We start from the raw sequence: 61683 nt of genomic DNA on the forward strand, positions 1-61683 counted from the left end.
GTGATCTGCCAAAAACGATATTGGTATCCCAGTAAAAATCAAAATGCCAACGCATAAGTACTCATTTATATTTTATACAATAATTATGAGTTGTGATCTGTTAACAATGTATCAGGCATCGTACATTTGTAAGCTTGAACACTTGGGTATCAGATAAACAGTCAAAGTGCAAAAATACCAAACTCCAAATATAAAGATTATCATGGCATTATATATATATATAAGAAGATGTGATATGAGTGCAATTGAAACAACTCCCCATCCAAGTCACATTTTCTTTTATTGAAAAACTATTATAGGTCAATGTACGGTCTTCAACAGAGAGCCCTGGCTCACTCCTAACAGCAAACTATAAAGGACCCTAAAATTGACAGGTTTTAAAACAATCAGAACAGGGGGAAAACGGTCTTATCTATAAAAAAAACAAGACACGATAAACGCTAATGAACCACATAAATAAACAAAATATACTGGACATAATATTGGTTAGTGTTGTGGAATTTTGACACCGGTTCCGCAGAAATGTTTTTATCACAATAAGAAGAAAGCCCTCTTCTAAATAAAACAAAGTACACGAATGAAATAAAAAAATCGCCATGCTAAACTATGACAAACACTTTGCCTTTTTTACAGACACACGTACACATTAAATATTTTCACTCACTAAATTGAATAATTCGTTATACTTAAACATTTTGTTTGAAATGTTGAGACAGTACAACTATGCCACGAATGCATCCTTAATGTATATGTTACGTATAATTAACATTTGATAGTTTAACATTGACATACAAGTAAAGTGTAATATACTTTTTAACTTAGAGAAACTTTTAAGCATTTAACGACTAAATATTAATTTGAGTATATGAGAATGCCGCGATACTTGTATTATTTATAGAGTCAAACAATTAAGTGAAAATTGTACCTTTATGAGTGACTTTACATTGATAAAAGTTTCTTAGTACATTTACGAAGCACGATTTCACTGAATGTAATTTTAAACAAGCATTTGCCTTTCAAAAAGGGCTAGTCAACTCTTAGCTGATGAAAATAGAAAGTGCTCTCGCTTTGTAGATTAATGTATTTACTAGAAAAGCCACGTGCATCACTCAACAAATTTTACCACACACGTGAGGTCCCACGTTATGAAGTAGTAAATATCGATTAACGTTGTTGTTTATTCCAGAAGATTCGATTATTTATAGATAAAAGTTACCTGTGTTAAAGTTAATTGCTAAAATAGAGAGGACAAATCCGATACTCTACGGGATTGAAGGACATTTACTAGGTTTGGATTTTCCTAACCAATCAATAAACTTTGATTATTCACGTTTCGTAATATCTTCACTGGTATTAAAGAGATAATCGTAACTGAAATTACGATTATTCCAATATGGCGACGGTAGATATAGGTAAAATCTTTACACTAATTTTTCTTAAAAGTAGCATATTTTTGTCAATAGTTACTGAGCTGCAAGGTTTATCTATACCATTTCATCATATTTGAATCGTCACGGTGCACTGGAATTGTCTAAGCGCTTTGAAAATAGCCGTTGAAAAATTCGGGATGATAATCGTAACTCGGAAAAAAAGATAATCGTAATTATGGTATTTGAAAATAAAAAGATAATAGTAACTATTTAATAATAATCCACTTGATACTGATGTTTTCGTATTTCAGAATTTGACAAAAACCAAGGAAAATTATGTGTTCCGAAAAGAAAACAAACCACTTTCTTATACAAGAATGCGAGAGCTATTTATAGAAGCATTTTCTCCGATTGTGCCAAATATAAAATCTTTTGGCCTTCACAGTCTAAGGTCTGGTGGAGCTTCTGCAGCTTGTAATTTTGGTATTTCTGATAGACTTTTCAAAAGGCATGGACGTTGGAGGTCGGAGACAGCAAAAGACGGTTACGTTAAGGACTCGTTTTCGGACAGAATGTTAGTTTCCCAAAATTTGGGTCTTTAGTATATTTTTTCAAAAATTAAATTATTAGTCCTTTTTTTTACATATTGTCCCTTTCTTTGGTTCAGCAGCGGCGTTGTCGTGTGACTTTGCACTTTATTTATGAATTTATTGTTTTCTTCATACTGTTTAGCAGTATGTCATTTACAATTTCATCAATACGAAGTATTTGTGGTATATGGTATATGAGACCAATACGAAGTATTTGTGGTATATGGTATATGAGACGGCATTGAGTAGTAATTCTGTTTTTTGAATACAGAATGAAGTTTGTTACAAGAGAAATATAATTTCTTTCGTTTGAACGTAGTGAATAAGAGTGAAATTATTTTCTCTTGTTTGTTCATGATGTATGTAGGTGTCGTGCTTAGCGCACGGTCATTTTTCCTGCCAACACGGGGGTTTTGGTCATTCAGCACGACAGCGCCGAACCGTCAACACACATTTATCTAAAGTTTAATTCTTAAGAAAGTTGGTAAATTTTTATTTATAAGTCCCCCTTTTATCGTAATTATATGATTGATAGGACTGGAGGGTAGTTTTTAATGTTTGGAAATATTATAAGATTATATTGTTGAAATTTTGTTTTGTTTATACAAGTTATATGAATTGTTTCATATCTTTAATAAACTGAGCAGCGGCGTTGTCGTGTGACTTTGCACTTTATTTATGAGTTTATTGTTTTCTTCATACTGTTTAGCAGTATTTCATTTACAATTTCATCAATACGAAGTATTTGTGGTATATGGTATATGAGACCAATACGAAGTATTTGTGGTATATGGTATATGAGACGGCATTGAGTAATAATTCTGTTTTTTGAATACAGAATGAAGTTTGTTACAAGAGAACCAGAATTATAAAGTATAAACTTGTACAACGTGAATTACAAATTTAACGTCGTTATCTTTTTCATCTATTTTTAAGAGAAAAATGACACCAAAAAGGTGTGTTAAGCATGTGACAAGCTCATTGTTTTCAGAGTGGTGACGATAATACCGCTTTAAGTACAATAAATCTGTACCAAAATACGTTTTTTTTAAACCGGCAATGAAGACATTTATCCTTAGGCCTTAAGGCACGAATTTAACAATGTAATTTTGTTTATACCTATAATGAATTATTTTCTTTAAGAACGTTGACTCATTCTTCAAAAAACCTGGACGAAACCATATGCTTCTAGACATACATTACTGACCTGTACTAGGTTATTATTTTCCATGGTGAAAATACAAATTATGATTTACTTAATTCGTTTTGTGTTGTTGCAAATGGAAGGTTTACTTTTAAATATTTCAATCCTGATAGGTTTAGGACCTACACAGTCCTGTTGTCCGTTTATTTGACTGAAATAAAAAGAAATCGTCATTGACGCGCATTTTTAATTTTAAAACAAAAAACTTAAAGTTTTGTTAAGTTATTGCAACAATACAGGAACATTATGGGACATCATTTAAATAATACAAAACTTTTCATATCCCTTTTAAAACACATTTGTGCGTAGGATTTTGAAAATTGTTCTGCTCTCTATGTAGTGGAAATCCTATTATGACTTACATGTATACTCTATCAAAATGCCAAACTTAAGTTTGTTTTTAATATAAAATGAGAGCGAGCTTTGTACTTTCATAAAAAAAGGGCGACGTCTAAATTTTATGAAGATTCTCTGTCTTAAAAAAAAATCCTTTTAAATTAAATGATTCTGAATAATTAAATTCGTTGAAAGATATTGAAAAATAATATGCTTTTCCGCGATAAAATGTCATGAATACATAAGAGGAAAAACATAACACCCTCTTTTATCAACTAGTTTGGAACAAAAAATTACTAATATTTCTCAACACCGTTATCCTACAATTTGTTGTGCAACACTACTTTTATTGGGCCTGGATACAAATTTGTAAAGTGTATATCTAGATTTGTAAGAGTACTTCACATTAAAAAATAAGCGGTATGACATATTTAAACTTGAACACATCAGAAAGGAATAATCCTACTTAGTCTGGTCGTTAAGGAGGATGCAAATCCTGCAAATAGTCGCAGATACAAAAATCTTTTGACGGTAACAAAGTCAGATTATGCATGGTTTAGAGTTTGTCTTGTGGTATAACACACATTGGGTTGTTATACGACAAGAAAAGCCTTAAAAATATGCATTATCTATAACTTTATCAATGTTGCTTTATTTTGAAATTAATATCTGAATTCGCGCTCTCACTGTCATGGTTTCTGTGTTTATGAACATTTTTTTTTATAAACGTATCTAGAAATCCTCGTAATCAAATGCGCCTTAATAGATGGGCACTGTAAAATGTGTCCAAGGAATCAATCGAACATTGTAGAACGTCACGGAAATCCAATTATTTTAACAATTTCATTTTTCATTGCTAAACAACAGAAAATGAACTGTTTTACTGTTGATTATTTTATTTTGCATTAAGAACAAAAAATGAATGATACACGTACTTTAGTAATTCAACCCTGGATTTGTCTTTTAATCCATGTACGTGTTTAAAATAGATATGAACACTTACCATATTTAAGTATTTAATTGACAAATACGACGGGAAAATGTATATGGATACTTTAAAGAATGTGTGTATTGAGTCCTTGTGTATGTATTATATACGTTTCTACTTCCTTGTTCGTACACACAAATGGCGAAAATAAGAATTTACTATTGTTATTGGTTTGTTTTGGAATATACAATTGTGTTTGTCTCGGGAAAAACAGGTAATGACAAGTAGATTTTCGTATTATTCTTTTTTAATTACATGATGGAATTCTTGTTTATAAATACATATGAAGTGTAGCTGATTTGTAACATTAGAGAATCGAATTCAACAGGTTTATTATAAAATTTGTATTTACATTATACATTATAAGGCAGAAACACCGATAGTGCCGTACAACATGCCTCTTATGTTTTGTAACAAGTTGTTGAAGCACTTGTTGGTTTTAATAATATTATGATTTTCAAGAGGATTTATAATATAAAAACATGCCAATTGAAATAAAAAATGTAGTTCTAGGAGCACTTGGGTTACATCGTGAAAGAAGCTACTAATTTGACATTCACACTCATATTAGAGAAAAAACTGGCAGACTAATAAGTTTGATCAACACGAATCCAATCTGTGTACCACCATAAACATTTCAAGTAGAGTTCAAACAGTGCTCGCGTGTTTTTTTCTTGTTAATACTATATTGAGGTCCACTCGGTTTCATTTTATTACAGATGTTACTGCACTAATCTGTATAAGGGACTATACAGCCTTAGATATTCAGAGGAATTTTATTGTTAAGAATAAGTTATTTTTCCCCAAAAGGTGCTTCGAACATGAGGGTAATCCGTGTTAGGCCCCGGTCACAACAGATCGTACGATTTTTTATCATGAAAAAATCTATTAAATAGTTGTCGTGGCACTGTCGTGCCAAATGTCATAAAATATATCTAGTGGTCACATCAGCGACGACATGTTCACGATTGTTCCACGATGGGTACACGACAGAAAACAAATTGTAATTGTACTGTTGTGGGGTTGTCGCAAGTCGGTCGTGCGACGGTTGTACTACAATCGTGAGTTGTTTTGGGCTTTTTTTCCAGGTTTTCATGCCATGGGATGCGCATGCTACTGTCGTGTTACTGTCGTACCACTGTCCTACGACTGCCATGCCACTGTCTTACGACTCTCGCACAACAGTCGTGGGTCACTTTAGTGTTTGACTCCGAACTACTAGTATATACAGACAGTTCGATTTTTAGCGTATCATTTAGCGTATCATTTGCCTTTTGCTTTCAATACTGTGCAGTATCATTATAAGTTCGGTCCAATTTTTTTCGTTTTTCGTATAGGTTTATATTATAATTGTTCAGCGAATTTAATCCAGGATGTCACTGGTTCCTTTACTGTTCACGGGCTCGAATCAACGCTAACAGGGCCGTGATTTGCTCTTGTTGAAGACCGGCAATGCGCATATTCATCAGGGATAAGCGTATTCATTCATGTGGAATTGCCATCCTCCTAAAATGGCACACGGTATGTCATTCCAAACTTTCATTCCCGCCTAATTGTTTTCTTTCAATAAATAAAATAAAATATTTTGCACGACAGACAATCAGTGTTGTGCGAGCATCGTACGAAATTGGCTATTCCTTAGACAATTGTGCGACTGTATCACGAGTGCCTTGCAAAAGTTGTGATATTGTTTTACGACAGTCGTGAAATTGTTGTACGACATTCGTGTGACAGTTGTATGATTGTTTTTTTAAATATGGTATATGTTGGTACCCACAAGCACTTTGTTTATCGCACGACAGTCGAACGACTGTGTTTAGACAATCTCACGACAGCCACACGACAGTGACACGACAAAAAATCGTAGAGCAAAAAAGGTGCATGTTTATTTTCGTTCAACGACACACGACGGCGTCACGATGCTGAAAATTAAATGCGACTGTCGTACGACGATCACAGATGACCTGCAATTTGACCAAACGTCATGTCGTGGCGCTGCAAAGATGTGTCGTTGGTTTGTTGTGACCATGGCTTAAATAGCAAGTAAGCACACACAGGAAATATGATGATATTGTATCAAATATAAGTTTCAAATGGTGTTAAATGTGTAATGCAAAATGACGGCAGTTATTAAATGGAGTATAATAAATGACTTTCTCTCTCTCTCTTTGCATTTTGAATAGAAAGACCATTAAGACATAATACGATAATTACAAATCACTCTAAAGGAAATACCAAATTTTACAAAACTAAAGTCAGTAATAGATGAAATTATAAATACATTAAATTACGTATGTAAAAGTAGCAATGAATCTGCATATTTTTTGTGTTTTAATATTTCATTGTAGAGCGTTTGACTTTATGTGAATATTTCGATCGAGGAAATGCAACAGTCGGTTGTATGAATGACGAAACATTAATTTTGAAAAAGATAACATATGGTGATTCTCGATGTCCGGAGGACAGCAACAGAGATAAATGTCATTCAAATATAAGAACCTACTTCAACAACCATTGTCTTGGAAACGACAGCTGTACTCTTTCCACCGTAACGTTGTTTGATAATAATTGTAAAAGGCCACCAAGACGATTATATGTAACCTTTACGTGTAATTGTAAGTATTCCTTAGTTTTAAAGTGTCCTCTCCAAACAAACATGCAAATAGTACACATTCTTTAAGAAAAATACAATTGTATATAGGTGCAAAACACAACTATTTACATATATGTTTAGTGTCAATTTGAATTTGTTTTTATGTAATTGTCACTTGCTAAAGTACGAAACTTTATTGTTTTGATGTAGATATTCATTCTACAGTTATGATGTTGATTGATTTCCAGTAATTCCTTGACTACTGTTGGACGCAGAACAAACAATGTAAATGGGCTGAACAAAATGTTGAATCGTCCTCGCAAAAAATAGTTAAAGTACAAAAATGTAGATTCAAATGAAACATATTTAAATCAAAACTACTTTCAAAACAAAATCAGACAGACATAAACAACTGATAAACCAATCAAACAATTGAATTACATAAAATACATGGAATGAATATGGACACCAATCCCCTCTGCATGCGAACAAAGTGAAAAAAATGAGTTGCAAATCAGTTCGAGTCACGAAAACAGCTACCATAAAATCAATACACACAATCAACGGGAAATAAGTAGGAGCATTGATTGAACGCTAGTAAAAAGCTCATTACCTCAGGCATAGATCACCTTAGCTGTATTAAGCAAAAAGTTTAATTTCGTAATTTATTTGGCCTTTTTTAACTACTTTGGATTCGAGCGTTACTGATGATTCTTTTGTACACGAAACGTGCGACTTGCGTATATATGAAATGTAATCCTGACATCTATGATGAGTTTATTTACATCTTAATAATATATAATTATCTCCAAAATACGTGAGCATTTAAAACTTTTTGAATTACTCATTATCTGTCCTGTCTCTTATGTGGCACCTGAATGTTTTTTATTCATTTTTTCATTATATGTTAGTTTAATTGATTCAAATCTCTATCTGCATCGATCATGACTTTATTATCTGAGACAACGTGGGGCCAAATGACATACACATATAAAGTAAGAAATATTTATTTGGCAAAAGTACAAAATTGTACGGCCACAGCTTGACAAAGAATGGGACTGCCGAGAAACATAATTGGCAAGTCCCTAGTATATATAATTAAACCTTATAGTCCATTCCTTATTCCTTATTTCCACATTATTGTCCATTCCTTATTCCTTATTTCCACATTATTGTCCATTCCTTATTCCTTATTTCCACATTATTCTTATTCCTTATTTCCACCTTATTGTTATTCCTTATAATGTCATTTCCTTATATATCAATATAATATCCTTATTAACATTATTGCTTCCAAAATATATCGGATGCTGGCCCTGGGAAACAGAAGCTCAGCGGATACATAATTCCATTATAAGAAGCATAATATATTTGTAGATGTTGTGTCGCTATTTTCGCCATTAAATGGTCGGAGTCTTTGTCTGAAGCCGTGACGAAGGATTGGGATTACAATGGTCGGAGTCTTTGTCTGAACCCGTGACGAAGGATTGGGATTACTATCGGAATAAGCTACCAGTCGTTTCAACCTGAAAAATAGAACAAAAACAGCAGAAAAACGAACAACATGATATAACATTTTAACACGTGCATAAAACTACATTTTAGGAGTATGTCTTTAATCTAAGTGGTGGGTGGGTGGGTAACTTTTGAAACAAACATTAGTTCATTCATACGGAACCCAATTTTTTACGTCTTCCCTCTGCTGTATCGTACGTGGTAAAGAAAGAATGATGACGTCACATTTATCAAGGTTAAAATAATTAACGTGACTCATAATACATAACAAGTTCCACCACGTGTGCAAAGCGGGACAACTCCCAAAACGTAAGCCCACTTTCCTCTGATAACCGGATTTATTCTTCATAGGAATAAATCTTATTATCTGAGACAACGTGGGGCCAAATGACATACACATATAAAGTAAGAAATATTTATTTGGCAAAAGTACAAAATTGTACGGCCACGGCTTGACAAAGAATGGGACTGCCGAGAAACATAATTGGCAAGTCCCTAGTATATATAATTAAACCTCATAGTCCATTCCTTATTCCTTATTTCCACATTATTGTCCATTCCTTATTCCTTATTTCCACATTATTGTCCATTCCTTATTCCTTATTTCCACATTATTGTCCATTCCTTATTCCTTATTTCCACATTATTCTTATTCCTTATTTCCACCTTATTGTTATTCCTTATAATGTCATTTCCTTATATATCAATATAATATCCTTATTAACATTATTGCTTCCAAAATATATCGGATGCTGGCCCTGGGAAACAGAAGCTCAGCGGATACATAATTCCATTATAAGAAGCATAATATATTTGTAGATGTTGTGTCGCTATTTTCGCCACATGGTCGAACTCAGTGGCTATGCCAAGAGTTATTGGACACTTAGTTCGACCACCGCCACAAATGCGGTAGCGACTCAACACACCCGCCGTGACCGTACTTTTAAATGACCACATATATTTATATCTAAATTACCCTGTTATGAAATAAGAAAAACAATTGCCCACATGAGATAAAGTAAAATTGAAACTGAATCCATTATTCCTACATGTATTAAAACCTTTAAAACTTAGAACCCATTAACACTGGTACTTGTCACCAAAGTCAGAGAATAAGGGGACTTTAACCTTTGGTCTTTGCATTTCATATTTTTAACCAATAAATTAGACAATATTTTTAGTTAAGTTTCTGTTATTTCTATACATGTACCATGACAACATTGATCCGTTTTTGAGAATGAGACAACAATATTAGCAAAATTTTGCAACATGATCTTTCTTTACGGATAACAGTTAACCGTCCTATAAACCCTTTTAATTTGTTTCAAGTGATATATAAGCAATAAATATAGTTACATGCAATAAAAGTGCCTTAAGTGATTCTAAAAGTGGTGGCCAAATGATATCATAATTATACATTTTACGGAACGCTTCGAAAGCCACTAGACAGGTACACTATGTATCTGATGTATCTACTTGAAACAAATCAAAATTACTAAAAAGGAACAGTTTACAGACACTGTGTCCTATCGATGTATCTACTTGATACAAATCAAAATATATTTAATTAAAAAGACACAATTTACAGACACTGTGTCCTATCAACGTATCTACTTGAAACAAACTAAATTATCCTTAAAAGACACAATTTACAGCCACTGTGTCCTATCAATGTATCAACTTGATACAAACTAAATTATCCTTAAAAGACACAATTTACAGTCACTGTGTCCTATCAATGTATCTACTTGATAAAACTACATTATCCTTAAAAGACACAATTTACAGACACTGAGTCCTATCAACGTATCTACTTGATACAAACTAAATTATCCTTAAAAGACACAATTTGCAGACACTGTGTCATATCAATGTATCTACTTGATACAAACTAAATTATCCTTAAAAGACACAATTTACAGACACTGTGTCCTATCAATGTATCTACTTGATACAAACTAAATTATCCTTAAAAGACACAATATACAGACACTGTGTCCTATCAACGTATCTACTTGATACAAACTAAATTATCCTTAAAAGACACAATTTGCAGACACTGTGTCCTATCAATGTATCTACTTGATAAAACTACATTATCCTTAAAAGACACAATTTACAGTCACTGTGTCCTATCAATGTATCTACTTGATACAAACAAAATTATCCTTAAAAGACACGATTTGCAGACACTGTGTCTTATCAATGTATCTACTTGATACAAACTACATTATCCTTAAAAGACACAATTTACAGACACTGAGTCCTATCAATGTATCTACTTGATACAAACTAAATTATCCTTAAAGGACACAATTTGCAGACACTGTGTCATATCAATGTATCTACTTGATACAAACTAAATTATCCTTAAAAGACACAATTTACAGACACTGTGTCCTATCAATGTATCTACTTGATACAAACTAAATTATCCTTAAAGGACACAATTTGCAGACACTGTGTCATATCAATGTATCTACTTGATACAAACTAAATTATCCTTGAAAGACACAATTTACAGACACTGTGTCCTATCAATGTATCTACTTGATACAAACTAAATTATCCCTAAAAGACACAATTTGCAGACACTATGTCCTATCAATGTATCTACTTGATACAAACTACATTATCCTTAAAAGACACAATTTACAGACACTGAGTCCTATCAATGTATCTACTTGATACAAACTAAATTATCCTTAAAAGACACAATTTACAGACACTGTGTCCTATCAATGTAACTTCTTGATACAAACTAAATTATCCTTAAAAGACACAATTTGCAGACACTGTGTCATATCAATGTATCTACTTGATACAAACTACATTATCCTTAAAAGACACAATTTACAAACACTGTGTCCTATCAACATATCTACTTGATACAAACTAAATTATCCTTAAAAGACACAATTTACAGACGCTGTGTCATATCAATGTATCTACTTGATACAAACTAAATTATCCTTAAGACACAATTTACAGACACTGTGTTATATCAATGTATCTACTTGAAACGAACTAAATTTTCCTTAAAAGACACAATTTACAGACACTGTGTCATATCAATGTATCTACTTGATACAAACTAAATTATCCTTAAAAGACACAATTAACAGACACTGTGTCCTAACAATGTATCGACTTGATACAAACTAAATTATCCTTAAAAGACACAATTTACAGACACTGTGTCCTATCAACATATATACTTGATACAAACTATATTATCCTAAAAAGACACAGTTTACAGACACTGTGTCCTAACAATGTATCTACTTGATACAAACTAAATTATCCTAAAATGACACAATTTACATACACTGTGTAAATATTCGTCCTGATAGATATGCCTGAAATATTTGCCACTGGACGTTAATCAACCAACAATCAATCAATCCTATTAAAATATCTACTTGGTACAGAGAAAATTTATGGTCTAATAAATTATCTGAATTAATGAAATATATTGGAATACCCTTTAACAAGCATTGTAATAGTAATTTCAAACTGAAACTAGAAGATTTCTACAAAAATAAAATTGAATTTGAACTATCTAAGATAAAAGATGGAAACTGTGGTTAACTTTAGCAATATAAACTGGTAGGTATGCAAGACCAACAATACTCTCTAATGAGAGATTTTGTAAATTTTGTACAGGAAAAACTGAAATTGAGATTCATTTCTTGAGTGAATGTCCGCAATATAACAAAATTAGGTCTAAATATAAAAATTAATGATATTAATTCAAATAATTTGGATGAACCTTTTTCCAAAATGTTAAATCCTATGTCTGAAAAAGGATAAAAATATATTTGTATGTATATTGAAGAAGCTCTTCATATGAGAGACCACCGTACCGTTTCATCAGAGAATATATAATCTTTTACAGTAATTCGTGCGTATACATATAATTCTTATATCTTATATAGGTGATTGTGTATTTTAAGTAAATTTATGAAAATTTGAGTAACTTAATGATGTATAAGTTTATGGTATCAATATCAGTTTATAATGTAATGTCTTTCCTACTGTTATGAAAGATTGTATCAGAGTTGAGCCGTCCTTTGATAATGCATGCTGTTAAATTGTATAGTATACACCATTGTTTGCAATACGAGCAGTCGAGCCAACTGCATAGCTTGTGTCAGGTTTGACGACTGTTTATCTTAAATAGCAACCAAAGAACAGTTATCTATGTAAAACATAACTTGTTTGTCCCTCAATTTGAACTTAAATAATATAACTATGGCCAGTATTAGAACAAGTTATAAAAACAAACAAAAATATCATACCTTTCATAAATTACCCATTCGTGAACCAGCCTCATATTGAGGGACCCTACAATTTATGGCATGATGGGGACCATTGCATCTCAAACATTTATGAATGTATCGACATTGTGGTAACATACATGCACCTATGTTATTGAACTCGTAAAACATTTCTGTTAGTGTTAACCATATTAACCCCATAACTAGGTGCATTTTGCTGCACTGTTTGAATATATAACATCCAAAGTTCTTGGTCAACAGTAGCCCATGACATATCTGAATTTCTAACTTTCTTTAAACGAAACTGTTGATTATGGTCCTTCAAACCTGACCCAATATTGAACGACTTGCACCCAACTTAACCGAATACATACATGTTAAAATATCTTGTGTATCTTCTAAATGTACACCAACATAAATACTTATGTAAATAAGGAAAGCATCTATCCATGTGTAAAAATCAGTAATCTTTTTACTTGGTTTAGTTTGGATAATCAGCTGTCCATTTGTATCTACAGTTAGAGAATTTGATTGCTCTGTGCCTGAATTTGTATTTAAGCAATCACTAAACCTACATATTCATCCTTAAATATTTTGTTCTGAGTTTTTGTGAAACATTTAAACATAGATTATCATTTACACTAGTTATTGGCAAAATATTAGAACTTTGTGTTATACCTGTATGTATTTGATTGTTGCCTTTCATTGACTGAGTCGGGAGATGTAACAGCAGCTGGAGAGTGCATAAGGGCATTGACAATCTGAACAACTTCATTTTTAAGTTCTGGAGTCATCATACATGTAGCTGAAACTTGTGTGGAAGTATACTGTCCAACGACATTGCTAGATCTGTTTCCCAACGGTGTCGGTTACGTCCCTCTTTTGTAACCTTTGGCTGCATTTATAACTTTTAGAAGGCCTTTTTGACATACGTACAGTTTTTCCCATTTCCATAAGATGTTTGATTTTTAAAACTGAAAAATTACTACAATAATATCAGTGAAACGACCGTTGAAAAGTTATAATAGATATACAATTCGTCAAACATCGACCCAACAATGTTAGATCTGTAAATTTGCTTTCACTTATTATAAATAGATATATTTTAATTTTTATAAACTTCATACATTTATCCATTATTGGTTTCTCTTTAAATTGCTTGCTGTGTAGCAGATGAAACATTTCATATAACGATAGTTTTAAAATCGCAGACGTCCATGCGACACGTGTCTTTAAAACCATGTGCCCAGTTTTTATCAGAAATTACTGGTCTGTTCATGATTCTATTTATGGAAATATAATTCATGATTTCCACTGAATTAAACCAACAATTAAAATTTACCATGAAATTTTTAGAAACTCTTCACAGAAGAAACAACAAAATATATAAAATCTTCAACACTATTTTATACTGGATCAAAACCATGTGCTTTTCTATCTTTCAAACTTTCCGAACCTTTTCAGTAAAATACTATTTTTTGAAAGACATCCATTTCATATACCAAATCAAAGAAATAAAATTCAATATTCAACCAAATTTGTTATAATTTGAATAACTTTTGAAACAAACATTAGTTCATTCATACGGAACCCAATTTTTTACGTCTTCCCTCTGCTGTATCGTACGTGGTAAAGAAAGAATGATGACGTCACATTTATCAAGGTTAAAATAATTAACGTGACTCATAATACATAACAAGTTCCACCACGTGTGCAAAGCGGGACAACTCCCAAAACGTAAGCCCACTTTCCTCTGATAACCGGATTTATTCTTCATAGGAATAAATCTTATTATGTTAGAGATAATGCAGGTTTTTAAGTTTTTCTTGTCGTATACTATTTAGTAATACTCTAGTGTGCATTATCTGACATATACCGTAAAAAATACATATATTTTAAATCTGCATTCTTTTTTTTTTTTTACCATACTAAAGTGGAATTTTCTTTTCTAAAGCATTCAAATATTGATATGCCGTACGGCTTATTTAAGGTGGTATGGGAGTCTAAAATAAAAATGATAAAATTTGTTCATACTTTGCCAAAACGTTGTATCTATTGATATATGTTGAAAAATATAATAAAAATGATAGGTCACCGCGCATTTTCTCAAGCTACGGGACGTGAAAAATGACACATTTTGTATAGATTATACAGGAAAAAACGCTATTTTGTGATTAGAAACTAAACAAAATGATAGAATTGTTAAATACTTAAGGAAAAGATAGCTCTCAGACAATGCTTTGATTATATTAAAAGAAAAGATAGGGTCACCGTATGTTTTTTCGGCAAAAATACAAAATAGGAAAATTTCATGTAAATCCTTTATAAAATGCACTGTTTTAGAGTTATCTCCCCTTGAAATGCCAATATAAAAAAAGATTAAAAACAACCAAAACTAATCAACATTTGCAAAAATATTATTATTTGTAAGTTCTATTCTTATAAATTTGATCTTTTAAATGAAAATTCACATTTAATATCTGCATTCCTGCATCACATTTTGCTAACTTGATGGAAATTATGGACCTTTGATTCTCTGTTTTTTACAATCCAAGATGGAGGAAGACACCCATACCACCTTAATGTGAACCACTTATTTAATATCTATATATAAAGTTTAAAAATCATATCCAGACCAAATAAAAATTACATTACACAACATGAAGCAAGTTACAGAGCGATATTGGTGTTTTGAAAATAGAATATATAGTCATTTGTTCATTTGATAGAGCAGAGGTAGATGCAGGTGTAAAAAATAATGACTGGACGAAGACCGCACTTAGTCGTGATACATTTACATGTAACATAAAAAAAACAAATGTCCATACGTGTCAGTCAAAAGTATGATTCATACTACAAAATGATCAGTAGAAGTCAAAATCTTACACACGAATGTGTTATATCTTGCTTGTGTCATGAAATGTTTCGCAATATTAAATTCATCTCACATTATGTTCCTTTATGTTGCCATAAATTAACAAAACTTCATGTTATTTGTTTCGAAGGTTAAAACGCGCGTCAATGGTATACGGTGTTTTAAAGAAGCTCTAGATCTCAAATATCGAAAAAATGTCTGTAATACACCATATTAAAAACTAAATTTGAACAAACTAATATTATGTTACTTTCTAGTGATTTGTTATGTTATACGTTCCTTAAAAAAAATTGGATTTTTTTTTTAATCGACATATTGCCATTGACTCGCAATAGGTAATGACCAACGGTAATGACCATCGGTATGAAATGCGTTTACTATAAGTTTGACAATTAACTATATGAAACGTCTTATTTTTATTAAGCTTATCTATTTTTATTATAATATTGTCTGTCTATAATAATAAAATACCTATATTATAGCGTCTTTTTAATGAGCTGTCATACCACAAATATGAAGAGATGAAGTATTAAAAGTAAACTATCACAGAGTGTTAATTACACCGATCATACGCGTACAGTCGGACCATACGCGTATGGTCCAAATACTCATATGGTCCGGAACATTTACATTAATTACATGTTCAAATACGTTGACATATTGTTTTACGTTTATCATAAGTTAAAAAGTTAATCAGGTTACGTCAATTTAGTGTCAGTTCTTTAAAAGGGTTCTAATGAAAACAACATTTTAAGATTAACTTGTAGGTGTGCATTAAATCAGTTAAAGAAGTGTTATAAAGGCTGGGTGAAGCATATGGTACAATCAGTTTGTTGTTATCAAAGCATTTCAATATAAAAACAAATGTTTTCAGTATAATGTGATTTAGTATGAGAAGCTGAATTGCCATATCATTGAATTATAATACCTCTTGTGTACTTATATGGTGTTATTTTTGTTGAGAACGTTGAGTCATTCTTTTAAAAAATTAACACAGACGATTGCAAGTTTCAATGAAATATGCGTCCAGGCAACACATAATGAGAAAATGTATTTTTTTTTCCATGGTGAAAGTGCAAATTTTAATTTAACTATTGTAATAGACATTTAATTCGTTTAATTGTAATCCCGTGTTGTTTCAAATTGAGTGTTTACCTCCGTCTTCGATAGGTTTAGGACAGAAACAATCCTTTATCTTGTTTATTAGACTGAAATATCAAAAAATCGTCATACATCAGAATTGCCAAAGACTTCGGTATCACTGTACGCAGCTGCAAAAAAGTCTTGTTTTTCATTCGCAAATAAAATGTGCAAATGAAAAGGATCGTGCACCAATTTCTTGCATATGTAAATAAGCTATGACACCGTGTGGAAGTGAATGTCATTCAAGCCTACATAAACGAATGTAGCTAGTGATGAAAACTAACTATGGCATTAATATTTATTTCTTACGCAGTTTTTGGATTATAAAATAAAAAAAAATGTCATGTTTTAAACAATCACTGTTTTTTTTTAGATAAAGTTTTTTTATAATTATTGAAAGGTTTATGATGCAATTTAAAAAAATATAAACGTATATGGTCCAAATACTCATATTGTCCGTTAACAACCAAACTAGTATTATACTCATATGGCCTGTACGGTCGGACCATATGAGTATACGCATACGGTCCGGAACATACAATTAAGAATGTAAACGGAGAATATGTCAGACACAACAAACCCGACCAAAGAGCAGAAAACACCCGAACGATTAATGGGTCTTCAACGGAGCGAGAAAATCCCGAACCCTGAGGTGGGCCTCATCTGGCCCCTACATAAAGACGTGTACTTATTCAATGTTGATATTATTTCCTCGTTAACTGTAAGCTGAAAAACAACATGATCATCTGAATTTTTCGATGTATTTTGTGATAATCAATTTAGTCGTCCTGGTATAAGACGTAGATTTTGATATAGATGACACACAAAAACGATCGATACTCTGATGATTAAAATGGATTAAGGCATTTAATGAGTTGTGGGGTTTATGCAAATAAAAAATACTTGGTGAAAAATACATGCAGTCTACACCAACATATTGACCTTTTATAACAAGTCGTATTGTCGGAGGGTGTTAATTCCCAAGGATTAGTCTTGTGTTTTTTTTATTGCTTTTTAATTTTACACATTTTATTCAAGCACAAAATCAAATCAAACAATTGTAGTTCAAAATTATATGAAATGAGTGACTAGATAAAATAATGTTTATCCATTTCTAGAACAAATGCATACATTATATCAAACATTTAGTCTTCTGTGCACGATTTTAGCATATTCCTTTTTAGCAGGCATATCTTATAATGGTTAAAAAAAATCTTCTTGGTCTGTTATGATGTGAAAATATGGCAGTTAATTATTTATCATGCTTTGAAATCGTAGTTTACCGACTTTCACTGAACAAAGAAGCATATATATTGAGCACGTGTATCACACGAACGATAAAATAATAGTTTATTTAAATAAAAACAGATCCCTGCGTATCACGAGACGGTTCGCGCAGAGTTAACTGCATACGTCAAATATATATATGTAAGCCTCAAATCTATGTCCGGCCTCAAATCTATGTCCTTTCCCCAAATCTATGTCCTTTTTAATATTGGGTCATAGACGTTCCAAATCTATGTCCTGTATTGTCTCAAATCTATAGTATCTCAAATCTATGTCCTTTATTTACTCAAATCTATGTCCTGTAGTATCTCAAATCTATGTCCTTTATTTACTCAAATCTATGTCCATTTTTGGCTCCAATCTATGTCCTTTCGTCGACGTAAAACAACAAAACTTTATCAAGTAGATGATGTCATTGCAAAAAAGGAATGATGGCGGAGCAGGACACTATTCCAAATGAAGGATACACTATATCAAATAAGCGCAAAAAAGGTATTTTAAAGGATCCAAATCCAGAATCGTTTTGGGCGGATATGCCGTATTTGAGAAACGGACACAGATTTGAGGTCGTACATAGATCTGAGGTTTACAGACAGATAAAAATGGTAATTCTTTACTGTCATTTTAGTAAAAAAAAATATGTGTAGTTTAATTCTTGAAGACGGCATACAAATTGAATAATGACCACAAACATGGAGAAATTACTTTATAAAACAAAAATCATACAAGACCGTATTTAAAAAAACAATATTTTTTATCAGGAACTTTCTAAGTCTCTGTTTAAATACAAGCGAAATAATCTACTAGCTAGATTTACTTATACTTGAGCTCTTGTACACACATGGAAAACACATACCAACAAATTAATATTGAACTATGGGAAATGACTTAATAAAAAAAAAAAACCTATAAGGCCAAAATTATTAGACGGGCATAAATTTGCGCATGCTGCTAAAAAAGAATTAAACATTACACAGTTTTAAAGCCTTTTCTTTTATAACGGACAAAGATTTGAGAAAAACGTCACAATTAAAAATCGGCCACAGATTTGAGGCCGAATTATTTTTTTAAGGACATAGATTAGCGATTGACGTCACGATGGGGCATAGATTTGAGAAACGGACACAGATTTGAGGTCGTACATAGATCTGAGGTTTACATATATATATATTTTTTCTTCTAAATTTCGACAAATTTAAGAATGTTCTTTAGAAAAAAGTATATGTATTTAAGTTTTATAATAAAAACGAGTCATTAAGTTATAAAGAAAAAACATTTTTTAATTTGAAGTTCCATATGAATTTATTTTTCGTATATGTATATTTGCATGTTTTGCCAAACAAAACGACACTCCTTGTAAGATGGAACCTTACAGAAATATGTCATTAGACATACTTTAACAAAATACTTTCGTAAATACATTTTGCACATGTATGATATTGGTTGTTGAAATATACTTCTACACTGTGCATAGTGGAATTATTTTGAAATGCTTTTTGCCTCCAGAATTTTAAGGCTTTATTGTGAACATTGCATAATGTATTTTGTTTTGATGTTTCTGTTTAAATATTTATTTTTTAGGTGACTCATTTAAAGATAATTAAAAGATGGGATGAACACTTTAATATCGATCGTATATAAGTAATTAAACAACATTCCTATTTTATTTCTGTGTCTCTAGGGTTGTTCTGGTATTGGAATTATGGAGTGTATACTTGTGCAAATTCGTTAAGTGAAGTGAAATGCCCAAAGTTTCAGTATATTCATATTACAAATGTCTGGTCAGACAGTGAATGCCATGATATTGACACAATAAATGCCATAGCTCGCCTTGACGAGTTGTGCAAAGAAAAACGCACTTGTTTAGCAGATCGAAATAGGACTTCCAGTCTGTATCATGAAAGATTTGTTAGCTTTTCCTATGGGTGTACAGGTAGGAATAATCTTTTCTATTAAAAAAACACGTCTCAAACTGCAATTTAATACACGAGAAAGAATCTCAAGAAGTACACTAAAAGTATAATAGAGTGAACATATTACACTCTCAAATATATAATAGATAAAATTATGAAAACAATGTCGATTAGCCTTGTTTCAAGTAATGTGTATTCAAGCGACAACAGATGTAGTCATATGTTTTATCATCATGAAATACAACCATTTACTCGTTTTCATAGATAAAATGGTTGGTTTTCAATGCTTACAGAAACTATTATACAAAATGGCATCTTGTTCTTGTTATGATGATATTTAAGTCAAGAATATGATAGCTGTTTTCCATATATGGATATGTTTTAAATTTTTGATTTTGCCATATGATATAGGAATTTTTCTTGGTTTTTGGTATTTTTGTAATTTTACTTCATATAGATGGTAATTTGGATTCAATCAATGAACATATTGTTTCTTTTAATAATTTCATTCTAACGTTTTTTTATTCAACACTACAGTTAAATCTATAAATTACATATAATACCATTGACTCTTTATCTTACATAACAAAACAATTATTGTTCACAAGCAAGTTACGTTTATGATCATTCTTTTTTCAGAATACTAATAACGTCTGTATACTTGTTTCGTTTTGAAAATTCAGCTGTACACTGATCATGAATAACACATTCAGAAACTAGTACAGTATTCATGTATTTTGTATTGCTGAAATACTTATTGTAGCTTTGATATTTTATCATGGTAAATGTTTGTTTATGTATGAGTTTGCGTTATTTAGAGATTTACACTGAGTGTTTTTGTTATCTATTATGTATGTTTGTTTTATTAACACATCGTTTTCAATGCAATAGAATGTTATACGACGGTCAAACAAGTGAGAGGATTAGCTAGCTTTGTAATCAGACTTGATACCCTATTTTCTACTTAAGCACATGACTATACCAATTGAGGAATATGACAGATATTATCCATTCGATTGATGTGTTTGAGGTTTTGATTATGTTATTTGATTAAGGACTTTCCGTTTTTAAATTTCCTCAGAGGTCATTATTTTTGTGATTTTTATCGATTGAAAAATATGATTATTTCTTTCTATCTTCTTTCAGGACCAACAGAATCTCCAGTTACAGAGGACACTCCTAGCACGTATTACGGTAAAAAAATATGTATTGTGAAGTGTGTTATCTTTTTTTAGTATCCATAACCTATCTACGATAGGAGAGGGCATTATGTTTTCTGAACTATGTGTCCTTTCGTCTGTTCGCCCGTTCATCCATCATTTTGTGAAAATGGAAAGTACTTGGAAAAATTTCCCTTTGGCGTTTTTTCAAAATCAAAGGATGTTCCTAAAATGTATCTAATAGGATAGTAGCTAGGAACTTACTGATCGTAACCAACTTTGTGTGACCAGAGATTACTAAATTAAAAGCCTACAGTCCAAGTTTCATGGCAATTATAAGATTTATATTATAGACAAAATATTTTTAAAGACTAATTTGATCTACAACAAATCAGACATGTAGAATGTTTGATAAATATTCAAAAGTCAAAATTATACAAAATTAATGGATAAGTATGTGCCCATTAGCATGTTTAGTAGGTTTTTGAATGAAAGGTGGGGGGGGGGGGGGGGGGGAGGGGGGCTTGTATGAAGAGGTGATCATTTCCTGCAATTTAAAACCTCCTGAATGTTTTTGTTGTATACAAAATCCCAGTGGCGGGCGGATCCAGAATTTTTCACAAGTGGGGCTCACTGACTGCCTAAAAGGGGACCCGCTCGGGTTATGCTCCAGTGATTCCCTATATTATTAACCAAATTTTTCCCAGGGCTGCCTCTGAATCCTCCCATATGTTTAAAATGTACTTTAACTAAAAAGGAAATTACAAATGGCATAGTTTATTACAATGTACATGTAATAATTTAATAGAACGTTATGTATTAAAAAGTATTAGGCCAAAAACACTTGAAATAGTTCAGGGTCAATTTAGGCCCCTAGCACATACATTACATTTAAAAATGCATACTACATGTACTGCAGCTGAAGTTATCAAAATTTGCTTATTGGGGGCCTGATGTCTATTGCATGTTATTTAAGTCTCAAGAGGCATACATGTATATTTGAACCAATTACTATCCTACAGTAGAAAAGAAAAATAACATGTGAAATACAGCAGTTACAAAAAATATTGTAAAATGCGAATATACTGAAATCTTTAATTTTATGACAGACTTTATGTACATACAAACCTCATCACATTTTTCTTGCTCCATAAAGTTTGTAAGACAAGGGTCCCGACTATTCATACAACTTATTCTGAAAATTTATCTGTGATAATCTACTTTTCGCTAGATTTAGAGTTCAAAAATGAATAATACAAATTGATAAAACCCCTATGTTGTACCAAATTACACCACTGTGCCAGGTTAAGGGGAACGGTTGTCACCTTCAAGTATTAACCTCACAACATTATGTATGTGTCTGTCCAAAGTCATGAACCTGTAATTCAGACAGTGTTTGTCTTTTGTTGTGTCACATATTTTTTTTAGTTCATCATTTTGTACATTAATATGCCTTCAATTTTCTCATTTGAATTGTTTTTCATAAGTCCTTGAAGGGCCTTTTACATCTCACTATGTGATAACAGCTTTTGACCTGTAGCTGTTAACTTCTGTGTCATTTGGTCTATTGTGGAGAGTTGCCTCATTAACAATCAATACTCATATGATACCACATCTTCCTTTTGTATTGAAACACAAATATTTACACATAAAAACCTTTGAGATAGAAAGTCAGAATGAGACTTATGGATAAAAACTAAGCAGACTGTCAGCTCACACTTTTCATATGTTGTCACAAATATGGTTTAAGCACAATAATAACCAGACACGGCTTTATACAACCGCATAGGTCAGCCCCTCTTTGAACAACGAACAACTTCTGTCATTTATTTTGCTAAAAAAAATCTCTTGGATGGCTGATGACTGGCAAATGTTATTTCAATTTTATAAAATAGAGACATTAAGCTATACAGTCTGAAAAAATTATCTACTTCTGTCATTTATTTTGCTCTGAAAATTCAATCAAAGTGATTTTATGTCTGTTTTTCTTATATTTAGCCGATTTGCACTCATTTTCAGCGGTCAAAAAATCTCTTGGATGGCCGGTGACCCCCAAATTTTGTTTCAATTTTATAAAATAGAGACATCAAGCTATACAGTATGAAAAAATGATCCACTTCTGTATTTTATTTTGCTCTGAAAATTCAATCAAAGGAATTTTATGTCTGTTTTTCCTATATTTAGCCTATTTGCACTAATTTTCAGCGGTCAAAAAATCTCTTGGATGGCCGCTGACCCCCGAATTTTATTTCAATTTTATAAAATAGAGACATTAAGCTATACAGTATGAAAAAATAAGCCACTTCTGTCATTTATTTTGCCCTGAAAAATTCAATCAAAGTGTATTTGTGTCCATTTTCCCTATAATTCCCTATAACCTATTTGCACTCATTTTCAGAGGTCAAAATATATCTTAGATGGCCGGTGACCCCCAATTTTTTTTGCAGTTTTTCATTTACAATTCTTCAAAGTTAAATTGCACAAAGTATAAGAAAATTCTGTCATTTTTTTTCTTTACCCCTGAACTACCTTAATTCACCATTTTTCCATTTTCTTACTATTCTGATAAATATTAAGTTGCTCTATGGAATCTACGCAGAAATCCAAAAGCCGAATGTATCGCATGAAATTGCATTTTATATTTGTCAGGTAAGATATTTTGTCATGTATAATAACAGACCTTGATTCCATACTTTTTTTATTTTATTCAGATAACAACCATGACGTTACGACACTTACAACTGCAAATGTTACTGGTGAATGTAAGTTGCAATAAGTTTGTTTTTAATGTATGAGAATATGAATATACTGAATATAATAAGGGGTATGTTTTTGAAGCCGAATACAAGCATTCCGTCATAACTCACACGTCTAATTGTACATGTTTTATTGAAAATGACAAAAAAAAAAGAAATATTAAACAGACTTACTATCGATGTACGAACTGTGACAATCAAAACATCGCTGATTGATGAAAAAGAACCAATGGTTGGTCAATGATTTTTGTAGATTATCACAGGAACACAAATCCTGTATTGTATACATGTATGTTCGTTATTGTCAACGCATTGTCAGCAAAATTGTAAAAAAATATGATGAAAATAATTGCTTTTAATATAAATGCATTTTATGAGAAACATTTCAAAAGAATTCTTTTTTCTTTTCAGAAAGAGGCGGACCAGGTGAATGTGCCACAAATACTTCTACTAAGATGTCCGCAATAACATCAGACTCGTCAACTTTAGGTACGGAATACGTGAACTCACGTAATCATCCATTTAACAATAAATAATATATTTGTCCCAGTCCGACATTAATTCGAATAGTAGTTATTTTTCAGGATAATTATAACGAGTAAACATATGTGCATACTTCGATTGGCATATGCATGTACCAGTTTAAAAGTATCTTTTCATATAAATATCGCATTGTGTGAGATGTATGGTTCTTTTCATAAAAAAAACCCGAACTGCTATATTTTTACTTTCAGTCGGAATTCTGCAAACCAAAATTTGTGAAATCAATAATAAATAACTAATTGTTAGCTGATCTATTTGAAAATAAGTATGGCGTTCATTATCACTGAACTAGTACATATTTGTTTAGGGGCCAGCTGAAGGACGCCTCCGAGTGCGGGAATTTCTCGCTACATTTAAGACCTGTTGGGGACCTTCTGCTGTTGTTTTTTATGCTCGGGTTGTTGTCTCTTTGACACATTCCCCATTTCCATTCTCAATTTGAATGAATGGACAATTGACCGAACTCCTGATTAAGAACAAGCTGATACCACAACAGACTCATAATCTTCCATAGAGTAAATGATCCAGTTCTGTAAAATATATAACTTTTCTGCCGAATGATCAAATCATACAATCAGATATAATCAGAGTTGAAATTTGGTTAAGGTCAATCGGTTATGAGTTACGTTTTTTTATCAAAAGATAAATCGGACAAAATATTGTGTATACCGTTTAAATGTTTGATTATACGATTGATTTGGGTTGTTCTATTCATAGTTTAAAATATAGCATCGAATGAAATACGATAATTGTGTGCTCGAGATATGTAGATATGTTACATTTAACTGTCAAGAGTGAATACATGTACATATAATATTATGCAATGTTTGGAGGTATTATCTTTCTTTCTTTTCTTATTCGAATCGTCTACAAAAAGCTATGTTCGTTCAATGTGACGTCTCATCAGTGACGGTCGCCATTGTTTTACGCGAAGTAAGAAATCCAATGAAAGTCAAGAACATCAAACGAATTTTAAACAATGAAAACCTTGGATCAAAATAACCACTCGCTGGTGATACAAACATAGTTCACAGGTTTAAATTTGGAGAAGGATAAATTGATTTCGAATTTAGAAATCATTTGTACTTTTAAAATATTATTTTCAATCGTACAGAAAAAAATATATGTTTACAGGAGTTGCTGTAGGAATACCTGTAGCTCTTATTGTAGTGGTTGTCATCGTTGTAGTCATTGTGTCCATCTGGAGGCGAAGGTATGAACATTTACATGTATAATGACATTTATAATATACATATTAATAGATATAAAAAAGATGTGGTACGAGTGCCTATGAGATAACTCTCTATCCAAATAACAATTTATAAAAGTAAACAATTATAGGTCAATGTACGACCTTCAACCCAGAGCATTGAATCACACCGAATAACAAGCTATATATGACCCAAGTTGTTTTAAGGTTACAGTTTGCAATGTTTATCACATGAACAAAGGCATAAAACTTTGTTGAATTACATTTAGATATATTCATTACAGTCTAAAACAGCTTTGCCAATTTAATGTCCATTGTCAATCAAAAAAGAATATTCGTATAACAATTGATAAGAGAGAATTGAAATGTCTTTATCATGTGTGATCTAAATGTTAATCCATATCCAGAGTAGTATATATGTTACAGTGAATTTGTATAAACAGTGATTATGTAGAATCCCTGAAATTTTCAGTGATTATGTAGAATCACTGGCTAGTTAAGCGATTACATACAGTTCTTTTAGTGATTCTTCTGGGGAGTCAAAATTAACAGAGGCGAGTTCTGGTCTGAAATCGTTTCTTCTAACAGAGAAACGGTTACAAAAAAACAAAACGTGGATTTCATCTTCAGTCACATTGGAGTTGCACATATTAAATCACTATATTAAATTGATAAACACAATACATTAAAATAATATGCTTCAAATCTGTTTTTACCACAATATCCACATTTGTAAATTCCTTTTCCTGCACATATCGAATCAGATTTTAAAAACACGCCTAAGAGAAAACTAAAAAGTTTAGTAAAAACATACGCAGGTACCCCCCCCCCCCCAAAAAAAAAAAAAATAAATAAATAAATCAATTGAAAAATAAATAAATGGGAATTTGCAACCTTGAATTGGTTCAAGCAAAGAAGATACTGATACCATTATTTTGTGGTCAGGCAATATCCTTTTTTAGACATTTTTTTTAGGAATTGCCATTATGTTTTTTGGGTTTCCCTTTTCTTTTTTATTTCGTCGACGAATTGATATGAGAATATGCAAGCTTCCTCTTAAAGTTTGTTCTATTTGTCAATCCCAAGTTCTGCCTGTTTTCCTTTACATTTATATGCCTAAGTTCTCACAGTTTGAATTTCTTAAAAATTGTTCTTTGAACAAAAAAACCCACACAAAACAGATATTCCATAATCTACTTCACCATTTGCTTTACATGTATAACAAATAACATGCTGGTGGATTTACAAATAGAGCATGAATATCCATTTGACGATGGCTTTAAATGAACAAACAATACATGTTAAGCTATCGTTATAAAGGGAAGGTTAATATTTTTAATTTTTAAGTCTTCAACTTTATCTCGAAACCTTGTGTTGGTTATATCTTTTAAATCATCCTCTGTGGTTAAAAGCTAAATTATTTCATCTGGCAAGGAAAATGAAAGAAACTTAAAATTTTAATTTGTCTATATTAATTTTGTTTTTAAACAAAGGACCATTAAGTTATTCATAATCCCTGAAATCATACTAGGGAATTTGTAGAATAATTATTAAAATGTTCAGTGATTATATAAAATCACTGGTCATTTTCAGGGATTATATATAATTACTAATGATTTTAGCGATTCTACATATTCCCTGAAAAATCAGGGATTCTACATAATCCCTGATTATACAAATTCACTGTAACATATATATTTATAACAATCGAGGTTTTAACATGTTAACTATAGACATGATAGACACTACATCTTTAATCGCAGTTTGTTTCAAATAGATTTCGAAATGTTATTAAACAGCAGTTTTAGTAAATATCTTAATAAAAGTCATTCGCTTTCTCCGCTTTTGAAAACCATTTAATATGCTAGTTTTTTTATTTACTTTCATGTGTATTTTTTTTAAATGATTTATAAGATTTGAACAATGGTTAGAACAAATGATCAACCATACTTGAGTTTATATTTCAATTTGAATATACACATGCAAAAAGTATTGTAACACCTTGATTTTTTAAAACTTGAAAAATCAGCCTCTTATTTTGAATGGAATATGATAAAATATTTGTAAAATAATATTGAAACATAGTTTATGATAACAATTTGGCATTTAAACGAACAAAAATGTATGAAAAAAATGTTTTATCTAACCACATTTTAAATAACAAAATGAAGTGTTTTTTGTACAAAAAATGTCAGACATTTCAAAATTAATATTAAAAAAGTCGTTCACATCATGGTTGGTCGTTATACGCCAAAGAATTAGTACTTTGTGCGTAACCTCAATTCAAACGGATAACCGCCTCTTAACGTCTTCTGATTCCTGTCATAAATCGACTAATGTGTTTCTAAGGTAGCAGCAACCATTTCTGATGACGGGCATGTTTATTTCATGACGTGCTTGAACTGGGGTGACCTTTCGCGCACTTTACGACTAACAGTGTCCCATATATGCTCGATATGGTTCAAATACTGTCTATGATCTGGCCTAGGAAGATACACCGAATTCTATTTGAACGATTGATCTTTCTCTACGATGCTAATTTCGAGCTTTTGCGAGCTCTGCACTACATTTGAAACGGACAATTGTGTGTATTTTCCTGAGTAAATGTCCCCAAAATTATCTTATCGCACGATAACCACTAGCAATCAGTCGATCGCAAACATTTCGTGTGTAAAGGCTCATGTATGGCCACCACTCATGTATGGCCACCACTCTCTTTTTAGGATTGTATTGTAAGCAATGATTTTCCTTCTGACCATCTTTACTATGCTCGATTTTCTCTAGCAGATCGAATAGGGGGTGTTCTTGATCTCGGAAGGTCTTTAAGATCGTTTGTTGCCTGATTTTTATTCTGAAAACGACTTATAGTGGAATGGGAATGCCCAACAATACGTGCATTTGTTACAGTGACATACCTATGCCACCATAGCTTTTCTTTAGCTAACTTTGTTAATTAAAGTGTTGAAAACAAGGAGGAGAAAAACATCTGTTTTGTTGTTGACGGGTCTAGTAGCTACATGTGGACATAAGAGCTTGTCGAGTCGATATTAATTGATTAAACTTAGGAGATATTTAAATTATGTTTAACTAGTTCTATTTCATCAAATAATATCACAAAAAAAGAGTGTTTTTTTTAATTTCAATTTCAAGTGACACTCGAAACAAATGGCTAAAAGGCAAAATCGAGTACGAATCAAATAAACTATATCTATTAACTTTAAATTTCTTATCTTTAAGTTAAATCAATATAGAATCTACGTATAACCTGACTATAACGTTAAAACATTACAATTTCAAAGATCGGTATAGGAAGATGTTGTATGAGTGCCAATGAAACAACTCTCCATTCAAATAGAAATTTATAAAGTACGCAATTATAGGTCATGGAACGGCCTTCAACACGGAACCTTGGAGCACACCGAACAACAAGCTATAAAGGGACCAAAAATTACAAGTGTAAATCCATTCAAACGTGAAAACCAACGATCTAATCTAGTTAAAAAAAATAAAGATTTATATTTAATAGCATAAAGTATAAAGTTTCAATACGGTTTGTATTCTAATATTTGAAACACACGATGACAAAATATGAAATAAAAATATGAAATAATAAAAATATGAAATAATAAAAATATGAAATAAACAACATAACATGACCAGTAAGATCTTGCAATAAAACACCTCTAAATCAATAAAAGAAGTCAAGCTTAATCTTCCGTCTGTATCCAAAAATATACACAGCATTTAAACTGCTTCTAATATTATTTGAGTAACAAGATGTATCTCAAGTGTGTTAGCATTCATAGCTCATTGGTAAAGAAAAAATTACAAGAATTTACAAGGCCTAAAGAAAAAAAACCCAACTAACTTGCACGTATTTTGCGAGCAAAAAGATAACAAGCATCGAAAGCGCTCAGCCTGGTGATTTATTAAATTTATCATACATGTAAGATATAGATCTATTTTTGCAGCATCTTTTCAAACTAGTAATTTTTTTCGAAGGAATTTGATATGTTCTGTTATATTGTCCTAACTTTTTTTCGACTTTTGTCCAGGTTTTCAAATATTCGTATTTTCTACAAAAGATTGCAAAGATTTAGAAACAAAACGCTCATCGATTCACCAACAAAATAATTTCTTATATTTATTCTGGACTTGTGCAATCTTTGAGTTAACATAGAACACTGTTTGAATGATCGAACCTCGCAAAACAGAACACAATCATTGATCAAAATCTAAACACTAAAACTATAAATGATTGTTTATGTATGACAACGGTTGAACATTATTGTACTAATGAAGCCACTGTCAGCATTTATTAGTATCAAATGCTTTGTTTTTTCAGATACATTGGCAAAAACTCGGATAAACAAATCTCAAATTCTATGAAAAAAAATGCAGATGATAACTATATGGGTCAACAAGGTATATCACTCCCTCAGTATCCATCAAATAACACTAAATCGCATAATCAGGCTACTAACAGCACACACGCACAAGGTATTGAAGGCGGACAAGAATATAGTCAACCATCTAAGGACGCACAATCACTATATGCAATGTCTGAGGAAGGAGTATATGATAAAGCAAATGAAAAGAGACATGTTGTAAATGACACAGCCGTGTACAGCCATGCAGTCGATACCATGTATGATTCCACCGATCGACATAACAGACAAGAAAGGAAAGAAGGGACCTATGACCACGTTTTTGGTCAGAAAAGTGAAGACCAATACGATATGACTTCAAGAACATAACTGAATAAGTCAAAGTTACAAGGAAATCACGAAAATTCTTATTAAACTGAGGACATTTTTCTTATAGACAAAATTTATCATGAGAATTCAATTATATTGATACTCACAGAACACTGTTTTCCTTTTTTCATTTCTGTCGATAGCCATTCGCAAGTAACATAAATAAATAGTACAAATTACAAATGTGTCGAATTTTTGGTTGAATAACAACACAGAGAAGTCAGTATATGTTCGTAAAACTGCCGGGGTATATACGACGTTTTTATCCCCAATTGAAACCTCAAAAACGTCATCATAATACCGGTTACTATTTGACGTAGTCAAAAGCTATCAGACTGTCAGAGTCTCACAGAGGGAAAATAATGACGTGCTTCAGTCAATAATACATTGTTGATACAAAACCACGCAATTAACATTTTTAAGGATAAAAGTATTATAACCTACACGATAAAATTATGTTCACAGTAAATTAGAAAATCCTTAACGTATACCGAACATATTAGGTTTGGGTTTTCAACTTGTATATTATGTGTTGTCAACAAATACTTGCACTGGAAAATAACATTAAGTGAGGGGTTATCCGTAATATATGCGTACTTCAGGTCTCAGAAAGAACTGTGACATTCCGGGCGCAGGGTATATAAACTCTAAACCGGGAATGTCACAGCATTTACATTATCTGAGACCTGAATAACATATTAAGGATGATGAAACGATTGTGATATACGCATATGCCCTTGTGTACATGCCCAATGCTTATAGCCGCATTAATATATTAAGGAATAAGATACCTTAACCGCTAAAGACACGGTTGTCTTTCTTCAAGTAAACCAATACCTGCTCTTACTCGTGAATGCATCATGCTAGCTGGAGAAGCCGACACATACAGTCTCAAAGTCATTCACTCAGGAGGTCCAACAAAATAACTGTATCCGTAGTCGAGACCTGCTACCAGTCAATTCAATATACTAGTATATAATTATGAACATTAAGTTTTTTTGTTTGGCGAGTATCACTTCACTGGTGATCCTGTCCATAAGTCTGGGGCAGAGTTGTCACATTTATATATATAAACCTCCAAAGCGAGACAAAATTGAAATTAAAGTGTTTCGTTATTGCTCAATCAATATAAATGATAGTTTTTGAATCTATTTCTAATTGGATAAGTAAGAGTAAAAGAAAATTCCTTTAAAGACGGAAGTGAAATTTAAATTGTTTCATAAAGTATGTTAATTTGCATTCTTATTTACTTTTCATCAGAGATACATGGGGACAGGATATTTTTTGCCAGTTACTATGTACTATAAAATGATAGTTTTGTTTTAATCCACAGTGGTCAATGTTATATTATAGGATTATCAGTCATCAGTTTCTAATCAAGTACACCTTCCAAGTTAAAATATTTGATAGACCGCAGATAAAAGTTTAACCAGTTCCAGGGAGACAAACAAACCGATATAGAGCATATCGGTGACCCTATAATAACATAAGTGTCAAAAACATCCCTCCTTCGTACAAGAGTGGACGGGATGGTGAACTCCGATATGTTTACACAGACGTCTGAAAACAACAGACTCTCCGATTTTTTTTAAATGCAAACAACCTGAATTACGTGTACGGCGAAGATGACACCTCTCTTCTGATAACAGAAGTCGATGGGATTTCTCTTGTTGACAAAAGTGAACCCTAGGAAATTGTTTGATACCCTCCCCTTAAGAGCCGGTAAGGTAGAGATATGTGCCAGAGGGGGACAGTTCCTAGTCCGTTAATTGTCTCCCTGTACCGCCAAATGAATGGGGGTCTTATAAATTCCCATTCACTGCACAACATTCTCTGCGATCATTTATCTGGTGGGAAAACCATAGCAACACCGAGTACGAAAGTTTCAATGGCAGTCTGAATGTTATTTAAGAAAATGCCAATACCGACTTGTAACAGGTGGCAGCCGTCATGTCTTAACTATAAAATAGATTCAGATGCTTTGATAGCTGGATACCTCAAAATATATTGGCCTTCTGTCTTGGCCTTCTGTCTTTTAAACGATCTAACGGCACAATTGACTCTTTTTCTAGCTATTTCTACAAAATTTGGCCTTCAGAGGGACAAAAGATACCAAAGGGACAGTCAAACTCATAAATCTAAAACAAACTGACAAAGTCATGGCTAAAATTGAAAAAGACAAACAGACAATCACTAGTACATATGACACAACATAGAAAACTCAAGAATAAACTAAAAGAACCCCACCAAAAACTAGGGGTAATCTCCGGAGCACATTGTATCTCCCCTAGTTGTTTTTTGGGTTCGTGTTGCTTATTCTTAAGTTTTCTTTGTTCTGTCATGTGTACTTCTATTGGACAATTTGTCTTTTTCATTTTTTGCCATGGCATTGTCAGTTTATTTTCAATTTATGCCTTTGAATGTCCCTCTGATATATGTCGTCTTGTGTATGTATAAGTACCTCTCGTCCCCCACCTGTTATTTTACAATTCATACTCCGCAATACATTCACAGTCAGTAAGCCCTGGTAATATTTGCCTTTAAATAACAAACATTCTCGATATTTTACTCTTAAGTGTTAAATAATGTAAGGATCATGTATTCACCATTAATTAGAAGAGAGTACATGTATAACTATATTTAAAGTTTTTTTTCTTCGTCCCAAAAATAATCGAAAATATATTGCTGGTATAAAAATATGTAACCTGCTGTACTGTTATCGCCGATAAATCATCTCCCTCATGCGGTAACTTAGAAGAAAGTGTATCTATCAAAGTTGTTCAAGGAATAAACATGCATCATTTAGTCAATATTTTTATGTATTTGTTTTATACTTGTTTCTTCTTTCTGGAAGATATAAATGAAATATCATATATATTATATTTAATGCGTAACACATTTAATGTGTTATATGTATAATAATGTGTTGCCTAATTCATTATCCATATACTGTGACTACAGCTTAAACGAAAGCACAATAAATTAATAGTTAAACCACTGAAATTTAGCATTTTATAGTACTGATATATGAAAGGAGTAGTGTCTTTCTTCCACATCAGGCTTTCATACTTAAATGTAAAATGATTTCATTATTCATTGTTCATTGCTAAACGGTTAAAAAATTATTACCAAACTGTTTATGACTCACCCTTGAATCTAAAATTTTGAAAGAAAAAAAAAGAACGTACATAATTTTGTGTAGCCTTGGTGTGTCTTAACTTAATTCAGTATTTCCTAAATCGAAGGTTTCCTTGACCTATGTGACCGGGAAACGGATATAAGTACTGTCAACATGTGATCATTTAATCCTTGTGTGTATATGTGTTAACTTCCTTGTGTCTCTCCTCAAGTTAATTTACCTCACACAGGTCATTATTTTATGCCTTGGAGCATATATCATTGAAACATGGTATCGTCCGGGTTGATTCTGAAAAAGAATGACCCGTCGTTCTGAAAGAAAATAACTCCATATAGGTATATAAATGAAGCGAAAGCCCTCTATGTCATATATACTTAAATCTTTATATATGTTTTTCATGTGAAGGTGTTGATGGTATTTGGTTAAAAAGAGCCTGTTAACAATAATAAGATTACAATCATATGAGTGTTATAAAGTTTAGACTTAAACGTCTGTCATTGGCAAATTTACATTTAAATCCAATCATAAAGCAAAGCTTACCTTACTTGTATCATTTTGCTTGAAGTGCATTGGGATATCTTCGATCCACATTATTGGTGCACAAAACTTGCCTATTATCATTCATATTGGGAATCTTCTTTTTTAAAATAAGATAGGGAGACGTTGTATGTTTGGCAATGATACAACTACCCAAAAGAATTCAAATGAGGAAAATTTGAGAAATTACAGTTCACCGTATTGCCTTCGGTATAAACAGTAATGAGCCAAAACAAAAATAGTAGGTAACAAAAGACCCTAACGTGACAAAAATAAAGTGTTCCTTATTTGAATGGAGATATAAATCGGTCATTACTGCACATTGTTCCATAATCTATACCAACGGTCTAGATATGTTTGTTCAAAATTCCTACTAGTACATGTAGATGACAATAGATTTAAAAAAAGTCTTTTGATTACGAAGGTTTTAGAAACTATTGTGTTGAAATTGGTGTAGGTTTCAGACAAAGTATGACATCCGTGAATCTAACTTGATGTTTGCATCTTAACGTGTTGACGGTTTGTCAGATTTTCAAATAGTTTTTTTTTATAATGTTTAACTTAATTGTTTTTTTAAAGTGTCCATATTTTTTCTTTGAAAAATACCTTCAAACGATGTTGATTTGGGTTTATTTTCTGCTGTGAAAACATGTTTCGTTGAATGCATTGCTGCAGACATTTTTCCAGGCAACTGTTGATCTTGACGGATACAAGTTATTAAAACAGGAATAATGATAGATCAAGTAGTTGTTGAAGGTATAATTAACATTCGTATTAACAATTTAATAAACTTAACAAACTATAAAATCGAAAAATTAATACATCTTATACTAACAAGCTAGAAGATGCAAAGTATTGAAAAGACATAAACGAATCATTTATATCTAGTTCTTGTATCTCAATCATTACAGCAGAATGACACTACGTTATGATCGATCATCATTATAGCAGAAGTTTAGGTTAAGGAAGTTCGCTACTCAGTTTCAAAATAAATAACTTTTCATGAAACTAGTATATATTGAAAGGGGATTAATTAAGGAATCAAAAAATCAAAAATTATACAGAGGTCAATGTGCTTGAGACATAAGCCATTGACATTTTGGCGGGAAAATGATCTCTCTTAATTTTTCATAGCTTCATCATTGACAGGTTAAAGTTCTCAAAAACTATTAAAAAATAAATAAGATTTTATCAGATTTTTACAAACGTCTTATAATTATACATGTAAAAGATTTATAAAAAGAAAAATGGGGTCAATGAGCAAACAATTTTAAGGCATACAACATGAGGATGATTCCGAAAATCTTACCAAAAATCAAAAACATGACAATTAAACATCCCTAATACATATAAGTGTGCGCAAACTAAAGGAAGGTATTATGTAGAAATAATCGACCTCGCAAAATACGTTTCAATTATCATTATATATATTTTTATTGACAAGATAAAACATAAACTCGATTCATTTTTTTTTAATGACGTGATTTCCTCACCATATCAAACGAAGACTAACGTTTTACGATGTGGTCACTGTATCATTGCTAAAGTAATGTAATATGAAATGACTTTCTTGTTTTTTAAATGTTGAGTTTCTCATTGAACCAATGCATTCCGTTATGCTAATTTAAGTCGTCTATACACATTTCCACATGTAATACGAATTTAAGTTGTTTTATCGCAAACTATGTAGATTGTGAATGTGTTGCCAGTGAATATCTGAAAGTGACATAAATAAACAGATAAAGCGATGTTGTCTGTATTTTTTATCCGTTTCTGTTGATTTTACCTTTCCTTAACACTTAATAAATAATTTATTGTTTTCATTCTTTTCTTAAGAATCATTTATTACTATTAAACTTCAAGTACAGGCATGTTTACATTCTCTCCGTCTTGTTCTCCCCTAGCACTTGCACAGGACGGTGAGCACAGTCATAAAGTATCCTGCATACGAACAAAAATGGCGGCGTATACGAGTACGCGGATACATCCTAATACTACGTAACTATATTTCTTTTTACCTGAAGTGAGATATAACGTTAAAGAAAACAACTGAACATGCTGACGTGTACAAGAAAATAATCTTTTAAAAAAAAATACGATACTTTATATGAGCTGACTATGCGGTATGGGTTTTGTTCAATGTCGATCGGTGATCTACAGTTGTTGATTCATGTGTTATTTGGTCTGCTCTGCAGAATTTTTTCATTGGCAACCATAAACTGTATTTTGTATATTTATTAATTTTATTTCATTTTCTGTATTTGTAGAAAGTTATACACTAACTTTTTGTGAATATTCCACAACAGAATTGGTTACATGTCCAGATGATGAAATAATTAGTTCGAAAAAGATAACATATGGCGAATTTCGGTGTCAGGATTTCAGCAACAGTCAAACCTGTCACCCAAATATAGATAATTACTTCGATGCCAATTGTATTGGTCAAAATAATTGTACCCTCCCAATTGAATTGTCGTTCAATAATACTTGTCAAAGACCACCAAGGCGTTTGAAAGTTTATTTCGAGTGTTCAAGTGAGTATTTTACAAAGTTTTGACTTAAACCTGTCAATTTTTAAAAATAGAATGGTAATGTATGTGTTTTATATTTCATATGTAGCAACATGTCAATATAATATTTAGGAACTAATAATAAACACTTATTGATCATTAAAAACTCATCCTTAAACTTGTTTTAGCTACCTGAATTATTTCCATTTACTCATATTTATTCTCGTTTTTGTTTCTCCTCTGAATATAAAATTAATTACGCTATATTATTCCACGAATGATCCCTTGAATTTCTAAGAAATGAATCTTAGCAACCGCATGCAAGTGTTGTCTCCTCTTTTAATATTACACCAAACAGAATCCTAGTGTTAGTTTAAAACTATTAGAAACTTTCACATACATGTCGGGTCATTGGATTTGTAATCCTTGGACCATGGCTTTGAAAATATGTGGTACAAGTATTTGTATTTAAAGATCAACAAATAATGCCATAAAAATTATTCACAAAACTATGAAAATTAAATATATGTATAGCAGAAGATCTAGAAAGATCATGTATGACGTTTGCATCATATCAACCGAGGTTCAATTGAGCAAAAAGAACAAGTTTGTTTCCGTCAGAAATGCCGGCTATTTGTTGAAAAACGTAATATATTTTGTCAATAAAACTATAAAACAAAAAAAAGATTGCGCTTTATAAGATTGGAAATATAAAACTGTAACACAAGATACTTTTATCAGAAATGATATATGTACACGCAATGCAGTTCCAGTAAAAACAAGTGTACGAAAACATAACATCATGTGTACAGAATGCATCACATTCATAATTTACATTACCGGATAACTACTGATGTTATTTGACAACCCAGATAGATATAGGAAGATGTGATGTGAGTGCCAATGAGACAACTCTTCATCCAAATAACAATTTAAAAAGTAAACAATTATAGGTTAAAGTACGGCCTTCAACACGGAGCCTTGACTCACACCGAACAACAAGCATGTTTATATAGCACCGCTTCGGTACCCATTACTTAACATGATATGTCAATTCAATAACTGAAACAGAAATCACCAGTATACATACCCAGGTGAAAAGAAAACGAGATATAGATTATTCGATTGTTATAACTAAAATTATATATTCCAAGAGCCTTTTTGTGTCGATTAAAAATTGTTAAAGGTATTTTAGTGATCACAACTAAACACGTCTCACCACTATCAATTTCAAAGTTTTACTAAACTTACAACAAAACTATGTCAACTACAATAACAACATGTACTTGTTTTGTCATCATACAAAATTTTTAAAGTTAAAATCTGTAAATTGGTATTAAGTATACACTTTGTTATCGAAATGGTTATAAAACGAGGTTAACCATCTATGAAAATTAATCCCTTTTTTGTAACTTAGATTGTTCCTACAGTTCCATAAATAATGATAAAAGCGATCATATCAGACTTAACGAGTTTTCGTATTTTGGTATATCATACGTCATGGTTTTATAGTCATGAGCAAAATATATTTGCTACTGGACGTAAGGCAACGGACTATCAATAAATCAATCAAACAATCAAACAATTAGACATTATCTTATCAGGTTTTCTTTTCGTTCTAGGGGGATTTTGGGGGCGAAATAAGCATCCAGATCCTGTAGACTCTTGTGCAAATTCATTACCAGATGTGAAATGTCCATCTAAATACCACATTCATATACAAAATTGCGGGTCATATAGTAAGAGTATTTGTGATGGTATGAACAATGATTGTGCTATAAATAGATATAGGAAGATGTGGTGTGAGTGCCAATGAGACAACTCTCCATCCAAATAACAATTTAAAAATTAAACCATTATAGGTTAAAGTACGGCCTTCAACACGGAGCCTTGGCTCACACCGAACAACAAGCTATAAAGGGCCCCAAAATTACTAGTGTAAAACCATTCAAACGGGAAAACCAACGGTCTAATCTATATAAACAAAACGAGAAACGAGAAACACGTATATATTACATAAACAAACGACAACTACTGTACATCAGATTCCTGAAATAAATAAATATAAATACACTTAAAAGATTAAGCAACGAAAAGAAGAGGTGCTCACCAGATATAAGTAAAACATCATGCCTTTTTCATAGACGATTCGCCAATATATAGTATTATTGTATAGCAATATAATATTTCCCACAGAAAGTAACCAAAAGTTACCGTGTCATAAATTATATTATTGCACTAGTGCAATAAATCTTCAAAATTCATGACGTCATCAACGGCAAAACGTCAGTTTATACCAATTTATACTTTCAAATATTATATTGCTATACAATAAAAGGGTTATTGCATGAATATTGGGGAATATTGTCCCTCGTAGAACATATATTGCACTCGACAATATTCCCCAATATTCATGCAATAACCCTATATACTTGCAAAGGTAAGCATTATAAACTTTTTTTATTACATTGGTTGCAATCAATTACATTGATTTCCCAGTTAAATAAAAACCGATAATTTCACATGTGAAATGAACGTGGTTATCTCACTCCTTGACGTCATACAACAATAGGCCTTGTCAAGACGTTGATGACGGCGTATCAAAACAAATTGTGAATGTAGAAAAAAGATATAGTTCCTTACATGTTTTACATTAATTTCTTTAGAAAAAGCCATTTGTCAATGTAATAAAAAGAATAACTGATTAAAGAATTAAAATATCGAAAAATATTTAACTCGTGACCGAACAACACTCATATTTAACTCATGCGCCACGCGCATCCGTGAATTAATGTGTTGTTCGGTCACTCGTTGACTATTTTTCTCTATTTGAATTCTTCAATTAGTTATTCTATAATTATTGAAAAAAGGGAGGCGAAAGCTATCAAAGGGACATTCAAACTTACCAGCCGAAAAAAAACTGACAACGCCATTGCTAAAAAAAGAAAACGACAAACGGACAAAGAATAATACTAAAAAAACATAGAAAACTAAAGACTGAGCAAAACGAACGTTAAAATATGTAAAGCACATCAGTATAATCTATAGAAATAAACTAAAAACAATACATTTCACTAATTGTAAACAATATGAATCAAATATTTCCTGGAAATAAAATACAAAAATAATTTCTTGACAGTTATGTTACAAACGGTAATGATAGCAAACTTGTGTTACTTCAAAATCTAATCCATAACCCATAAAGTCAATTTGAAATAAAACAAACTGTGTATTGTTTTGTATTGTTTACTTGCTGAATTATTAAATACATTCTTAATATACGTACAGTTTGATTAATACTTTAAACACTTATAAATAACATATATGAGCTTGCAACTTTAATGACTGATTATGGTCCATTAACGATTTGCTTTTGGTATGATTGATTGATTGTTGGTTGCTTTACGCCGCATTTGAACAATAAGGCTATATCGCGGCGATCGTTTGGTCTGATGTGATGTGATTACCAATGAGACATCTTTTTACTAAGAGAAACATGACGAAAAATTAGCTATAGGTCACCGTACGGCTATCAATTCTGACTAAAACTCCATGTCGAATAGCAAGTCAAAAACATCCATGACTTCTACACAAAACAATAAACCAAATACAAGAATGATTTCCCCGAGGGTATCACCAGCCCAGTAATCAGCACTTTTTGTGCTGACATGAATTAGCATTGATATAGATATAGGAAGATGTGGTGTGAGTGCCAATTAGACAACTCTCCATCCAAATAACAATTTAAAAATTAAACCATTATAGGTTAAAGTACGGCCTTCAACACGGAGCCTTGGCTCACACCGAACAACAAGCTATAAAGGGCCCCAAAATTACTAGTGTAAAACCATTCAAACAGGAAAACCAACGGTCTTATTATATTCATAAATTGACTGTTTTCAGAATTTTGAAGTTTTGAAATACTAAGGCTTTTTTTACCTGAGACATAGATTACCTTAGCTGGATTTGGCAAACTTTTAGGAATTATGGTCCTCAATTCTCTTCAACTTCGTAGTTTATTTGGCCTTTTTAACTTTTTTTGGATTCGAGCGTCACTGATGAGTCTTTGTAGACGAAACGCGCGTCTGGCGTATATACAAAATTTAGTCCTGATATCTATGATGAGTTTATTCAAAGACTTGATTAAAAAACTTGGTGATAGGGAATCAATTTCTTACATCCGATTTAACTATACATTTATTATATGCCAAAATATAACATGAAATCTTGATAAAAACAATAACTTGATGTATTCGCAAGAAATAAACCAACGCGTTCAATACTTGGGCTACTACATGCAGCCCAATCCATCAGAAGCAAGCGTTAAGCCGATAGAGTACAAATATAAGCCTAGTGTCAAAATGTCTAAATTTGGTTGCTAAGGACTGTAAACAATAAAATTGACACATGTTGTCATTGTTAAACACTTAATTTACTCAGAAATTGATTTTGAATCTAAATATCAATAGATTTGTGGCATGAAAAGTCTGAAATTATACAATTCTGAGCTTGGTAAGTATGCCATAAGGTAGCAATAAACAGTTAAAAACAATACTAAAATTTGCCCTTATGAATTTTACCATCCCCTTTTCATTGCTTTCTTGTAATATCAAGCTTACTGTTTGTTTCATATATGTGCATATGTATGTATTCAGAATCTTCCATAGATTTTATTTCCATTATATAAAATGTTAAAATATAATTTCTTGTTGGTGTATCCATGGCAACAATCTGTATTTATTTGTTATAAAATACAGCAAGAAGGGGGGGAAAGATGTCACATATTTGCCCAAAATTTGGCTAAAAGTAGAATTTCAATCGCTTGAAGTAATACCTTTCCTGAAACTGTGTACATATATCATTCAGCAAATCCAATGAAAATCATATGTCTTTCATCTCAATATTTTGTAAAATTGCGTCAAAAACTTCGTGTAGAAAAAGAGTGTTTGTAAACAGTACATTAATTTCTGGACCGATGGCCGGTCTAGCTATAAAAATACGGACTGTCAAACAGAAAACAGCCCATAAAACATGTAAATAATAATCTTGATACTCTTATGAACCATCTTTGAAGGCTTTATTAGCACTCATCTGTCTAAAAATAAATTTTATTACACAATAACTTTCCTATTTGAAAAATCCACAGGGACCATAATGCGAAACTAAACTCCTAACTGTGTATTGCTACCTAAGACTGTCAATGATGAATTTTCTATTCAAATTATTAGAATCTTTGATATTTTTCACCATTGTAATGTCGCGACTGACTTTTGATAATGTTAACATGACGAATATTATAAATCAGTATTCATCACTTTGTGGACCTAACTACGTTGATAACAAGAAATAATGTACTTTCCAATAATAGCAGAGGAATATGAAGTGTGTCCAGTATGTTATAACGATAGAAGTTGTAATATCAACAACAACTGTTGTCCTCAGCAAGGATTGAAATTTATAAAGACGGAATGTTTGAAAGCAATTGTTCATTCAACAAACAATATTTCAACTTTTGGATATGAATATGAGATGGTAAATACATGCCCGTATGGCACTGATGACAGTATGTTCAACGAATGTACAAAGCCACGTGATATTTACGATTCAATAAGATATCCTCCAGTAACTGATCAGACATATACGTCGTTTAAAAATCAGTTTTGTGCTATGTGTAACAATATTATAGAGTTACCCCTTGGAAGATAGATGTACAATGTGACATATTTGCCACTCTGAACGACATTGCCGAAAAAGCACTAAAGAACAATTGTATCATATCGTTTGTTCCAAGTAAAAAATGTACAATAATGTGAAAACATGTACAGATGAACAATTTATTAAAACCTGCAATGTTACAGGGACGTTGGATAATTACGACAAAGATATTGACTTTGCTTGTCAAACACTAAATAATCCATTTCCGCCATATAAAAGCATCTTCTGTCACATGTGCAATCCCCCCGAAAAGACTAGTGCGAAACAAATCACTTCATGCAATGAAACTGGACTTTGGACAACATATGCAAAGGATATAGAAAAGGCGTGTAATGATAATGTTAATGTTGCAACGACCTTTCCTTACAAGAATATATATTGCTACATATGTAATACGAATAAAAGCTTGACAATGAGAAATAAAAACATGTACACAGTAGATATATCAATAAAAGATGTCTTTACGTATAACTGGTACAATGAAATTGTTGTTTATGATTGGAGATACGTTTACCAAAGTGGGAGTAGATTCACAGACCCAACAACAAATTGCAAGTACCAATACAGAAAACTGAAGTACAAAATTGATTGTAAAGTGCCCATTCCGTTTAATTTATTCATTCACAATATGTCAAATCTACTATTATCTCAAGTTCAGTCTTATTATTGCAATTTGACTGCAAACGATGATCAATATATAAATATTACTTTGTGCAAAAAGGATAGTAAAAATTTAACATATTGTGAACATGATAGTGAGTTTGAGTTACAAAGGGCTTGTGAAACCCAGTTTCGCGGTATAGTTATTCAAAGTGAAAAACTATACTACCACTTTACAGATTGTGGAACCCATCTTAAAGATTTTTTAGTTTATAAACATGGCATACCAGTAGAAATAGACCAGTATGTAAAGGAAAATTTAGATTGTGATTTATTTAACTGTATGGATGATCGCAACTTGTACCCTTTACAATACATCTTATGTAATTGTTGTTCTGCACCAACGCCTCATTTACCAGGTTCAGGTACTTGGGATATATTTAGCCGCAAATACTTCACTGCTGACTGTGCAATGAACGAGATTTGTGATACTCTAAAGGTAAATTATTTCTTATAATTATGTTCATTTGAAAAAAAATGTGCCGCTCTATTGTACAGTAATAGTGTTTTTTGCATATTGAAATTTTACAAAAAATCCAATTGGGGAATGTAAATTTACAAATATATATGTTTGGTTCAACAACCAAAAGACACAATATTGTTGACAGGTATCTATAAATGATGTCATAATTAAAATGCTCTAAAACAAAATGTTAATTGAATCGATATATTCGTTGACTAAAAAATCAAAGAAATGTGCAGTTTTTGGTCAAGGGATATTTTTTTCATAATTTTGATATGCAATTAATCTATCATGTTCATGAAACATACTTCTTTTGACTCCCTAGACATGCCATTTACGGATACTGTTTGTTTTGCTCTTCTGTGTTTAGATAGGACATCGCTTATTGACCTATCAGCGAGATAAAAAAAACTTTCCATAATAAACGAAGGGGTTTCTAATGCTTGAAAATTATTTTTCAAGCAAATTGAGATAAAGCTACGTTTTTTCGAAGTTGACCTTTTAAATTACCTATTGTATTCATCTTGAAATGCAAACGACGACTTTACGAGTAAATCGATGGCAACATTATATAAAGTAACAAGTATTCAGAAACACTTGCTCGTCTTTTGCGTGACATAAACGATCTTACTTTAATGCTGCTGCCTTTTTTGTTTAAAAAAATGCTATTCATAATGAAGGACGTTTAATCTCGTTAATAATTCAAACGAATATATTTTATACGTTTAATGATTTGCTGTCTGATTAGAAGTGAGAATGATAATAGGAAACTGATAATGTCAAAAACGTCTTTAACACCTATTACAGGTTATATTTTAATTGTAAAAGGTAAGCAGATATTTTTTTTTTCACTCATGTTGTTAACTTTTACTAAAGTTTCAGGGAAAAGTTGCTGGCTGTCAAAAAAACGCTTTAAATATTTAAAATGTACTAGATATGTAACTGTTAATCTCTGTGCTAATAGTTAAATTGTTTGCATACATGATTTTATTATAAAAAAGCCAGAGTATGCAATAAAGCTGAAATCTAGGAAAATATGCAATTACTCGTCTTTGACTTTTGATCTCGATATGCCGGAAATTGCACCTTACGATTTTTTTACGACCAGGCAAAACAGTAAGTAAAGATGTTAATATATATTATAGCTGTGTATTAGGTTGGTGCATCAACTATTTAATTGTATGGTTTAAGTCACTTCCCTTATACCAATCATTGGATTGGTATAGCATATTCTGACATGTTGCGTATTTAAAATCCCACACATATAAACGAATGACACATTAACACGGGTCGCACTGCTGTATGTACCTTGGTAAACATAACACATGTCCTTTATTTCAGCCAAAACTACGGTTTCTCGGAAACTGCAAATCGAGTGTTACTGTAATAATACATACAATTTGATTTTACTATTTCAACCTTTTTTTTTATTTCAGCAAAGATGTCGCCAAACTGACTGCTTTCCAGGAAAACAAATGATAGGAGATAGTTGTGAACAATATTTACCAACATCATTATATTCTCAACCACTGGCATATGTGTTTCCGTTCGTGCTAACATCAAAATATAGTCATTCAGAAATAACACAAATTTTACAAAATGTTTTCAATGAAATGTTCTCTATTTCAGCTGCGTTGTGTACTACACCAAAAACCAAATCGATTTCCTTCTTTGTTCGAATTTATATTATGATATTTAGTTATGCATATATTGCAGAAATACTAATAGATTTTCTTCTCGCCTTTTAAAAAGTTCAAGCAAAATGAATATAACCGTAAAGTACGATTATCAGTCAATTTTAACTGATGAAAATATAGAGTTCGAAAATATTACAGCTTATGGAAATAGGAACCGCTCTCTTATATCTAATTTGTTAGTATGTCGACATGTTTTATTTAAACAAAGTGAGTATAGATTATCCCAAAAAGACAATGAAATAATTTTAGACGACTATGACGAAAGGTTTCAATTTTATCAATATCATAAAGACTCTTAAAATAACTTGAGAATATGCATTTAAAAGGATTTGTTATCGTTTTGTTAACTTAGATGATAAAAACGACATTGTATACTTGGCAATAATGATAACTTGCACTGTTATTTCAGTACTGTGTCTTTTTACGACTTTAATAACATACTGTTTATTTTCAGCACTTCAAACTCTACCGAGAAAGAATATTATGAGCTTAGATTTTTCTCTTCTTATATACAATATACTTTATTTGATATTAATCTTCGTCGATGCCGCCGATACAACAGTGTGTCAGGTTATCGGTATAGGTACCCATTTCTTTCTGCTATCTACCTTCGATGTTTTACCATGTGTACGGTTTATATGTTCAGAATATTTGGACACGATAGTCTTTCGTCTCTCTATATGCCGAACGCATCTACCTTTTCGAACTTAACATAAATGTAACAATAGAACCATTTAATCATTTTCGATATCTGGCCTTGCATCCAGAAATGGACAGCACGGGTCGGTTGAAAACAAAAATTAACAGAAGACGAGACAGGTTCAGCTGACAAAGAATTCCTCATTTTTATGTAATACATTTCGGCATTCCCTGCATATGGAGTATATATGTCCGAGTTGAAACGATATTTCAGAGCGTGCATTTCCTATAATGATTAACTTAAAGCCCAAGTTTTCAATTCATGAAGTTGATGTCATCCCTTCGAAAAACTGAAGGACGCAATACCGTGTTGCTTAATCGTTAGTGAATATATTTATTCACAGATAAAAGAGGATATTTTACAGTTGCCATAAAGTTTTGCTTTCCTTTAATTAAAGATTACCTACAGAATAAGACATTACAGGGTTTCTATTTACATATTTACAACTTGCACATAAGGTCACCACCAATGGTTTGACCAGTCTTCGGTTTAATATTTTTTATCCACGTATTGTGTATACTATTGTTTCCCTTAAAGCTAGGTTCACACTGCCGATCAGATCAAGTCGATCAATCACGATAAAGACAGATTAAGCGATCAGGCGACTGGTCTGGCTCAATCGACAAGAATATTCGGGATGGTCGACCTTGGTCGTCATCGATATGACTTTCGATTTGGACATGTCCAACATATTGGAGCAAGAATCCTGAAGCAAATCGCCCGATAAGGTTCAAAAATTCGTCGAGTAGCGGTCGAAATGATCGGACAAAGATCGTGTACAGATCGAGTTTGGTCGGAATACAAATATTTTACTGATCAGTTCCCGATCATCTTGTTCTTCGCTCGACTTATATCCGATCATTTTCCGATTAACTCGACCAATGCCAGATTGCTTCATGACCACTCCAACTTTCATGTTGTTCTGATCCGAGACCAACTCGACCGATACTCGATCTCTAGGCGACCACATTTGGCCACTATTCGATCTCTTCACAGACATACACGAGTACACATGACTGCTACACGATTATCTAAAAGTGTCTGATAAATTCAGAATTTTTCTTCTGCAAAAAAATATCGTTACTATTCATTTTAACTGTACACAAATTCCTCAATGTATAAAATGTGTCTGTACTTTTGCAAGGAGGGGATAAATTTAAAAAAGAAAGACAAAAGATACCAAAAGATCAATCGAATTCAAAGGTCGCAAACCACCCGACACATCCATAGCGAAAAACGAAAATCGATGAGAAGAAAAACAGCAGGCAACATAACACAACATAGAAACAAAAACTGAGCAACATACACTCGACAAAACCTAGAATGATCTCAGGTAATATAGAAGAGAGGTAGAATCATCATTTTGGCCCCAGAGTATTTTTAATATTTGAAAGTAACTGTGCATTAAAATTCATTATAAGACAGCTGATGACTTGTTTAGCCTTCAAAGTGAGTTTTTCAGAACATTATGAAATTTACCTGTTTTAAACAGGTCAGGACCACTACTATGGAAGTGCATAAATTAGCATACTTATGTTCTCGCACATGTAATTGTTTATTTACATGTGACGCAATTTATTTTTACCTAGGTTTTTGACCAATCCACTAAATGAGTCACAATGCATGATGGACTACTACGTGTTTACAATCAACCAAGAACGCGTGTTATTTACTGAAATACAACACATTTTTTCGTGCAATTCGGGATTCACAATTTCGCTTTATTTTTCATTTTGTGTATCCTCATTTATAGTTGAGTGATATAAAGTATTACTTCCATGCTCAGATTAACGAAGAAGTGTTTCTATTCGAAGAAAAAAGGGTTTGAATTACCCAATATATAGCCATTAACATGTGTGATGATGGTACGGAGATTTCATTCATGTATTTGTCTACCAGACAGCAACGAAGCAACACAAAAACACAATTACCCATGAGACAAACTTACTAGTGTAAAGTAAGCCGTCGATAACAGCCGGTGCTGATATTCACGAGTACAACAATGTTCATATAGAAAATTAAAGGCAAATGTGGGATCCTTGAATTTTGTGTTCGTAAAACAAGCGAAGAAATATTTACATACATGGCAGTATTAACAAAATCTATAAGTATTTTTTTGTCACATTTCAGTATATGGGACTTCCAAACTGTTCCCTTTGATTTAAAGGTAGTGAAGTCAGCAATTGTAGTTTCAGTTTGTTCATTTTTTTAACGGACTCGGACATTTGCCATACTGAAAAAAATCATTACAGCTGATTTCTTATACCTGCAAAGTAAAACTTTTTGATTTGCTTGCTTGCTTTGTTTGTATATAGTTGTTTATAAAAGCTTTGAAAACAAGACTTACATCTTTAAACAATATATATATATAGGCATAGTTTAATTTGTATATTTTATATTTTGTACAAAATACAAACAAAGCAAGCAAGCTAACCAAAGTTTGCTCTACATGCATTAGGAAATAAGCTGTAATGATTTTATCCATATGTATGTGCGACAAGGTGGAAAATTTTATATGTTTTGTGAAAATTGCAGCGTTTCATCTATGATAAAAAAAAAGATGTGGTATGATTGCCAATGAGACAGCTGTCCACAAGATACCAAAATGACACAGAAATTAACATTTATTGATCACCATACGGCCTTCAACAATGAACAAAGCCCATTCCGCATAGTTAGCTATAAAATGCCCGCTATGACAATGTAAAACAATTCAAACGAGAAAACTAACGATCTTAATTATATAAATATGTTAACAGGACAGCAGCCGAACGATAAATAAACCTCTGAGGTATATATTGTGATAAAATTAGCAACAAATTGATATTATCGATGGATGAAACTATAAAAAAATGTATTTAGCTATTTACCGTACCTACTCAGTGGCAGATCCAGGGAGAGGTGGCCGAAGGAGGGGGGGGGGGGTCTGGGGAGGGACCTTTGTATGGGGACATGCATGTAGTTGGAACCCCCTCCCCTTTTGTCCAGGGTTATAATTAAGATCCCGTTTTTTAAAATAGCTGGATCCGCCCCTGCCGCTTCCATAAAACTTATTATTAGCATACTCAATATATTGATGTTCTTATTATTAGTTCAGGTTCTGATAAAAAGAAATTACACATTCAGTACAGAAAGAAGTGTTTCAATGAAAGTTTTCGTGTTTTTCTAGGCAGAAATGATTTTGGAATGACATTATACAGGTTTAAAAGAGCTCAAATGATTATTTTACTGGACAGTGGTCACTTCATTTGATATTTCACTGTGTCATGTCGTGAAATTACTGCAGGTTCAATTAATAACAATGCACAAAACTGGTTTAACTACTTTTGCAAGGCGAAAAAGAAAGTCGAATCGTGAAGCCAATAAATAATATTTTTTTAGGTTTAATACCACCAAATCATGGTACGTCACATCCGGTTGCATACGAAAGTAGGTCTAAAAAATATTCCCTTAAATTTGACCGTTGTAGGTAATTAATCCTACATTTTATTGCAGTAGAACTATTTCTGTGTCATAAACATATGTCTTGGGTATTTCAAAACACCATTATTTTTTATTTGTGATTTCTATAGTAAATTTTGTAATCTTGAGGTTACATGGTGACTAAACCTTGTACACAGATAGAATAAGGGGAGAAATTTGATTGGTTAACTTCCAATGATGGTTATTTTCTTATATGCAATGAAATGTTATGTGAAACTTTTTCTATAGAACTGGACAGGATAAAACTTTACTCATGCCAAGTATTTCTTTATTTGAAACAAAGATAAATTCTGTACAATTTTTTGAAAAGTGCAAATTTAACAAAGACTAATAGGGGAAAATCAATGGTGGAATTACACCTAATATGGGAAGCCGTACATGCACCTATGGCCTTGTGACTAATATCATGTGTTAAAATGTCTTGCTATTTAAGTGAAATAATATAAAAAATGAAATATTCTGAGTGGATTGAGTCTCCAAAACACATTTTATGAGAAAATTGTCTTGAAATAGGACTGTACCATGAATATTCAGTTGACAGAACAAGCCATACTAAGTGCATTTATTTATTTTTTTGGAGGGGGTGGGCTATTTCTCCTTATTTCTTATATTTTGCTATGATATAACATTTTCCTAGGTAATACTTCAATTAATATATAGTTATAAGTAGATGAAATTATTTTTAATGTTGTAAGGACAAGTTATTCACTAAAAGAGAAGCCTTTTATGTCCCTCTTTGGAACGGGGCGTAAATTTAATTTTTACGTAAGGACTTATTGAAACCTCCATGGAGACAGTACACTTTTATATGGATTGTTCATTCTGCTAAAATGCTTCAATTACTCATTTCTTATAACATTTCTACCATAAATGAGTGAAAGTTACCCCAATATTTTTATTTATTGGCCTGAAAAGCTGAAATTTTAAGGAAATGAGAGGTATAAATTGACCCAAAGAGACCTTATAAAGAAGACAAAGAGGTTTATTAGTGGTATTTTATCTTCCTAAATTCATCTTGTGAGTCATTTTCAACTGTGTGTAGGCAGATAAGATAGATATTTGATCATTTATTGGTCCACACTCTATTCTATCTTGATGCGGCTTGGTTTGGATTTGTCGAAGAAATTTTGCTCGAATCGCTGTAGATGTCGTCTTTCAATATACCAGATTTTTATCAAACTATTGAACTGATTATGACAAAACTTGACAGAAATGCTTGAAATAACCAGTATTACAAAGGGGGAAAGTCACATTCAGTTTATTGAACAAAAAGGTCTTCTTTATAACATGGGAAGCCGTACATGTACCTATGGCCCTGTTACTAATATCATGTGTTAAAATGTCTTGCTATTTAAGTGAAATAATACAAAAAATGAAATATTCTGAGTGGATTGAGTCTTCAAAACACATTTTATGAAAAAATTGTCTTGAAATAGGACTGTACCATGAATATTCAGTTGACAGAACAAGCCATACTAAGTGCATATATTTTTTTTTTTGGAGGAGGTGGGCTATTTCTCCTTATTTCTTATATTTTGCATGATATAACATTTTCCTAGGTAATACTTAAATTAATATATAGTTATAAGTAGATGAAATTATTTTTAATGTTGTAAGGACAAGTTATTCACTAAAAGAGAAGCCTTTTATGTCCCTCTTTGGAACGGGGCGTAAATTTAATTTTTACGTAAGGACTTATTGAAACCTCCATGGAGACAGTAAACTTTTATATGGATTGTTCATTCTGCTAAAATGCTTCAATTACTCATTTCTTATAACATTTCTACCATAAATGAGTGAAAGTTACCCCAATATTTTTATTTATTGGCCTGAAAAGCTGAAATTTTAAGGAAATGAGAGGTATAAATTGACCCAAAGAGACCTTATAAAGAAGACAAAGAGGTTTATTAGTGGTATTTTATCTTCCTAAATTCATCTTGTGTATCATTTTCAACTGTGTGTAGGCATATAAGATAGATATTTGATCATTTATTGATCCACACTCTATTCTATTTTGATGCGGCTTGGTTTGGATTTGTCGAAGAAATTTTGCTCGAATCGCTGTAGATGTCGTCTTTCAATATACCAGATTTTTCTCAAACTATTGAACTGATTATGACAAAACTTGACAGAAATGCTTGAAATAACCAGTATTACAAAGGGGAAAAGTCACATTCAGTTTATTGAACAAAAAGGTCTTCTTTATCTGAGCATGCAAATTGAAGATTACGTTATATATTTTACATAAAACATATTTGCAGAATAAAAAATTTGGTAATGAGAATCCGAGACAATATATTAGTTGACTGTTTTCCCACTAATTCCACGTGTTTTAAGTTGTAGTTTACTCGTAGTAGCCCACAATGCATTCTAGTTCATTGAGTCGATTGGTCAGTTTTTCAAGGCCATATTGGTCTTGTGTTTTGGAAATTACTATGCAAATATATTCTGCATCAGAAAATCTAGAGTTCTCGACCTGACAGTTAAAGGGCTATTTTTTATTTGATTGTCCAGAATGTTTTGTAGTTTAAAAATACGAAGATGTGATATAATTGGCAATGAGACAACTCCCCGTAGGAAGCCAAATAACACAGAAATTGACAACTGTACGCGGTACGGTCGAATGTATACAAACATTTTAACACAGGAACTTGTTGACGCAATTTCACCAAAAAATTAGACTAAAGACTAATGGTTTTTATTTGAGTTCTTGATAGATATAATTATATAAACAGTTTCAGCAAAAGTAACAGTCCATGGGATTGAAGTTCTATTTTTGGAAACATTTTGGAGAAATATGTGACATATAAATTCACACCCCTTTTGTTATATTTTTTTAAGCAAAAAACAAGGTTGTTGCCATGGATACACCAAACAGAAATATATTTAACTATTTAAACTGCTTGATATCAAATCTTTGGAGAAAAATGATCACATACATTAGACATATATGACATTAACAGTTGGCTTGATTTGCGTGTAAGAAGGCAAAGAGAAGGGGATGACAAACTTATGTATATTGCTTTATAACATTAATACAAATCCAGTGACAAATCCCATTTTGTTGTGTCATTTTCAATAAAAGTGAAGTAAAACTTCCATAACAAACCAGTGTTTTACTTAACTCTTAGGATGTCTCTATAATCATTTGGGTAATTTTTTTTTGCACTCTTTCAAGTCTCTAGTACTTTTGATTTTGCCATTTGATTAGGGACTTTCCGTCTTGATTTTTCCTCGGATTTTTTGTGATTTTACATCAAAATGTCCATCGGTCACTGGCTCACCTAGATTTGTCGACGCCAGTTGCTGTCTACGTGTTTTCTTCGTCTTCTACACTTAGTTCATTTTCTGTTGGATTCTACATGAAATTTTCCTATTTTGTATTTTAGATAGAAAAAAACATACGGTAACCCTATCTTTTCTTTTGATTTTCTCAAAGTATTGTCTGAAAGGTATCTTTTCCTAATTTTATTTGCAATTCTATAATTTTGTTTAGTTGCTAATCACAAAATTGTGTTTTTCCTGTTTGGTCCATAAAAAATGTGTCATTTTATCACCACTTGTAGCTTAAGAAAATGCGCGGTGATGTTTGAACATATATCAATAGATACTACGTTTAGCAAAGTATGAACAAATTCTATCATTTTTATTTTTTATCCCATACCACCTTAAGAAATCTAATTGGCATTTCTGATGAGAAATTTTCAATTGGCATTTATCCGTTTCAGATCCATTCATCATCCGTTTATCCGTTATACGTCCGGTAGAAGTTTGTTTCTCATCCGTTTTATCCGTTAGACGTCCGTTGGTGAATTTATCTGCCAGACCTCCAACGGATGTATAACGGACACGTAACGGATACAATACGGAAACGAAAGGGACGAGTACCGTACAACACGGACGCCTAACGGACACCTAACGGACGTCCAATGGACATTTCATCCGCTGGACGTCCGTACAAAGTTTTGAACATGCTCAAAAAATTCCACCGGACAAAATGGACGTCGACGGATAAAACGTTCGCTTAACGGACATGCAACGGATATGGACGGACGCCGAACGGATAATAACGGACGTCTAACAGAAATGAACGGATTGGAAAAAAGTTATCCGTTAGGCGTTCGTTCGAGCTATCCGGTAAGGGTTGACCTAGGCTTTACGGATACGTAACGGATACAAAACGGAAACGAAACGGACGAGTACCGTACAAAACGGACGTCTAACGGATAATTTTTTTTCAATCCGTTCATGTCCGTTAGACGTCCGTCCATATAGCCTCGATCACACCTTATCGAATAGCTCGAATGGACGCCTAACGGATATGAACGGATGTCAGATTTCTTAGGGTTCCTGAATTCTTATTATTCACTATCGATCTTAGAGTAGTGGCACTTCTTCACAATAAAGCAGTTCTTTTTCAGGCCAGACATTGTCCTTTGGCGGAATTTTGAAGAACAAACCAAATCCAGTTACACAGAAGAATTCAATATTTATGCGATTTAAATGTCTTATCATTGTCGCTTTTGAATTTTTTTTCGTATATCTTGTTCATCCGTTTTATCCGTTACGCTTCCGTTAGGTGTCTGTTTTATGCGTTACTCGTCTGTTGAATGTACGTTCGACATCCATTCTGTCCGGCACGTGTCCGTTTCTCGTACGTTGCATATCCGGTGTGTGTCCGTTATGCATCCGTTACACGTCCGTTCAAATAAGTCAGTACATCAACGGACTCCAAACGGATAACAATTTTGTCAACAGACAAATTATATTTTCAACCGTTAGTCGTCCGTTCATGCTTTCCGGTAAGGTGTGACCGAGGCTTTACTAAATTTTTCCATAGATATAAAAATTTGGTTTTGACGTTTGATTGTATCTTGAAAACTTATTTCAAACTGGAAAGCACATCCTTATTTTTACGCAAATGTTGTTTACCGTGCCCGTTTAGAACATGATCCATGTAAACTTGTCGCTCCTTTAAATAAATTTGTTCTAAAAGAATACATATTCAACACTGTAATAAGATCATTGAATATTGTATTTATTAATATAAATTTTGATTTTTTGTTATCAGTAAACTAAGATCTAACTAAATATTACTAGTACGTTATATACATATACATATGCATGGATCTACAATCAGTCTTTACACTAAATCTATTAGATGTTGGATGTGTACGGATTGATAGTTTAGTCTTAGATGAATTATTTTTTTATTAGTTGTTAGTTCCTTTGAACTAGCTATCAGATACTTGCGAGTTCTCTCAGATCTGTTCATTGTGTCTTTTTGTGTCGGGATGTATAAGTACCGGGCCACGTCAACTTGTACTTTTGTCCACCTGATGGGTTAAGCCTTTTTAAACTGATTTTTATAGTTCGTTCTTATGTTGTACTGTTAAACTACTGTCCCAGGTTAGGGGTGGGTTGCGATCACTCTAACATGTGTACCCCGCCACATTGTTTATTTATGTGCCTGTTCCAAATCACGAGCCTGTAATTCATTGGTTGTCGTTTGTTTATGTGTTATAACATCTAACATTTTTGTTTTTCGTTCATTTTTTTTTATATAAATAAGGCTGTTAGTTTTCTCGTTGAATTATTTCACATTGCCTTATCGAGGCCTTTTATAGCTGACTATGCAGTATGGGCTTTTCTCATTGTTGAAGGCCGTACGATGACCTATGGTTATTAATGTCTGTGTCATTTTGGTCTCGTGTGGACAGTTGTCTCATTGGCAACCATATCACATCTTCTTTTTTATATCAACATATCTCAAATTTCAATAAAAATAGCTTTTTCATGTTCTCGTTTTGCATTTCTTTTTTTCAAAGAAAGCAACTATGTTGTCTGTATACACTTTCTTCTAATCAAATAATCGATACTCAATTCATTACCCGGGGACCATCTGTTTCGGACACACAGACAAAAGGAAGAAGCTAAGGCTATATGCTTCCGTAGGGGTTTTCTTCTCTGGGATAATAGAAAATTCAGATTTAGACAAAATCGTAGTGCCTTCTTTGAATATTGCTGTTAAATACTGTATTGAAATGGTTTACCCTTTTTTTAAACAAAAAGTCTCATCTGACAGCATATATTTAATAAGAATATGATTTGAAGTTCAATGTTTCAAAATATTGTGTCACAATTGACTTTCTTTCATAAGTGCGTGTAATTCCGTTCTCGTTATCCAAAATTTGTAATCCTTGTCATCTTCCTCTTCGGGTGTCTTTATGCTTATAATAGCCCTTGAAGACCCATCGGAAACACATCGCAGTAATTTTATCACCCTTTCTATCCCTTCATCTAAACCTACCCTTTTCGCCTCATCACAAAACTGTTCTCGCAAAAAGAGATACGAACATCCTGTACATTTCCCCTTCCTTATAGCGTCATGAAGTGTAAAATAATGTTTAAGTTCGGGAAGGTGCGTGGCTTGTGCTTTATCCGATCGTTTGTATATTTTTTCTGGTTCAAGCAGATGTTCTAAAGGTATTACTAACTCTTCTCGTGTTATACTTTGATTCCAGTATTTGGTGTTTTTATTTAATTCCGATCGTGGCACCAAAGAACAGGATATTTTATTTTTCGTTTCCTTAACATTTGTCATCACATTCGTTGCTTGATTCACTGACATTATTATGTCATTTATTATCAGGAATACACTTATTACAAGATCGGGTATATCATCTTCAGCCCATTCACGGCCCTCACATTTATCAAGAACCATAAGAGTCATAACTATTCGTTTGAAAATATAGGATGACACATAATCGTAACCTCCAACATTTTCATACACATCAGAGAGGGTTGCAAATTCTGACTGACTTGGAATTTTCCTTGTTTTAACTGAAGTAAAATCCTCCATCATAAAAGTATTGGTTTTTTCATGTATATCTTTATTGCCATCTTTATCTCGATGGTAGCCAGCTATTACTGCCACAATATTTCTATTCAAGTATTTAGGTGTTGTCAATTTCACCATGTTGTGTAAAGCCTTGCAAACTCTAATGACAACTTTCGGGACGGATGATGAATCATACGTTTTCAACCACTCTTCTTCTGCAAAACTGTAGTATCCACCCTTTGTAATTCCAGAATCTAATCGTTGCCACGGGGTGTTAATGTAACCATGGCGATCTAAATATTCGTCAACAACATCGTTTGATGTGCATCGCATATTTTGAGGGAGCTTTAAAACTGGTGCAAAATCAAAAGATATTACCAATGGCGTTTGTTTGTCAGGATGTTGATAGGCAAATTGTATTAGGTAAGCTGGCATTTTTAATCGTAATCCACTATACTTCGGAAAGTTGTATCCTCCGTGGCTCCAGTTGTTCGGTAGTTCTAAATTAGCAACAACAGAATCGAGAACATTGAACAGCTCATACGCAATGGCCGTCGTGTTAAGAATATAGACATCACCATGTGGTCTAAGTACACCTTTATAGAATTCTGCATCTTTGTTACCATTTGCTGAAAGAATTTCTTCGAGTACTGGATCAATTTGAAAACCAAGAAAATCAAACTCAGAAATGTCGGGATGATCCCCTTCGAAATCAACATATATGATAAATCTGCCTCTGTAAAATTTAATTTCTGTTATTTTCGCTTTGTCGTTTAAGATATTCTCAATGCTCATTTCATAAGTGAAATCAAATTCATCCGGTTTGTCAATTTTCATATGATTGTATGCACTACCCATTTTCACAAGTCTACCAGACAAATTTGTCTTCAATTTAGCAATCTTATTAGCAATAGAATCCATTATGATGAATGAATCCATGTAAATTGTCTTTATACATTCGTCATCTGATTGAATTCTGCTGATATTGTCGAGATTTATCATAAAATCTCTTATCTTTTGTTTTCCACATTCCAGAGTGTTGTACCACTGGACACAAGAATGTGCCGATTGTTGCATATCTTGTAGCTCGTCGACTGATCCTCTTAAACCACGACCTTTATTCAACGCCATATTAAAGTTTAAAGTTCGGTTAATAAAGTTATTTGTATCCATTTGAAAGAATTTAGTCATAAAGCTAAACCAAGTCAATTATAAACATCATATACCTTCAATATAAGAAAAAAAACAAGCAATTATAAATTGTTGTCAAACTGTTTGTGAATTAAAAGTTGAATTAAACAATTTGATCTTCATTTAAGGCTGACAAGAGACAGTTGTTAATAAATATTCTAAAATGATACAACCGCAGTATTTCCCAAAAGGATGTGAAAAATTAAGACATATGGAAACAAGCTAATACTAACAATGACCAATTCGCTTTCCTCGATCTTGATATCTATATCACTAACGGAAAGTTTAATACTAAAATTTATGATAAAAGAGATGATTTTTCATTTCATATCGTTAATTATCCATTTTTAGATAGTGACGTTCCCTTGTCACCATCTTACGGTGTTTATATATCTCAACTTGTACGATTCGCTCGTGTATGTAACAATGTTTTAGATTTTAACGAGAGAAATTTATGTATTACTGAAAAAAAATTAAACCAGGGTTTTCGATATCACAAACTAGTCAAAACATTTAATAAATTTTATCATCGGTATAAGGACATCATTCGTAAATATAGCTCAACATGCAGACTTCTTATACGTTTAGGTATTTCACATCCAATTTTTTATGAAAATATTCTTTATAAAGCACAAAAATGTCCGTATTCACCGAAGAAACTAACAAAACCTTTGAATAGACTTATTAAGAAGGGATATAGTTACGATACTGTTTTCATGTCATTAAAGATTGCATATTTCGGCGTTAATATTGATTCACCTTTAGGGTCTTTGCATCGGAACTAAACACATTTATTCAAAAACAAGTTGTTGGCATGACACGGGTTATACGTTATGATGGTATAATACTAAACCCCTAACGGGAAGGATTGTGCCTGATATTCATATGATGGAATCATAATCTTTCAATCAGTTTAATTGAAGTCTGGAGCTGGCATGTCAGTTAACTGCTAGTAGTCTGTTGTTATTTATGTATAATTGTCATTTTGTTTATTGTTTTTGGTTACATCTTCTGACATCAGACTCAGACTTCTCTTGAATTGAATTTTAAAATGTTCGTATTGTTATGCGTCTACTTTTCTACATTGGCTAGAGGTAAAGGGGGAGGGTTGAGATATCATAAACATGGTTAACCCCGCCGCATTTTTGCGCCTGTCCCAAGTCAGGAGCCTCTGGTCTTTGTTAGTCTTGTATCATTTTTATTTTAGTTTCTTGTGTATAATTTGGAAATTAGTGTGGCGTTCATTATCGCTGAACTAGTATATATTTGTTTAGGGGCCAGCTGAAAGACGTCTCCGGGTGCGGGAATTTCGCGTTACATTGGAGACATGTTGGTGACCTTCTGCTGTTGTTTTTTCTATGGTCGGGTTGTCGTCTCTTTGATACATTCCCCATTTCCATTCTCAATTTTATGAATGTGGGAATATTAAAGCATATATCTGCATTGTTACTGATGATTCTTTTTTTGCGCGAAAAAGGCAATAAGTTGCCCTTCATAATCCAGCCAATCCTTTTCATAACAAAGACGGAAATATTCAAAGAATTGTACGCTTACAGTAAATTCAAATTTCTCGTCTCGTCTCGTTTCTTATAAAATCCTTGCTATTCCGTCATAATTAATGAAGTGTATAGTTATCAAAGGTACCAGGATTATAATTTAATACGCCATACGCGCGTTTCGTCTACATAAGACTCATCAGTGACGCTCAGATCAAAATAGTTATAAACCAAAACAAGTACAAAGTTGAAGAACAATCAGAACCAAAAAAATACCCAAATGTCGTGCTAAATACGGCTAAGGTATTCAAAAGTTATCAAAGGTACTAGGATTATAACTAAGTACGCCAGACGCACGTTTCGTCTACATAAGACTCATGAGTGACGCTCATATCAAAATATTTATAGAGCCAAAAAAGTACGAAGTTGAAGAGCACTGAGGATTCAAAATTCCAAAAAGTTGTGCCAAATACGGCTAAGGTAATCTGTTCCTGTGATAAGAAAATCCTTAGTTTTTCGAAAATTCAAAGTTTTATATTCAGGAATTTTTTTAAAATAACCAAATAATTGATATTCATGTCAACACCGAAGTGCTGACTACTGGGCTGGTGATGCCCTCGGGGACGAAACGTCAACCAGCAGTGGCATCGACCCAGTGGTGTAAATAGTTATCAAAGGTACCAGGATTATAATTTAGTAAGCCAGACGCGCGTTTCGTCTACATAAGACTCATCAGTGACGCTCATATCAAAATATTTATAAACCAAACAAGTAAGAAGTTGAAGAGCATTGAGGATCCAAAATTCCAAAAAGTTGTGCCAAATACGGCTAAGGTAATCTATTCCTTGGATAAAAAAATCCTTAGTTTTTCGAAAACTCAAAGTTTTATATTCATGAAATTTATAAAAATGACCAAATAATTGATATTCATGTCAACACCGAAGTGCTGACTACTGGGCTTGCGATGCCCTCGGGGACGAAACGTCCACCAGCAGTGGCATCGACCCAGTGGTGTAAATAGTTATCAAAGGTACCAGGATTATAATTTAGTACGCCAGACGCGCGTTTCGTCTACATAAGACTCATCAGTGACGCTCATATCAAAATATTTATAGAGCCAAACAAGTACGAAGTTGAAGAGCACTGAGGATTCAAAATTCCAAAAAGTTGTGCCAAATACGGCTAAGGTAATATGTTCCTGTGATAAGAAAATCCTTAGTTTTTCGAAAATTCAAAGTTTTATATTCAGGAATTTTTTTTTAAATAACCACATAATTGATATTCATGTCAACACCGAAGTGCTGACTACTGGCACTACAAAAGTCAAAAAGTCTGAAAAGACCAGTTTTTGTCTGAATTTGCATGAATTTTTACTTGACATTCTTAATTTGTCTGCATAATTCTTACAAATTCTTGACATAGTATTAGTTTGTCTAAAAAGGTTCTTGATTTTTCTTGACAAGTGTCTTCACAGTATTAACATTGTCTTAAAATTTCTCAACACTTTCTGTATCATCTAATAAGAGTCTGGATTAGTCTCGACCAATTCTTGACTGTCTTAAATTTGTCTCGATCTGTCTTGACATATTCTTGACATTCTTAATAATGTCTGAACATGTCTTGAAATATTTTTGACATTCTAAATAATGTCTGAAAATGTCTTGACACATTCTTGACAGTATTAAATATGTCTTGACACTATCTCAACAGTATACATTTCGACTTATTCTGCACGGTTTAAGACATCTTTTGAGTTTGTGTGGCTAAAAAAAGAGGGGGGGGGGGGGGGGGGCTTTCGTGTTGGTCAAAGAATTTGTTCTCATCCTGATTCAAATTTTTTTTAGAACAACCCAAAAACATTTTTTATTCAAATTCTGGTGTTGAATTTTCTTATTTTTTATCAACAAACATTTGTGATAACTCCTTCATGAAAAGAGAAAAAATGTTTAGATCTATTTTATGTATGAATGTTTGAGACCAATGAAATTATTGATGGGACCCAATATGAATACTTTTTTTTTATGATTATTCCTGGAGTAGATAATAATTTTCCTTTAATCTTTGGAATGATTATGGCAGGTAAACTGATAAGTTATATGGCTGCTTACAGGTAAATCAGTCATTTCTATTTGACAGTTGCGTGTATTCTGGGGTGTGTAATACCTTAATTTTATGGGGAACATCCTGTTCATGTGTAATACTTAATATATATCCAACAGATGACATTACACAAATTTTCCTTCTGTTAAATGAATGATTTTTATATCATCATAATTTGCTATTTATATAAACCACATTTTTTGTACAATGATTATTTTCCTTATTTTAAAACATTGGATATTATGAATGTATAGTGAAATATGTCTACCGTATGATTGGTTTTAATCATTTTATTAATAAGATTTAGGAATCAAAATTTGTAATTTAAAAAAAAAACAACATTTAAATTGTTTTATTTCAACACACCCTCATTTAAATCATTATATACATTAGATTTCAGAGCCATTTTTGCATTTGTGAACTTTTTAAAAAACCCAAATTTTCAATTATTTTACATGCCCAACTTTCATATTTGTTGTAAGAAGTGTAACTTGAAACAACAGTATATTATGTAAAAAGAAATAAAGATTAAAATTATATTATGAATATTGGTCATGATTTGTAAAACTCAGAACTGTCTAGTAAATTAAAGACACAATTCAAAATGTTCAGAATATGTCAAGCCATACTG

General features: G+C 32.3%; 3 protein-coding genes across 3 annotated transcripts; all 3 read left to right on the forward strand.

The window, feature by feature from the left end:
• Positions 1 to 4586: 4586 nt before the first annotated feature.
• LOC134727311 (uncharacterized) lies at positions 4587 to 21329 on the forward strand. The gene is made up of 4 exons (XM_063591688.1): positions 4587 to 4702; positions 6837 to 7103; positions 19863 to 20114; positions 21241 to 21329. The coding sequence occupies exons 1-4, from the start codon at positions 4627 to 4629 to the stop codon at positions 21327 to 21329; spliced, it is 684 nt and encodes a 227-aa protein (XP_063447758.1). The 5' UTR covers positions 4587 to 4626.
• Positions 21330 to 24425: 3096 nt separating this feature from the next.
• LOC134681630 (uncharacterized) lies at positions 24426 to 30691 on the forward strand. The gene is made up of 3 exons (XM_063541281.1): positions 24426 to 24499; positions 25688 to 25766; positions 30109 to 30691. Exons 1-3 carry the CDS (start codon positions 24466 to 24468, stop codon positions 30518 to 30520), a joined length of 525 nt encoding a protein of 174 aa, XP_063397351.1. The 5' UTR covers positions 24426 to 24465; the 3' UTR covers positions 30521 to 30691.
• An 11730-nt stretch (positions 30692 to 42421) lies between these two features.
• LOC134727312 (uncharacterized) lies at positions 42422 to 45292 on the forward strand. The gene is made up of 2 exons (XM_063591689.1): positions 42422 to 43520; positions 44981 to 45292. Exons 1-2 carry the CDS (start codon positions 42504 to 42506, stop codon positions 45290 to 45292), a joined length of 1329 nt encoding a protein of 442 aa, XP_063447759.1. The 5' UTR covers positions 42422 to 42503.
• The last annotated feature ends 16391 nt before the right edge of the window (positions 45293 to 61683 follow it).

This window comes from Mytilus trossulus, chromosome 8, assembly GCF_036588685.1.
Source record: "Mytilus trossulus isolate FHL-02 chromosome 8, PNRI_Mtr1.1.1.hap1, whole genome shotgun sequence".
Lineage (NCBI taxonomy): Eukaryota > Metazoa > Mollusca > Bivalvia > Mytilida > Mytilidae > Mytilus > Mytilus trossulus.

What these genes read in the sequence shown, in the direction of transcription:
- LOC134727311 (XM_063591688.1), top strand. Translation starts at nt 4,627, where the DNA reads ATGGCGAAAATAAGAATTTACTATTGTTATTGGTTTGTTTTGGAATAT. An exon ending in TGTAACCTTTACGTGTAATT is followed by an intron (nt 7,104 to 19,862) that starts GTAAGTATTCCT and finishes CTGTGTCTCTAG; the next exon opens with GGTTGTTCTGGTATTGGAAT. An exon ending in CTTTTCCTATGGGTGTACAG is followed by an intron (nt 20,115 to 21,240) that starts GTAGGAATAATC and finishes ATCTTCTTTCAG; the next exon opens with GACCAACAGAATCTCCAGTT.
- LOC134681630 (XM_063541281.1), top strand. Translation starts at nt 24,466, where the DNA reads ATGTCCGCAATAACATCAGACTCGTCAACTTTAG. An exon ending in ATCAGACTCGTCAACTTTAG is followed by an intron (nt 24,500 to 25,687) that starts GTACGGAATACG and finishes ATATGTTTACAG; the next exon opens with GAGTTGCTGTAGGAATACCT. An exon ending in GTGTCCATCTGGAGGCGAAG is followed by an intron (nt 25,767 to 30,108) that starts GTATGAACATTT and finishes TTGTTTTTTCAG; the next exon opens with ATACATTGGCAAAAACTCGG.
- LOC134727312 (XM_063591689.1), top strand. Translation starts at nt 42,504, where the DNA reads ATGTACAATAATGTGAAAACATGTACAGATGAACAATTTATTAAAACC. An exon ending in AGATTTGTGATACTCTAAAG is followed by an intron (nt 43,521 to 44,980) that starts GTAAATTATTTC and finishes TTTTTATTTCAG; the next exon opens with CAAAGATGTCGCCAAACTGA.